The 60,948-nt window shown below is 36.8% G+C and overlaps 2 protein-coding genes across 4 annotated transcripts; both read left to right on the forward strand.

Annotated features, from left to right (window-relative positions):
• The first annotated feature begins 7,151 nt into the window (after positions 1 to 7,151).
• H2AZ1 (H2A.Z variant histone 1) lies at positions 7,152 to 9,351 on the forward strand. Its single transcript, XM_022582428.3, has 5 exons — positions 7,152 to 7,283; positions 7,728 to 7,805; positions 8,088 to 8,201; positions 8,548 to 8,677; positions 8,915 to 9,351. Exons 1-5 carry the CDS (start codon positions 7,281 to 7,283, stop codon positions 8,974 to 8,976), a joined length of 387 nt encoding a protein of 128 aa, XP_022438136.1. The 5' UTR covers positions 7,152 to 7,280; the 3' UTR covers positions 8,977 to 9,351.
• Positions 9,352 to 10,724: 1,373 nt separating this feature from the next.
• Positions 10,725 to 57,226, forward strand: DNAJB14 (DnaJ heat shock protein family (Hsp40) member B14). Of its 3 annotated transcripts, none has more exons than XM_022582420.2 (8): positions 10,728 to 11,079; positions 26,326 to 26,497; positions 32,868 to 33,013; positions 45,528 to 45,713; positions 47,260 to 47,354; positions 48,173 to 48,282; positions 49,126 to 49,298; positions 52,095 to 57,226. In XM_022582420.2, the coding sequence occupies exons 1-8, from the start codon at positions 10,947 to 10,949 to the stop codon at positions 52,217 to 52,219; spliced, it is 1,140 nt and encodes a 379-aa protein (XP_022438128.1). In that variant the 5' UTR covers positions 10,728 to 10,946; the 3' UTR covers positions 52,220 to 57,226. The 3 variants fall into 3 exon arrangements, with proteins under 3 accessions (XP_022438129.1, XP_022438128.1, XP_089768574.1); XM_089912448.1 differs by lacking the exon at positions 10,728 to 11,079 and adding an exon at positions 28,518 to 28,635 and having other exon boundaries at positions 26,376 to 26,497; XM_022582421.2 differs by lacking the exon at positions 26,326 to 26,497 and having other exon boundaries at positions 10,725 to 11,079.
• The last annotated feature ends 3,722 nt before the right edge of the window (positions 57,227 to 60,948 follow it).

The following is a 60,948-nucleotide window of genomic DNA, read 5'->3' on the forward strand; positions in this document are numbered from 1 at the left end:
TGTCCATCCAATTGAGAGGACTAGGGAGTCACATTTATCTCAGAATGGCCATCATCAAAAAATCTAGAAACAATAAATGCTGGAGAGGGTGTGGAGAAAAGGGAACACTCTTGCACTGCTGGTTGGTGGGAATGTGAATTGGTTCAGCCACTATGGAGAACAGTATGGAGGTTCCTTAAAAACTACAAATAGAAATACCATATGACCCAGCAATCCCACGACTGGGCATATACCCTGAGAAAACCATAATTCAAAAAGGGTCATGTACCAAAATGTTCATTGCAGCTCTATTTACAATAGCCTGGAGATGGAAACAACCTAAGTGTCCATCATCGGATGAATGGATAAAGAAGATGTGGCACATATATACAATGGAATATTACTCAGCCATAAAAAGAAACAAAATTGAGCTATTTGTAGTGAGGTGGATAGACCTAGAGTCTGTCATACAGAGTGAAGTAAGTCAGAAAGAGAAAGACAAATACCATATGCTAACACATATATATGGAATTTAAGGGGAAAAAATGTCATGAAGAACCTAGGGGTAAGACAGGAATAAAGACACAGACCTACTAGAGAATGGACTTGAGGATATGGGGAGGGGGAAGGGTAAGCTGTGACAAAGCGAGAGAGAGGCATGGATATATATACACTACCAAACGTAAGGTAGATAGCTAGTGGGAAGCAGCTGCATAGCACAGGGAGATCAGCTCGGTGCTTTGTGACTGCCTGGAGGGGTGGGATAGGGTGGGTCGGAGGGAGGGAGATGCAAGAGGGAGGAGATATGGGAACATATGTATATGTATAACTGATTCACTTTGTTGTAAAGCAGAAACTAACACACCATTGTAAAGCAATTATACTCCAATAAAGATGTAGAAAAAAAAATAGGTGTGATGACCACAACATATGGTTTTGGCCCTGGAGCCAAAGTCTGCAGAGGGGTGTGAAGTATACATTGCATGGTTTTAGACTCTTGCCTTTTTTTTTTGTGATGCTCCCTTTCCTCCTCAGGATGAAGGTGGTATTTGGATTCCCATTAGTACTAAGATAGGAATGTGGAATTTCAAATTTACAGAATTTAGCCAGTGGGCTTTTCTCATTGCCTTATAACATTGGGCATAAATGATTTACTTAATAACCAAGAGTTTTGATAAAACGAGATTTAGTCTCAGAATTTGTGGCAACCTCATCATCTTTGGTAAACAGAAGAGAGTAGTAAAGATCAAACAGATTATTCTTTACCCAGAGCAACAATACACACGTGATGAACACCATTTTGCCAGATGTTGTAACTACAGGAGATTTCTAGTTTAGTACGGAATCATTATGTCTACTGAGACACTACGCTTTACTTCTCTGGATCTTTTTCTTTGGCTGCTCTTCAGCTTTCAATTGTATCCACTCTTTTCTTTGCTATTGTCATCTGTGATGTCAAATTAATTAAAGAACCAGGTTATTAGATTGAGGTGGCTTTAATGCTATGGCAGCCTAAAATCTAAGCCTGTAAATGCCTCAGGGTTATGAAATCAAAACCTAAAGACAACCAATTGCTTTAAGCTATAGCAAGTCAAATTATTTCCTTTCTTTTCTTCCAGACCTTCTCTACAGAAGTCTCGCCGCCCCCACCCCCCACCTCCTGTTGGCGGAATGCTCCTAGCCACTTCCAACTTGGCGCTGCCTGATTCCAACTGATTTTTGCTCAAATAAACTCTTAAAACTTTTAAATATGCCTCAGTTTATCTTTCAACAGTTCTGACATCATTGCCTAATGTTTTTGTTGGGAATCCTTCTTGGGATATATCTTTGAAACTTCTTCTTTCAGAAGCTCCTGCCCTTATTGCCAACATACTTACTAGAAAATTCCACTTGAATTCCCCAAATGTCAACTTAAATATGTCAGAACTTTCCTGACTTTCCTCTTTTTTCTCTCCTCTGCCCATCCGTGTCTACCCTTTTGGCATCCCCATTTCTATAGATGCCACTTCATACCTTAGACCACCAATCTAAAAACCTGAGTATCTTCTTTCACGCCCTCTCTCATTTATCCATGTCCACTTCCTATACCTTCCTAAATGTCACACCTAGCTACTAAATCTTATTGAGTCTTCCTTCAAGATGTTTTACATCCTTGTCTTGGTTTCAGTGTTATACTGGTTTTAGGGTTTATACCTAAATGACATACATCAGCTTTACCAGCCTTTGAACAAAAATTTTCCCTTTTGTCATTTGCCTTGCACACCATGCTAGATTAGTATCCTAAAATCAAGGAACCCCTTCTCAGAAATATTGATTGGCTTCTTAGTGCCTCAGGGTAAACGGTGCTATCTTTCCTTAAGATTTAGGGTGTTGACTTACTGTAATGGTTAAGATCAGGTTCAGCAAGTGATAGACAATCCAAAATAAAAGTGGCTCAAACAAAATAGATGTAAAAGTTCAAAGAGATCCAGGGCAGGTTTGAAACTCCATAGTATCAAAGACTCTTGCTCATTCTATCTGATTTCCTTTACATGTGGCCTACATTCCCAAGTTTATTTCATGGTCCAAAATGGCTTTCCAACTTTGTCTTTATTCCAGTCAGTGAGAAGAAGAAATGGAAAAGAAAAGGACTTGTCTCTTTTAAGGAAATTTCCTAGATCTTTTTTGTGCCTACCATTGCCGCTTACACCCTTGGTCAAAACTTATTTCCACGGCCAAATGTACTTATATTCTCATGACCAAGTGTCCCACTAAAAATTTGAAGTTCCAGTACTGAGGAAGATGGGAAAATAGACACAGGGTTATAACCAGGAATCACTGCCACACTTACCTTCTAACTGCTACTTCCTTACGTTAACCTGTCATTCTAGTCAATCTCTCCCCTTGTCCATTTAAACAGAAATTCTTCAAGACACTTCAGCCCATGTTTTTTTCTGTCCTTCAAGCTAGAGGAACTGTCGATTTGGCAGCCAATCAGGTACTTATTTTGTAACAGCCTTAGAAATGTGGCCTTAATGATTAGAGCATTGTTTAAATTTTCTTCCTTGTCTAATCCTCTCAGCTAGATGGAAGGAAGAACCTGAGCCTTATACATCCCATCTCCCAACTGCTATTGCTTGGCCTGTTGCCTGGTACAATTTAATGGTTGTGTTCTAGTTTATCTAACAGGCTGAGAGCACCAAACTGGAATATATCACATCTATTCCTTTATTAGGGAGGGATTATATATCATATGTTATGATGTATGGTATTGTATTCCATTTCAGTTGTACATATAAAGACAAAGAAGACAATACAACAATAAAAATGTGTTAACTGTCAATAACAATCTCCTTGAAATTATGTTAAAAACATATGATAGGGACATTATTATGCAAGTGAATGTACAATTTAGCTGGAGGGATAAGTTATTAAATACCAATATAGGTGAAATATTATTTAGGAAAACAATATCAACACATAGACTCCCTCTCTCTACCCAGCAAATCCTAAAGATCAATAATAGACAATGAAAGGATAATATGAGAAGAAAAGACCCTCAATTTTTTAATTTTAAAATTAACAGCAAATTTCCAAAAATTTTGAGGACTGTTAACATACAGAAAAAATAACTTAGTGCTGTATTAAAAGAGATATTGGGTCCCATGATCTTTGAATTGTTTTTCCTGAAATGGCAATGGATCAGGTAGAGTAGATTCAGCTGATCCTCTTTACTTATGCCCTGTATTTGTGAATTAAGTGTGTGAAATCTGTGGTCATGGGAGGTGTATAACTGGGAAATTTGGAATTTAAATCCATGGTCTTTGTTTCATCAACACTGAGTTAAACACATAGGCTTCTCTTAACATAATCACACTTACGTGAAGAATTCAGGGAGAACTATGGCCTTTGTGCCACAAATATTAGTACATCATATTAGAATATATGGAGTATATTCCTCACACTTCATGAAATCCTTTCACAATTCTATGAGGTTGGCTTATCTAGTGCTGTGAATCCCTCTATAAAAAATGAAGAAACTGTGGCTTAGAGTTCAACCTACTCAGGGCCATATAGTTAGTAAGTGGCTGGCTGCCCAGAATCATTCCCAGTTCTTTTACTCTAGCTCAATATTTTGTATTATACTGCAGCAGGACTCAGTTATTGACAACTGAGTGAGCCCTTGATGGCACTTTCTTTCCCGGATGCCCTAGGTGGATGCCAAGATTCTAATGTGGATTATCTAACCAAAAGAATTCTGCCATTATCTATCTAGGCCAGTGGTCCCCAACCTTTTTGGCACCAGGGACCGGGTTCTGGGAAGACAATTTTTCCACAGACCGGGGGCAGGGGGGTGGTTTGGGGATGATTCAAGCACATTACATTTATTGTGCACTTTATTTCTATTATTATTACATTCAAATATATAGTGAAATAATTATACAACTCACCATAATGCTGACAGGAGACGGAGCTCAGGCAGTAATGCGAGTGATGGGAGCGGCTATAAGTACTGATGAAGCTTTGCTCGCTCCCCCGCCGCTTACCTCCTGCTGTGCGGCCCGGGTTCCTAACAGGCCAGAGACCACTACCAGTGGTAGGCTGATATCCTTTGAAATAACTGGGAAGTCTGTTTGCATTTGCTTAAAAACAGGTGTTCAAAGTAAGATATACTCGAGAAATTTGAGATTCCCCAGTGTGAGACCATCTCTCAAAAAGTCAAGAATAGCAGTTAACATTCATACTAGTGTTTGAGAGGGGATAATAATTGGTCATAGAAAGTGTGGCTGAGTTAGGAAAAGACTATTAAGGAGAAAGTCAATAACAGTGGAGCCATCTACCTCATATTAGCTTAGTTTCCTACGATAAGAGAGCACTTACTAAGTAGCTGACTGGGTATGGCATTGAACAAAAAGAAGTATATAGCTCTGGCTATATATATACACGTGTATTACATGTATTAGTATAAACCCAAGTTGAGGAGAAACCAAGAATATTAACACATTTTTACCATGCTGTTTCCAGGGCAGCAAAGCGAGTAGGAAACCTTCACAAAACTGCTGTGAAAAGTGTTGAAACTGATATTCTCCGATTCTCCAAAGGATGGGGAAAACTATTGAAAGCATTAAACCAATTTTGGATTTTAGTCTGGATGTTGGATGACTTGGTTGCGTATACTTCGGGTAGGTTTCAGGCTTGCTGCTTTCATGTCAAAGGACAACAATGCACTAGACAGGGAAAAAGACTTAGGAATCAAAGATACTTTATTTCATCCCTCCCCAACATCCAGTGTAGAAGATACCATAGTTATCATCAAGGGCTTGCTATGTGATAAACACGTTAGCGCGTACATCACATACCTTCTCCTTTAATCTTTCAACAACCATGTGAAAATAGGTGTTCCCATACCCTTTTCATATAAGAGGAACTTGAAGCTCCAAAAAGTAACTAAGGTGACACATTGAGAAGGAAGCAGAGCAGAATTCTTTTCTACCTGCTCCTGACTCATTCTCTTAACCACTATTCAGTGAGGCAACAGTGAATTCCTTTAGCTGGGCCTCATAGCAAAGAGTACATATATAGTCTCCAAACTGGAAAAGGTATTAATGTAGGTTTGTGAGTTATATATCAGGAAGCCTCAGTGGAGTTCAGGTTAACTATTACATCAGGTTTCATAGCTTTTAATGTCATTATATCAATTCAGTGGGAGAACTGATTAACTCTTGCTATTGATTACATCCTAAGAAATCTCAGTTGCAAGGGGAAGAAGATAAGAAGCCTTCGTGTCAAATTGCTGGGAATCTTGGAACTTAACTCCTAGAAATAGAGAGGTCCTCTAATTTGATAAAATCTTTCAAATTGAAACCCGAACTACAGTATTTAAAAGTATGTATTTCAAAATTTCTTGACGTCAGAAATACTGAAATATGTTTAAAATGTAATACACTATTAACTACTATAAATGTTAAAGATTTAGATCACTGCTTTCTTCAAGCAGCTGGACGTGTATACAGGTGTTATTAATCTATTAGTTGGAAGACTAGGTAGCTGGCATTAGGATCGTACTGTGTGTGTACAGTACTATTTTTTAAGCCCACCATTTGCAATTGATTACACGGACCATCTGTAACTGTCTGTGAATCATGTTGGGAGTTACCCCACTGACATTTACCGAACATTTGTCATGTAGCAAACTGTTTAGCATACAAGTTGACACGTAATAGCTTTAAGGTTTCAGTAAATCAACTTTAGACACCAGGCTATAGGTACAACCCATTGACATGTAATTTCCAGAAAAACATGGCTTATGATTTAAGAAAAGATAATCGCCTCACCCCAAGCCCTCTATGGGTAGACCAAAACGTCTTTTGTGACCAACGAGGTGGCTTTGCTTCACTGATTTTCCTGCGAAACTATCCCGTTGGGGTGGGGTAGGGGAGGTAGGGGAGTCACAAGTCGTGAGGAAAGGAAGAGTAGGGACATTCAGCTGAAAATGAAGTGGCAACAGTGGGTCGTGATCAGTCGGTGGCTCGGGACTCGCCTAGGGGTAAGGAACGCGGCATCACTATCAAGGCTGTGGTTCGCGATGAACTCGGGGCTCCTCTCACTGGACGCGTTCGCGCTACCTGTCAGACCGGAGGAGCCGCAGGGATGCAGAGGGGACCGGGGAGGCGGGTACCCCGGGCCCCGGAAGAAGGATGAGGACTGGTGGGTCTCCGCCTGCGAGGTGCTCTTGCGGGGGGGGCAGGGCGGGAAGGAGGGCGCGCTAGACCCCGCGGAGACTTCACGTGGTCTCTGGAACCAGGCTAGGAGAAGAAGGCTGAGCGGGTGACGTGGGGGGGGGAGGGGGGCGGTGCTCGGTACTGCATGCCCCTCCCCTAAGCCTCTCAGCCCCTCCTTCCAAGCACGTGACCACAGCCGGCGGGTCCCCTTGCTCCCGCAGCGTAGCTCGCTCTGTTTCTTCCCTCCCGCCGCCGTGCCCTTCTTCTCCCCAGTTCCCATCCCTCTGCCCTCCCCCACCACCTTCGCCACGCCCCAATAGCGGCTCGAGCTGCGAAGCGCCCGCCCCTCCGCCCTTTTCTTCGCTTGCTCATTGGCTGGGGCTTCAAGGACGCGTCCCGAGGGCGGGTAGCAGCCATTGGTGGGATGAGCAATCCGAGTTCCCGGATGAGGGAACATTCTGCAGTATAAAGGGAGCGGGGAAGGCGGGAGACAGCGCAGTTTGAATCGCGGTGCGACGAAGGAGTAGGCGGCAGGTTCTCGTTGGGTGTTTGACTAGTCCTCTCTCTGCCTTGCTTGTTTGAGCTTCAGCAGAATTTGAAATGGTAAACTTGGTGGAGGCGCTCGAAGACTCCGCGGGTTTTTGCCGGCGGGAGAAAAACCCGTTACAAACGGAGATGGGTTTGAAGCGGCAACGGCTGGGAACGCGCGGAGACAGGATTTGGAAGAGCGGGGGGGAGGTGTTTTGTCGGCGGCGAGCGGAGCAGCCTCCGATCTCGCGGCGGGCGGCGACGGTTGGGTGGCGCGCGCAGCGCCGCTGGGGGCCGGCGGGCGGCGAGCGGGTGGACGGCGGCGCGCGGCCGCGGCGGGCGCGCAGCGCGGGTCGGGCGGGCGGGGTCGCCCTTGCGGCGCGCGGCGGGCCGAAGACCCCGGCTGGGCACGGGGCCGCGCTCGCGCCCGGGCCGCGCCGCGGTGGGGGAGGGGCGCGCCGCCCTGGTAATCCTATATTCTGCGTTCCTTCTTCGCTCGCGGGCGTGTGCGCGCCGCAGGCTGGCGGTAAGGCTGGGAAGGACTCCGGAAAGGCCAAGACAAAGGCGGTTTCCCGCTCGCAGAGAGCCGGTTTGCAGGTCAGTCAGTGGTGGTTCGTGCAGTCTGGGAATCGTGGCGTTTTTCTTTCCTCTCTTGTTTATCATCACGCTAGATGAGCGTTTCGTCTTTGCGTGGGTGATGGTGTCGCGACTTGGTTTACCGATACAATAAATATCAGGGAGGGGGGCGATCACGTGTGTGGGTGCTGGGGCGCGTTGCTGCACCAGCGTCCGTTCCCCTTGCTTTGGCGCGCGTATAATTTTACCGTCTTTGGCCCGTCTACCTTTGTGCATTTATGTTTGTGTATGCTAAAAATAAAGTTCCCGGTGGGCCGTATTCATCGACACCTGAAATCTAGGACGACCAGCCATGGACGTGTGGGCGCGACTGCCGCTGTGTACAGCGCAGCCATCCTGGAGTACCTCACCGCAGAGGTAAATGGGTGTACGCCTATAATCTGGGAAAGATTGGGGGGGGTGGGGGGAGGCGGCGGGAGGGAAGGAGGAAAGTGATGCAAGAAAACTCCCAGGCTCTAAACGCGGCGAGAAGCTTCTGACAACGCTAGAGGGGGCTGGTGTTCACGATGGGATCCTGCTGGGCTTGAGTTTGCGGCTTCAGGAAATAAAATTGCGTGCCCCCTTTATAGCTTTTGCGTATTTTGCTATTCAGGTAGTGGGGGAGATGACTCTTGGTAGATACACGTTCATGAGGCTCTGATTCTTGTCAGGATCTTGAAGATAAGGAAAGCGGGAAGGAGATTGATTACATTCTGTCTTCTAGGTACTTGAATTGGCAGGAAATGCATCAAAAGACTTGAAGGTAAAACGTATTACCCCTCGTCACTTGCAACTTGCTATTCGTGGAGATGAGGAATTGGACTCTCTCATCAAGGCTACAATTGCTGGTGGTGGTATGTAAATACTAAAATTTTAATTGCTTTAGAGAAAAGAATGCTTTAATTCCTACTAGTAATTTTCAGTCTAGAAGAGGACACAGTATAGTTTCAGTGATCTGTAGTATGGTTGCATCATGAAATTTGATATCTGTATGTACTTCTGAATTTTTACTCACATTTAAAGACGTCTTCCAAGTTGAACATTAAACTATCTTGGTTTTAAAGTACTATGTTATTTTATCCTTCTTCCAGGTGTCATTCCACACATCCACAAATCTCTGATTGGGAAGAAAGGACAACAGAAGACTGTCTAAAGGATGCCTGGATTCCTTATTATCTCAGGACTCTAAATACTCTTAACAGCTGTCCAGTGTTGGTGATTCCAGTGGACTGTATCTCTGTGAAAAACACAATTTTGCCTTTTTGTAATTCTATTTGAGCAAGTTGGAAGTTTAATTAGCTTTCCAACCAACCAAATTTCTGCATTCGAGTCTTAACCATATTTAAGTGTTACTGTGGCTTCAAAGAAGCTATTGATTCTGAAGTAGTGGGTTTTGATTGAGTTGACTGTTTTTAAAAAACTGTTTGGATTTTAATTGTGATGCAGAAGTTATAGTAACAAACATTTGGTTTTGTACAGACATTATTTCCACTCCGGTGGATAAGCTCAATAAAGGTCATATCCCAAACTAGTTGTGTATAAAATCTGCTTGATTATAATAGGAACAGCTTTGTTTTGAATAGGTATCTTATCCAGCAATAACCTAAGCATGTTTCTTTCCTTGAAATTAAACTCTTAATTCTGTACATCAGAGTCACAAGGCACAAGTATTTTTCTTTTTTTACTACTATGTAATGAACTGTTAAAACTTCAGCAGGAACCGGAACATGGGACAGGTTGCTGTTTTCTAGGTTAAGTTTGACCATCTCCGTTTGTTAGCTGTGTTTGCTGTTAGTGACAGCAGCACTACGCCAGAGCACTGTGGTGGAGTTGGTTGGGAGAGGTGGGGAGCAGGTAGGGGAGTCCTGTACGTAGCTCCCTCCACGGAAGGAACTTCCAGTTTAGACTGAGAATAGTGTTTCCTGTGTGCTGCAGGCTGTTTTGAAGGCTACTTGAATTAAATTGTTCAATACACGGTAACATCTTTGGGGGATGTGCTATTCCCGTTTTACAGAGAGGAATCAGGATTTTTATGAAAGTCCTGAGTTCATATTTGCTGGCATGGCTAACAATATCTCTACTGAGCATTGTGTGAAAATGGTTATTTTGTAGTATGGATCATTTCGACACTTGGTTCCTGGCAAGTTCTTAATTTTTGAAATTTGGAAGAGGACATTACCAAGCAAAAAGTGGGCCCTTTCCCTTCACTGAGGAGACCAACATGACATGGTACATCATTTCACAAGGGGTGATGTTAAAATGGAAGAAGGGAGAAAACCCAACAAGTGTACTTAATGTGATGGTAATACGCTCTCAAAGAGCTGATTTACGTCCTGTTTCGGTCATGAAGCCTTATTAGGGTTGTGGTTTTCACCAGAATAAGTGCAAACTACAAATTATGTAAGCGTTTGCTTTGTACCTCTTGGAGGTACTAAGTTTAATGGCATCTGGGTCAGAAAAATGGTGTATCGCTGAAATACGGCAATGAAACAGGAGTGAGGGTCAAACTAAGCTCTCCTGGGCTTCCTGAACACCTGTGCCGGAAGCGCGGTCCTCACCTGACGGAATCCTCCCGAGGCTGGGGGCCCAGAGGCGGGGCCTTCGATCCCTGGGAATCTTCCTGAAAACGGATGTCCCCACCCCGACCTGTCGCCTGGCCGCTATAGGAAGGCGGGCTGCCGCCCGAGCGGGCCTCCCCGGGAGGTCAGAGGGCACGTCACTGCCGCTGCAGGCGGCCGGGTCCCCGCTTCGGCGGAACCCCCCGGCGGGCAGCCGGCCCGGTGTCGCCCGCACCCCCGGCCCCCAGGTCGGTCGGCCCCGAGCCGGGCCGCGCCGGGCAGGGACCGCCGAGTCGGCTCGGGCGGTCGGGCCCGGGAGGTCAGTCCGGGGGCCGGGAGGGATGCGGCTCGAGCCGTAGCGGCCCGCGGGGGGCGGGGAGGCCGCCGAGAGGAGGCGGAGCCGCGAGCCCGCCAGCGCGCCGGGGCCCCGCCGCCGCGGTCGCCTGCGCTCCTCCCCGCTCGCCTCCGCACGCCCCCAACCCCGGCCAGCCTCGCCTCCTCGGCGACGGCGGCTTCCGCCTCTCGTCGCTGCGCTCCCGCAGGAAACGGAAGAAGGGCGCAAGCCATGGAGGGGAACCGGGATGAGGCGGAGAAATGTGTCGAGATCGCCCGGGAGGCCCTGAACGCCGGCAACCGCGAGAAGGCCCAGCGCTTCCTGCAGAAGGCCGAGAAGCTCTACCCACTGCCCTCGGCCCGCGGTGAGGCCCTCGGTCCCCTTCTTCCCCGGCCGGTCCCCGGGCCGCCGCGCAACCCGCCCCCGCCCCACCATCGCCCCTCTGGGAGCCGCAGGGCCCCCGGGCCCCACGACCCCGCCCGCCCGGCCCCCCGGACGGTCCTCCCCGACACACCCCCGCCCCGGCCCTGACCGACCCAGCCGGGCCCGCTGTGGACCGCCCGAGACTCCCTCCGCGCCAGCTTGCCTGCGAGATGCCGGGTCTCAGCCGGCAGGCGAGAGTTGCCGGTTCCCCGGTCGGTTTTCGTAAATGTCCAGCTGTCATTCTTCCAGGAGATTCGTCTGGTCCTGTCTTACCAGAGTGGGGCTTTATATCTGGGTGTGTGGGTGTGTGGCTCCCTCCCTCCTCATCTTCACCCCCAAATAAGGTCTAGGCCCCTAAAGAAGTGAGAGGAACGGGGAACTCTTGGTGGTTACTGTAGATCCCTGGTTCCACCGCCTCTGGGGTAGGAAACACTGTTGCCAAAGCAAACGTTTTCGAACACCTGAGATGACATTGCTTTTCCGAGAGAGAGTTCTTTAGAAGAGAGGAGCACAAAAATGATTGAGTCAGGAATGATTTGCTAAGTAGTATCCGATTCGATAGCACCATAATTATCGGCAAATGAGGCACATGTTTAGGAATAGAGTACTGGACTTCCTTTAGTCGAAGTCCTGTTCTTGTCCTGCTTTCTAGGCTATAAAGTAATTATAGCCAGCATGTATTGAGTGCTTACAAAGTGTCTAGTGTTTTACATGAATTGTTTCATTTACTCCCCAGAACAATCCTAGGATTCATTTGACCAGGTTTACTCATAGGGAAACAGACTTTTTGATGAATGAATGAATGAGTAAATGAAAGAAAATAACTTACCCAAGGTCAGACAGTAATTAGTAACAAAGTCAGAATACTACTTGAGCTCTCTAGCTCCAAAAGGTCCTTCACCACTACACTGCATTGTCTGGCCGATAGGATAATGTTTTCACTTGAGGTTCAAGATATTTCCAGGTTAAGACAAATATCAGTAAGTCAGTAAGAATGTGGGGAGACCTGTTTCATTTTGTTGTTGTTTTCTTAATTCTTTTCTACATTGTTAAAGCCCTTGCATTCCGTACTTTTCTCTATCCTTTTCATTACACTGCTGTTAAGTACTGTACCAGGAAGGACAGGAGAGGGAAATGAAAGAAAAGATAGTGATTTTTTGTTTTTAGTGTGGCAAAAACACAACAAAATTTAGCAACTTAACCATTTTTAAGTGTATAGTTCAGTCGTGTTAACCATTTTCACATTGTGGTACAACAGATCTCCAAAATTTTGTCTTACAAAACTAAAACTCTATGCCAATTAAATGATTCCCCATTTCCCTACCCACCCAGCCCCTGGCAACCACCACTGTAATTTCATTTAAAAATTTGGCTACTATAGATAACTTATATAAGTGGAATTATATAGTACTTGCCTTTTTTGACTGGCTTATTTAACTTAGCATAGTGTCCCTGAAGTTCATCCATGTTGTAGCATAAATATAACAGGAGTTCCTTTTTGAAGGCGGTGTAATATTCTGTTGCGTATATATGCACCACATTTTTGGCATCCATTCATCATCTATGAATAGATTGTAGTTTCCATATCTTAGCTACTATGAATAATGCTGCTATGAACATGGGTGTGCAAATACCTCTTTGTGATCCTGCTTTCACTTCTTTTGGATATATACCCAGAAATGGATTGCTGGATCATATTGGTAATTCTGTTTTCACTTTTTTTGAGGAAATGCCATACTGTTTTCCATAGCAGTTAACGCCATTTTACATTCCTGCCAACAGTGCACAAGAGTTCCAGTTTCTCCACATCCTCACCAACACTTGTTATTTTCTGTTTGTTTGCATTTTGGTTTTTGATAGTGGCCATCCTGGCAAGTGTGTGGTGATATCTCATTGTGGTTTTGATTTGCATTTCTCTAACAATTAGTGATGTTGAGCATCTTTTTATTTGCTTGTTGGCCATTTTTATATCATTTTTTGAGAAATATCTATTCAAGTCCTTTGCCCATTTTTAAATTAGGTTATTTTTTTGTTGTCGAGTTGTAGGAGTTCTTTATATATTCTGGATATTAACTCCTTATCAGATATGTGATTTGCAGATTTTTTTCTCCCATTTTGTAGGTTGTCTTTCATTCTGTTGTTTCCTTTGATGTACAGGAGTTTTTTAAGTTTGATATAGGGCCATTTGTCTATTTTTGCTTTTATTGCCTGTGCTTTTGGTTTCATATCCAAGAAATCATTGCCCAGAGTTAAAATTTTTTGAATTTCTCAACTGTATGACCGCATGATTTCATTTAGTCATTGTCTAGTCTTAGAGGGACAGTTTTAACATTGAGCATGTAACCACTTGAGACAGAATACCTTGGCTTTTGAAGCCTTGCCCAAAACTAGCTTGTAACCTTAATCTTGGGCAAGTTAGATAACCTTTCTAGCTTTTAGCATTTTTGTCTACAAAATGGGACAATAAGGTACCGATTTTATAGGGCTATTATGAGAATTAAATGAGTTAATACATGGAAGGCATTTAACAGCACTCAATTATTTTGGTATCATTTCCATTTAACAAGTGTGAGGCTTTGAGAATTTTTAAACTTGTAGTCTGTAATTCTATCATACAAGCAACTTGAATCAATCTGCTAATACTAAAGATACTGTAAGATATCAAAGCACAACACGTTGCTCTTAAAGTCATGAACATAGGGAAAATTAAGAAAATAACAGTGAAAGTTAATAGTACAGTGTATTGCACGGCAATATGTGATTACCAAATAAAGTGGTTGATTACAGTTGTGGTGTAGTCTGAAGACCTTATTCAGGTGGAGACTTTGCCTCTGACAGCTTTATAACCAGGGATGAGTTGCTTAACGTTGCCAAACCTTGTTTAGTTATGAGTAAATGGAAGATTTCATCACAGGGCCCATGTGAACATTAGCTAAGTCACATGCAAATACTTAAAGTGTATTTCACATAGAATGTTCTCAGAAGATGTTTATTGGAATAATTTAAGAATTCAGGGGAGGGAAAGATCTAGAACATTTGTATAAGTTTCTGATAAAATATTTAATGTAAAAGGGAATTGAAGCTGTTGGTTAAAATGGAATTTAAATTTTTTATACCTGAATTTCACCCATTCTAGACTACCCTCAAATCCTTGTAACTCAGAGTTTTGATGAATGTGTTTTCATGCTAAGATAGGCAAAATAAAACATTGCATTTTGATTTATCTTATTTTTATATAGTGAATGAGAAGATGTAAGACTAAGTTCTAGCTAAATTCCAGAATTTTTGTCCTCTTTACATTTTATTCTTGCCAGGTGAGAAGTCTGATTGATAAACCACTTTAAAAAGCTGGCAGGAGTTTCCCTTGAGGAAAAGCATCTTCAAATGAGTCTAGGACATTGTTGCTTTCTAAGTATTTAGTTGAGAATATTATTTTACAGTTTATTTATTGCAGTGGACTTCTAAGCAAATTGAATTTTACAGCTTTCAAATATTTTCATACTGTGACTTTGGTTTATGTTTGAAAGGATGATATATGTATATGTCTACTACATAGGACATATAAATATTCTGGAAAAGTAATGTCAGCATGTGAAACTAAATTGCATTTTAGTTTCTTAAACTGTATATTTATTGGATTATTGATATGTTTTGGATTTTTACAGAGATACAGTCTCACTGTTTTAATTCTTTACATTGGTATTTTAATACTTTGGTGTTTCATACTAATTGGCAGGCAGTTTGAAGTATAGATTTTTTTTTTCAGAGAAAAGCATTTTAATTGTTTTCAAGAAGTTCATAGTAATTTGAACCAAATGGCAGCCTCTGGCTTCAAAAAAGGCCATCCTGTGTCTACTTTATTGAATGGATAACTCACATATAATTTGCAGCATCTATCTGCACAATAGCAATGAAAATAGTCCTCTTTTTATTTTTCCCCTCAGATGAGACATATGTTTGTAGATTTTTCTTCTTTTTTTTTTGCTGCATTATTTTTAAATTTAAATCTGATAAAAAATTCAAAGTTCTGTCCTCCTTTGTCACACTTAAATTGGTAAAATAAAGCTTTTAAAACTGTCATTTCACATCTGTAGTATTATCCAGCCTATTCCTTTCAAGACAATTCCATTTTCTTCTGTTTCTGACTTAATCAAAATTTAGTGACAAGTGTAAATTATACATTCAGAACAGTTATTTTGATAGCACCAAGTGTTATAAAATGATCTCCAAATTTCAGCTAATAACCAAACTATTTCAGACATTATAGTTGAAGAAAGAATACTGAATTTGGTTTGAGCCTTAATTTAATGGTTTTGTGCCCCTACATCCATAACTGTCTTTCTGATCCTCAATTTCCTCATCTATAAAATGGGGATATATTTATTCAACAAATATTTACTGAATCCATACTTCTTTGTGGCAGGCACTGTTCTAGGAACTAGGGAGTCAGTGAACAATAAGACAGAGTTCTTCTCCTCTGGGAGCTTACATTCTAGAAGAATGAAATAGGAAGTATCTGCTCGACACAAAAATGGCTCAATTCCTGTCATTCCCCTTTCCTTTCCTGGGCCGCAGTTTTATCTGTAGTCTTCACAGGATTATTATAAGGTTATTTTATTAAGAGCTATAAGAATTTCACGTATTACTATTGAATACTATGGCAAAAGTATTTGGATGGTGCCTTGGAGTTAACAATATAGTATTCGTCTCTTTTCTGTCATTTTTTAATTACCTATTTAAGCATAAAATAATTACCTTAAATTAGGATTAATCTCTGTTTGGATTCAACTACTCATTCCCTTCTTAGTTAACATGTAGTTCTCCTTGCCTTGCACTTATTCCTTGTATTATTTATGTATATAGTTGTTCCTCTCCGTTGTCAGGAACTATTTTAATGTTAATCATCTTTTCTACTCATAGGGTGTCTAACAGTGTTTTGCATATAGTTGTGGCATCTGTAAAGCCTAGATTTTCTGGAATAATACTTGTTTATATAATTTTATTCCCTTATCAATGAAGACAATTTGTTAAATAAATAAATGAAAAAGTTATAGCTGTAAGCCTTTTCATGGTAATATATTCACAAGTGAAGTTTTTCCATGATCGGACAGGTGTGCAAAAATGTATGTATAAGGGTTGTCACTGTAGCAAAAATTTGGAAAGAGTCCATGAGTGGGAATTGATTAAATAAATTGCATTGCATTCATATACTATGCACCTATTAAAAACGATGATGTGCCTCAGTAATTTTCCATCCACTGACCCACCTCATCCTGCTTATTGGCTACAAATTCCCAGCTGTCTTAATGAATTCAGAGTTCAGCCTGCTCTCTCTCCCCTATTGCAATAGTTCTGAATAAGGTCTTAAAAAATAAAGATGATGTGGACCTAGATTTATTGCTCTAAAGTGGTATATACATTGAATTATGAACTTAATAAAGGTAGGCTACAATCATATGTAGATTATTCTAATTTTGTTTCAGAATATATAAAAAACTAGACAGCTAGCCAACTAGAGTAACTAGAGTTAAATATACCAAAATGGTTGAGTGATTTTTTTTTCTTGTGTGGGATTTATAAGTGATCTTCACTTTGTTATGTCTTTTTTAATGAGCTGAACAACATTACTTTTATAATCACACAAATAAAAGCTATTTCCAGTTTGTGAGGAGGAAGGAAAAAAATCCTTTTTTCAAATCATGTGTTCTTAGTTTAGGTTTTGTTAGTGATGGACATTATATATAACAGGTGTGCAGCAGAACCTTATGAAATAAAAACAGATCTTGGTTTTTCACTTTTGGATTATCCACATAACCATTTTTAATACTATATTTACTTTTCCACTGGTCCTTAATACGGAGTATACTTAAAGTAAGTACAAATTACATTAAAACCACAAGCAAAGCTGTTTGTCTGGAAAGTGAACACATAAAATAAGGTTGCATAGTTTTAAAACCAAAAGTAAATGTAATCTGGTTTATAAGTACTGTATCTGCCCAATTAATATTTGTAATACTGCACATTATTGTAGTAACTGAGATCTCATATGATAGCTAAGACATTTAATAAATCAGAAAAGGCCAATGTGTTCTAAATTCTGGCAGTATTTGAAACTGAATCCATTACCTTCTCAGGCATTGGTTCCAGTGATTGTTAATCCAGAAAACCTTGCTGATTCCATTTTTAAGATGATAAAACTGGATAGTGAGACCCAGAGGTAATGGAACTTGTCCAAATTTTCACTCTTCTGGAGCCAAAGAGTGCTTGGCGTGAGTGCATGTATACACACAGCCATTGTTAAGCACAGTTCCTATGCATGAAATTGTAGAAAGATTTTCAGTATCATAATAACTTGAAAATTTAAAGCAACTGTATGATCCTGCTTTAACAATATCTAGCATCTAGCTTTTAACATGGAAGATGTCCATGAGAGAATGTGTTTGTGCTAAGAATGAAAGGGAATGTACAGATAACTCCTAATTAGCATGCATAGGGACTTTGTGGCCACCTGCAAATATAAACACATATAACCACTTTCACATCTGGCTTTAACCATTTTTAAAAAATAATTTTTCTTTTATTGGCTGAAATACTTCTATAAAGAGACACTTTCCCCTCACCTGTCTTAGGGTTACACAGTGTTGCAGTTCATATAGGAAAGGCAGGATATGATAAGTGCTTGACAGCTTTTATCAGTTTTCAAGAAAAGGAGTTGGCTCCCCTTTTCCAAAGGCAGATAATATTATTTTTTAGATCTGGCCAGTGGCAACACCTTTAGGTTAGCTCCTGAGTCCTATAGACACATTTGCAATAGTCTTTAATAGTTTCCTTTCTCTGGTATAACAGAAAGTTTCAGGTTCCTCTTATATATTCCCTATACTAGACCTGGAATCAACCATATCTCCAGTAAGCCCTGGTTTCTTTTAGTGGAAAATGGTGTTTCAGTATCACAATCTGGTACTAAGGATGCTGTGGCTAATAGATTGTTCATTGTTTCTGAGCCTTTTCAGTGTACAGACTAGGGAATTTTTTTTTTTAAGTTAAAACAGCCTAATAAGTTTATACTAGTAAGTCCAATTCAAGTTAAGCACTTTGGGGTGTTTAAACTTTTCTCACTTCTATTTGTTTTTTTCCTTCCACAGTAGTAATCCTGGTTTTAAGGCCATGGCAAATGATAGACTGTGTCATGATTATTTATTTGCTTTATGCCACATCATATACATAATAGTTTCAGTGTAATATTACCAATACTACCTCACTGATAAAAATTACTGAAAACAGTTATATTTTCTTTTCATATACTCTATTTTCCCTCCATATTTTAGCTTTTAGAAAATTCTGAAATACTTTCCAATTTATAGAAAAGTCTTAAAAAGTGTAGACTTCCCTATGTACATTTCACTCAGGCTTCCTATTTGATAAAATTTTACTGCATTTGCTTTATCGTGCCCTCCCTCTCTCTCCCTGCTATCTCTCCCCCACCCACACACATACACAATTTGTTCTTATTATATTTTTTCCTGAACCAATTAAGAGTAAGTTGTAGACATGATGTCCTGTTACCCCTAAATAATTCAGTGTATGTTTTTTAAGACAAGGACACTCTTACATAACAACAGTATAACCATCAGATTCATGAAATTAATGCATGTACCTCATTCAAATTCTGCCAGTTCTCCCAGTTATGTTTTTGATAGCAAAAAGGACATATGTTGCATTTATTTGGCATATTTTGTTCTCTAGATATCTTTTTTCTTTTTTTTTATATTGGAGTATAGTTGACTAACAATTGCTTGTTTAATCAAACAATTAACAACATTATGTTAGTTTCAGGTGTAGAGCAAAGTGATTTATTTATACATATACGTGTATCTATTCTTTTTTCAAATTCTTTTCCCATTTAGGTTATTACAGAGTGTTGAGCAGAGTTCCCTGTGCTATGCAGTAGGTCCTTGTTGGTGATCTATTCTAAATATAGCCATGTGTACATGTCAATCCCAAACTCTCAATCCATCCCTCCCCAACCCCAGCCCCTCGTAACCAAACCATAAGTTCATTCTCTAAGTCTGTGAGTTTGTTTCTGTTTTGTAAATAAGCTCATTTGTATCATCTTTTTTAGATTTCGCATGTAAGCGATATCACATGATATTTGTCTTTCTCTGTCTGACTTACTTCACTTAGTATGATAATCTCCAGGTCCATCCATGTTGCTGCAAATGACATTACTTCATTCTTTTTTAATGGCTGAGTAATATTCCATTGTATATATGTACCACATCTTCTTTATCCATTCACCTATCAATGTACATTTAGGTTGCTTCTGTGTCTTGGCTATTGTAAACAGTGCTGCAATGAACATTGGGGTGCATGTATCCTTTTGAACCATGTTTTTCTCTGGATATATGCCCAGGAGTGGGAGTGGGATTGCTGGATCATACGGTAGCTCTATTATTAGTTTCTTGAGGAACCTCCATACTGTTCTCCATAGCAGCTGTACCAATTTACATCCCCTGTCTTTTCTTTCTTGATCTCGGCATTTTTGATGAGTGCAGACCAGATATTTAATAGAATTTCCCTCAATTTGGGTTTGGCTGACATTTCCTCTTATGAATCTTTGGCAGGCATACCATGTTCTTAGTGTAACTTATCAGGAGACATGTTATGTTGATTTGGCCCTTACTGGTGAGGTTAACTTTGATCACTTGGTGAAGTTGGTGATTACCAGGTTTCTCCACTCTAAACTTACATTTTTCCCCCCTCTTGTAATTAATAAATATTTTGTGGGAAAATACTTTGAAACTGTAAATGTCCTGTTCCACAACAAACTTTCACTCTTCTTTTAGCATCCATTGATGATTCTTTTCAGAATAAATTTCTGATGGTTGCCACATGTTGGTTTTTTATTCCATTATTTCTTCTGCAGTTTATTAGCTGGCACTCAACTTTATTTATTAGTATGGATTCATGGATTCCTATTTAATCCATTATTATCGTTATTCATTTTGATGCTCAGATTGCCTCAGATTTAGTCAGTAGGAGCCCCTTCAGGCTGGCTGCTATGTCTTTTTGACATGTCCTCATCATTCTTTGAACTTCCTTACTTTCTGGCACAAAAAAGTTTTCAGGCTTACGTTTTACTTTCTCTGCCCTGGGAATCAGTTCTCTCCCCAGGAGTCCTGATTCTTTCTAGTGGATAATGGTACTTAGAAACTAAGATATAGACACTTGATAAGCTCGTTGCTACAGGTATGTCATTGCCTCTAGGTCCTCTTGGTAGAGCTAAGAAATATATGTATGGGGACTTCCTGGTGGCACAGTGGTTAAGAATCCACTTGCCAATGCAGGGGACACGGGTTTGATCCCTGGTCTGGGAAGATCCCACATGCCGTGGAGCAACTAAACCCATGCACCACAACGACTGAGCCTGCACTCTAGAGCCTGTGAGCCACAATTACTGAGCCCACGCGCCTAGAACCTGTGCTCTGCAACAAGAGAAGCCACTGCAATGACAAGTCTGCGCTCCACAACAAAGAGTAGCCCCCTCTTGCCACAACTAGAGAAAGCCGGCGTGCAGCAATGAAGACCCAATGCTGCCAAAAATAAATAAATAAATCTTAAAAAAAGAAATATATGTATGTATGAATGCATGTATGTGTGTGTATGTTGCATGTATGTATGTGTATGTATATCTCTGTGTTATATGTGTTTGTGGGTATACACATGCCTGTAGTAATTTAATCTATATTAATTTTGCAGTCTGTGCAAAGATTCACACACCTCCCTTTGAAGTCCACAGGGTTCATTCTAACCTTCTGTGTTTTCATATTTGTAATTCCATTTTCTTTGTTTTTTTAAAATTTTATTCTATTTATTTATTTTTGGCTGTGTTGGGTCTTCGCTCCCGTGTGTGGGCCCTCTCCAGCTGCGGCGAGCGGGGGCCACTGCTCGCTGTGGCGTGCGTGCCTCTCACTGCGGTGGCCTCTCCTGCTGCAGAGCACGAACTATAGGCACACAGGCTTCAGCAGTTGTGGTGCACGGGCTCAGTAGTTGTGGCTTGCGGGCTCCAGAGTGCAGCCTCAGTAGTTGTGGTGCATGGGCCTAGCAGCTCCGTGGCATGTGGGATCCTCGTGGACAAGGGCTCGAACCCACGTCCCCTGCATAGGCTGGCGGACTCCCAACCACTGTGCCACTAAGGAAGCCCCCTGTAATTCCATTTTCTGAGAGTAAGAAATGTGGCTCCCGTTATTATCAATTTACTTATTTGTTCATTTTTCCCCCTGTATGTAATGAGTTGCATTTTTGATCCCATTGGTGCAGGCCTATCAAGCTTAGCCATGCTTTTGGCTATGAGTTCTTCCTTGGTCCCAATAAGTTCCTTTGGTCCAGGCTTCAGCTGCCAAATGAAAATGAAAGGAAGAGAAAACAAATGATCTTTTTTTACAAGTAAAAGGAAAGACAGAGGAATCCTACCATTTAAAAAATATTTGAACCTATCTACAGTGTCAGAGCATATTATTACTACATACTATGTGCTCTCTTTTAATTGTAGTTCAGTTTTAACTCAGTAGGTCACTGTACATTTAATGTTCACCATCAGTCCTTATGTCATTGTATGTCTAATTTTGGATTTCTAAAGCCTGTTCTCTAGTAGATTTCTAGGAAGACCTTGTGGGAACTATGCTCCCTAAGTTCTGGAATGTGGAAAACAGTTCAGCTGTGGGTCTTAATGCTTGAAGTTAGTGAGGGATACAAAATCCTTGATTCAAATTTTCTTTCTTTGGGTATCTAAATATATATTTCTATTGTTTTATGCAAGTACTACTGATGAGCAAAGTCTGATGACAATCTGATTTTCTTTATAAGAGAATAAGCCATTTGATCTTTTTGACTAGATGCTCAATTAATTTTACTAGAGTATATCTTTATGTTGGTTTTTCTGGGTCAGTATTCTTAGGTACATGATTGGCCCTTTCATTATGTGGTTTCAGATGTTTTTATTTTTGTATCAGAAAAGTTTTCTCCAATTATTGTTATATTGGTTTAATTTCCTTTATTTTTCTTCTTCAGGACTCATTATATGTATGTTGGATCTTCTTTAACTATCTTTGATATTTGCCATTTTCTTTCTAATTTTTTGCCTTTTTCATTTGTTTTAGTTAAAAAATTGTACTTTTTATGTTCTCTTTCATTTACACAGCAGTTCTGTTGTGTTTATTAACTCTTTGTTTCTTCTAGTTTAATTCTTCTTTTTTGAATTGATTTTTCCATTTCTTTTTTTTTTGTCTCCTGAGTTTTATCACCTAAGCTATGGGTAGATAATTTGGGGGGGTTTAATTCTAATTTATCTTGTTCTTTTGTATTGTGAATAATTTTTAAAAGTCTTTTCAGCTTGTTTTGAAATAGTAGGTTATAGTGTTTACCTATTTTGTTGGCAAGTCTTTGTGGTGTGCTTTCATTGTGTTCAGAGATTTATCCTGTTCTTTTTTTTTTTAATGTAACTTTGTATCAGATTTCACTTCTATCATTTTCTTTTATTCATTTTTATGTGAAGTTAGTTAGCCTTTCTAAATACACAGAGATCCTCTCCAGTTTCTGTGTAATGTTTGAAAGTACATCACCTTGCTATATAAGATCTCCTCACTCCTTTCTCCTTCCCCACTTTATCTGGAATTTCGCTTTTCTTTTTTTTCTATTGCCTCTCGTCTCTTCAGTTTGGATCCTGTTCCCAGCAGTTTCTCCTTGGTGTGACTTTGTTCTGGAGGAGAGCTTTGACTGATTAGTTTTGAGAATTGTAGTGACTGGATGCCCTTAAGAGTTTATTGTGAACCCTTTCAATCATATGCTATTGTAGTGAGCAAAACCCATTACTTTTAATTCACTTTTCTCATTTTCACCTGCTCTGCTTCATAGAGAGTCCCTGTTGGCTATTTTGCAGTTATTTTGTTCTGTGGACTGGTAAAATGCCCTGTTACTGTCCTCTGCTTTTTCCTGCACAGATGATACTACCCACATAGATCTTGTAGCTATTGGTGGCTTGTCCCCACCTTCTTGTATTTTGGGATTTTGTACATGAGGTTTTGATTTTGCTGTCTAATTGCTCTAATTTATGAGGTTTAAAATGTAAGCTGTTGTCTTCCCAGAATTTCCACAAAATTTTTCATATTAAAAAGTTGCGAACTACTATCCCCTAGACCGTGCTGGCTTCTGCTCTCAAGGTTAATGTGATTGCATTAAATATGAACTAAACTATAGTTAAAAATTAACTATATGTTATTCTTATATTGTTAATAACTACTAGATTGGTGTCTAATTAAGAGCCTTTCTGTACCATCTACAGCTAGATTGTTATAAAAACTGAATATCGTATGTCTTTGGTGACCTCTTGAATGCATTAGCTAGGAAAAAGATATGGAAGAAATTTCTCATATGTAAAATATTAAGAATAATTATCAGGAGTTCCCTGGTGGTCTAGTGGTTAGGATTCAGCAGTTTCACTGCTGTGGCCTGGGTTTAGTCTTTTGTCAGGGAACTGAGATCCCACAAGCCGTGTGGCAATGACAATGCTGGATTTTAAAATATGTATATATAACAGCTTTACTGAGATGTAACTCACATACCTTACAATTCATTCAATTAAAGTATACCATTCAGTGGGTTCACAGAGTTGTGCAACCATAACAGCAATTAATTTTAGAACATTTTCTTCATCACAGAAAGAAACCTCATACTCACTAGCTCACTCACTCCTCATTTCTCCCCAATTCTATTCTTCTCTCCCCAGTAACCCTTGGCAACAACTGATCTTTCTGTCTCTGTAGATTTGCCTATTCTATACATTCCATATAAATGGAATCATACAATATGTGGTCTTTTGTGACTGGCTTTTTTCACTTAGCATGTTTTCAAGGTTCATCCATGTTGTAGCATATATCAATACTTCATTTTTTAAATTGTCAAATAATATTCCATTATATGGACATATCACATTTTATTTATCTGTTCATAATTTGATGGACATTTCAATTGTTTCAACTTTTTTCTATTATGAGCAATACTCTTATGAACATTTGTGAACCAGTTTTTGTATACATGTATGTTTTCATTTCTCTTGGGTGTACACCCAGGGATAAGATTGTTGGGTCAAATAGTAACTATATGTTTAATCTTTTAAAGAACTACCAGGTGATTTTTCAAAGTGGACATAGCATTTTACATTACCATCAGCAATGTATAAGGGTTCCCATTTTTCCATATTCTTGCCAACACTTGTTATTGTCCATCTTGTTGATGATAGTCATCCTAGTGGATGTAAAGTGGTATCTCATTGTAGTTTTAATTTTCATTTGCCTAGTGGATATCGTTGCGCAACTTTTCATGTACTTATTGATCACTTGTATATCTATTTTGGAGAATGTCTATTCAGATCCTTTACCCATTTTTAGTTGAGTTTTTGGTCCTTTTACTATTGAATTGTAAGAATCCTTTATATATTCTAGATATATGTCTCTTTCAGATATATGATTTTGTAAATATTTTTTCACATTCTGTGGATTGTCTTTTTACTTTATTGATGATATTCTCTGAGGGGCAAAAGTTTTCAATTTTGATAAGGTCCAGTTTCTCTGTTTTTTCTTTTGCCACTTAATTTGTCAAATCTAAGAATTTTGGACTAAATCAAAGTCACAAAGATCTACTCCTATAGTTTCTTCTAAGAGTTTTATAGTTTTAGCTCTTACATATAGGTGTGTGATCTATTTTGAGTTAATTTTTGTGTATGGTGTGAAGAACGGGTCCAGATTCATTGTTTTTCATATAGCTCTCCAGTTGTGCCAGCACCATTTGATGACCCACAAAATCTGATATGTAGTATGTTCATTTTTCTTCAATTCCATTTTCTTGTTTATATTATGATTGTTTCTCTGATACATGAGTTTTTCTAGACTCTTCTCCTTTCCAACCCATTTGTGATCTAGTTACATTTTTGTAATTGATTTCTCACTTAAATGCATTTTGCTCAGAGATTGTAGTATATTATAATACTAATTATTTGAGATTTGAAGAGGATAATATTATGGTCTAGTTATAACGTAGTCAATTTTCATTCCTTGTGTGCCTGTAAAGAATGAATATTCACATTTGTTGGGTATAATTACTTTATGTTTCTTAGATCAAACTTGATAAATTAGAAGTTTATGTCATTTGTATCCTTAGTAATTATTTAATCGACCCAGTGTCAGCTTTGGATTAAAAGTGTGTTAAAATCTTTTACTGTCAAGGTGGGTTTCTCTGTTTTTTCCTTTTAGTTCTGTTGATTTTATTTTTTCAATGTTTAGTTTTAACTCATTGTGGGAAGTTTCAAGCATACCCAAAAGGAGAGAGAATAGTTTAATCAGTCCCTCCCACCCTCCCATCTTTAATCATTATGAATATACATGGCCATTCTTATTTCATATATTCTCTCTACCCTCTTCTGTGCCTCTCCAGTATTTTCTAGGAGATCCTAGACATATACTGTTGCTTTATGGACTCAGTTTAGATTTACTCACACATTACCACAGTGTTTGCTCCACAGTATTTGGACCTCATCATGTCCATTCCCTTTTACATCTCAGCCTGTCTGCAAGCATTTTCCTTTTGTTCAAAATATGTATTTTAAGTATCTTCTAGTGAAATCTTGGTGGTAAATTTTCTCAGTTTTTGTTTGTTTGAAAATGTTTTTATTTTAATCTTATCTAATTTTCAGAAAATTAGTGCAGAACTCAAGTTGACAGTTATTCTCCCTAAGTATTTTGAAGATATTACTCACTTAGCTGCCATTGTTGCTGCTGAGAAATAAATAGGAAGTCTAATTTCTGTTTCTTTTTAGGTAATCTCATTGGCTACTTTAAGGACTATCTTTTTCTTTGGTATTCTGCAGTTTCACCATGATGTGACAAATAAAAGTATGTCATAAGTTATTGGATGATAGTAATTTTGAGTTACTAACATTAAACTTCTTAATATTCTACTTCTAAATGGTGATCAGTAGTCTGTCAACAGCTAAGTACATAAGGGAATGCTTGCTATTTATTTTAAAAGACCCTATGGTGTATCTTTCTGAAGTACACAATTTGTCAGCTTTATAACTTTTTTCTCAAGACCATGTGTATGTAAACAGAGATAGTATGCTTTCTGTATCTTTCCACAGCGCTATTGGAAATAATTATGAAAAATGGAAGCACTGCTGGAAATAGCCCTCATTGCCGAAAACCGTCAGGTAGTAGTGATCAAAGCAAGCCTAACTGCACAAAGGACAGCTACTCTGGTAGTGGTGAAAGTGGAAAAGGCTACACCAAAGACCAAGTAGATGGAGTTCTCAGGTAGGAATAAATAACTTATGTGTCCATTATAACTGATATTAATATAAGTTTAATGTCGTAACACCTAAAAAATGGGTTTGGATTATAATTCAGTAGCAGAACAGACATTGAGGAATTGAACTCTGGGTGTCTTATGCTTTATATTCTTTATGAAATCAGTCTGTAAATTACCAACTCTGGAAGTTTCCATCTTTTAAAGTAACTGTAAGCCACAAAGCTACTTACAGAAAGAAATTTTTTGAGGCAGATTGTTTCAATTTTTGACACAGTACAGTGTTTAGATAACAATATTGAAAGAGGATAAAGAATTGTTTTGTCATATGTATATATATATGAAAGCAGGAGAATTTCATATGAGAAGAAGATTGAGGGCAACTGCAGCAGCATTTTCAATTTCCTACTTATATTAATGAAGGATAGTTTTTTTTTCTGTTTATATTCTTTCTTTAAGGCTATCTTTATACATATGCAAACACTATAACGTCCTCTCCTTTTAATATTTTTCTTACTCTGATCATTCTGTCTGTGTTTTAGTTTTACTTCATGATACACTTCTACTTAAAGCAGAAGAATTAGGTAGAATTGGAAAATTATAAACTGGGTTTTGGAGATTGACTTTATTAATTTTATAATTAAGAAAAGATTTTCTGGAAAAAAAATGAACTTCTGAGTATGAAACACTAGAGAAAATACTGTTATGGTCTCCTGCTGTAGCTTAAGGAAACTGTATTGATGTTGTACTGAAATTGCTATCTAAGGAAACTAAAGTATAAGGATGAAGGACTCTGAACAGTGATTAATCAGATAATTCAACATAGAGAGTGCATAGCACAGTGAACTAGCTTAAGCGAAAAGTAGGTAACGCTAGTTTTCTTTCTCTTTTGCCCTTTCTTACCTATTTCTCTTTTAATCTTATTTTCTTTCTTTTTTCACCTTTTTTTCCCCATTCTTATTTTTAGTTAATTCTTTTTTACTCACCATAATTTTGAATTGAAGTTATTTTTAAATCAAGTATCAATGTATTCATATTTTGCTTTTCTTCATATATATTCAGATGCTAAAGCTTGAATGTAACATTTTATCTGTGTGACCACAATAAGAAACAAAGACTCCATAATCATGGTAAAGGATATTTGGTTAGCCTGAATGGTAGTGAAGTACTTTGAGAATTATAAATAATCTTGCTAATGACTTTTATAACAGTAGTATTGTGTCAGAGGTGGCTGAATAAGTGAGATAAGTGAATAAATGAGATCCTTGCTTTTGAATTTCTTTAAGAAAAACCTTTAATTAAACAGTTTGCTGAAATGTGTTTCAGGAAACCACATCTCTCCAAAAACAAATTTTATTTTCTTGTAGAAATTACTTTTTACTGGGAGAACTTGTTCTCAGTAAAAGACCTAAATAGAGTGAATTGTGTGAAAGATGAAAGATGATAGTGGGTGCAGATCCCCTTTGTATATGGCCAGAATTGGACAGATGGGAATAAAATGTTGAGGGAGTTCCTGTCTTTTGGGTCTGTGTACTCTATGAAATTGGAGATGAAGTTATCCTCTGACAGTTAGAAGAAAAGAGATGAGATTGAAAGGTTGAGAAGAGTGGTAAAGGTATAGAATATTTGCAGAGGGGAAAGGCAGGTGGAATGGGAGGATTGCTGGCTAGCACTGTGGACCCAGCCAAGTTTGATACTGAATTTTTATGGAGTACAAGTGTTAGCTGAGTAGCATACCTGTATTAGAGATTGTTTCTCTTATCAATAATTTTAGCATACCTTTTTTAAATTAAATAAATGAAGTTTTTGTCCTTTGGGGATAAATATGATCAGAACATTCTTTAATAGAACCCCTAAGTTATTCAAAGTATCTCTCTTGGTACCTTATACTGAATAAGAGTTGCTTAGCTAATCATGTAACACTTACTCGTTATATTAGCCTTTGTAAGTGTCGCTTTAGTGAGGTAACAGATCACCAGCAAACACTTACATGCTGTATGTTTTTGTTTTTGTTTTACCTATACACAGGGGATTTTTCTGAAGAAAGCCATGTTATCTTGGTTAGCACGATTATGCAAACAAGTTGCCCAGTGACAGTTTGGCTCAATGGGAGAAGCCATGCAATAATACTGCATCCATTGCATAAGTAAGAGCTAGGTTACAGTAAGACTGAAGAAAAAGTGTGTAACTTTGTAAAAACTCATATTCTGTGAAACTAAGCACTGTTTGTTGTCTTTGCATTGAAATATATTGAAAAATTACAGAGCAAAAGGTGTCCTGGATCTAATTTAAAGAGACTTTTAATATCTCATAGAAAAAAAGCCCATCTTTTATTTTAAAAATTTACAAGATCAGTGAGAAATCATTAACTGGCCATCATTATATTTATCAATTAGGAACACTTCTGTATAACTGTTAAAATTATTTGAATTATGGGGATTTCATTAGGATTGGATTTAAGCTGTAGTTCTTTAAATGAAAAGAAAATAAACCACTGTGCTAAATTTATAAAATAAATAATCCTTTGTCTCAGGAGTAAAGAATTATTTTCCTAAACACCAATTAAATTTGAAGTTTATTTAAAAATCATCTATAATATATGAAAAAAAGAATAGAAAGAGACCCCTCCTTCCACAGCCAGAATGCTTTCTCACACATAAAGGAAGACATAAAAGTTGAGCCATGCATACATCTCCCCTGTTGAGCTCCCAGACATATCTTTCTGGCCTTTTTGCACAATATTTTCTTCCAAGGCAGGTAATAGATTACCTCTTTTTTCTTTTCTTTTTTCTTCCTTCCTTCCTTCCTTCCTTCCTTCCTTCTTTCCTTCCTTCCTTCCTTCCTTCCTTCCTTCCTTTTTTTATTCTTTGGTGAGGATGGTGAAGAAGATTTGAATCTTTCAGTAAGGAGCGAACTATAAAAAAATGTGACAAATGCAGTTAGTTGGTGAAAAGGAGTATAATGAACAATATATAGAATAAAATTAATTTGTGAATGATAATTTCTCATTTAGGTGTGAAAAATTAAGTAAATGAGTATATTTGTAGCGTTACTTGAGATACGTACTGTACAGCTTGTCCATTGGTAATGTTGACTTTATACCTCTCTGCTAGCTTCTCAAAGAATTTCTTCTCTAATATATGATGAAAAATTCAGTGCAAGGAAGATATGGTAGAGCTAGATACGGCTAAGAGTTAGTGAAATAATTGTTTTTCCTACCTTTTTTCTCTTTGTGACAGTACTTAGCTTTATGACCCATCTCTAGAAGACTGGTGAATCTCTAGAAGGTGAATTCCAACCTAATTTCCCTATACTATCCAGCAGCCCTCTCCTAGACTGCCTTTTTCTATTGCCTAGCCTTTTGTGCTCAGGAAATAATCAACAAAATAATTTTATAGGATTAATCTGGTACATAAGGAAACATCTGATGCATTCAAAGCAAGTAGTAATGACTTTAGGATTTTTCAGTGTTTTGTTTATCACTGCCTTTTGTCTTTTGTGTTCAGATAGTGTCTGTCATATTTTTAGCTCTGGTCCTTGTCCCACAGTCTTCTATTCCAAATTGATTTTTTGGTGCCAACTATATTTTTCTTACAGCACTTTACTATCTTTGGTCCAAAAATGACTTTTAGGTCTTCACCATTTCTGCCCTCAAATTGTACTAGTCATCCATCCATTCAACACATACGGTGAACAAGACACAATCCCTGCCTTCAAGGGGCCTAATAGTCTGGAAAAGTAGGCAAACCTGTAAACTGATAGCTGTGGTACATTTAAGATAATTGCTGGGATAGGGCTAAGTTCAGAGAGCTTTGGGAGAATATAAGAGGGTCACCAAACTTAGTCTTGAGGAATCTGAGTTCTTGAGAAAAGGAAGAGCTCAGCTGAGGTCTGAAGACGTTGTAGAAACTAACTAAACAAGAAGAGAGGCAGAGAAGGCATGTTTGGGGCACCAAAACCAACAGAGAATCTGTTTAAACACTGATTAGAAGAGCAAATAGAAGGAAGTGGATGGTTGGTCTGGAGTCTGAATGGGCTCCTTTTCTTCTTTATTCTGATTCTGAGACAGCAGGATTTTCAAGTCAGACAAACTGAGGATTGAAGCTTCACTTGTGAGGCCTTTCCTAATCGCCCTATTTAAAATAGCAGGCCTCTCTTTCCATTCACTCTTTCCCTTTGCCACTTCATTTTTCTCTAAATATATATCACCATATGATGTCATATGATGTACTTCGTATTTTACTTCTATATTTGTTAATTGCTTATCTCTCTCCCAATTGTAAATTTAATGTGAGGAGGGAATTTTTGACTGCTTTATTTACCACTATAGTGTCTGAAACAGCATCTAGCAGAAAGTGGATATTTAGTAAATTTTTGTTGAAGAAATAAATTCTGGTTTGCACCTGTTACTTGGTTATATGACATTTGGCAATTTACATAACCACTCGAAGCCTTGATTTCCTCATTGGTTAAATAGGAACAATATCTACCTAATGAGGAGTAAATGAGATAATTTGTATAAAATAATCAGCATAATAAGATTCTACGATTCTTTACGTGAAATTTTTGTGGACCAGATGTAGTTTGGAACTCGAGATCTTCATATTTTCGAAAAGTAATAAGGAGCATATGTTATAGATTACATAATGTCTTAGCAGGGTCTGGTAAGCAGCCCTAACCTAATAGTGCCATTTCTGCAGCAAAAGGTACAAACATCACACTTGAATGTGATAAATGAAGACTCTATAGCAGCTTCACATCAGTTCAGTTTTGCCTTTGAAATTTTGCCTCTGAAAGTTTCCAAGTCAGGTTTTTGCAGTCAAGTTAGTTATAGAATAACTTCCATTTTTCAGAACTTTATGGATGTTGGAACATGGATATGGGGTTGTGGATATGTGCCTGACACACAGTAGGTGTTCCGTACATGTCATTCTTCTCTTTTTTTCTATCACATAGTTTCTTAACATATCTAGGAGAATGAGTCTCTACACAGGCAGTGATCGTTCTCTGTTTTGTTCTCTAACAGATCTCAAGTGCCCTGGGATGTAGTTCATGCTCAATAAATATTATTGACTAAATAAAGGAAATGTCATGTTTACGAAATAATATTGACTTGTGTTCATATTTATTAAGTATCTAAAGTAGAAAAATCTAATTTTAATTATTATTACTCTGAAGAAGACTGCCTAACAGATTTTTGTTGTGATTATTAAAAAATTCTATAATATTTTCAGTGTGTTCTTTTTTTCCCCTTGTTCATATAACAAATGATGAATGCTTTCATTATGAAAGGAGAGCTAAGGTTCATTTATTCCATAAATATTTACTGAGAACCCATCATGTACCAAGCACTGTGATGGCTAATAGGTTTAGTAGCGAAATACGATCAATCTTTTCTCTTTTCTCTGAAAATTTCAAGTCAGCCTTTGCAGTTCTTTAGCTGTCAGGGAACAATTGTGCCTCAGATCCTTTTACTTCTTACTACTTCTGTCATCAAGGCTCTCATACATGGAACACATTTAAAGTTATATAGTACTCAACAAAAAATATTTAAAATGTAGCTGTATTTTAGTGAAGAAAAATTTTTAGGCCATGGGACAATGTTAGCATACAAAAGGATTAGTATTCTCTGCTTCATTCAGAGTATTTCTTTTCCTAACATACTTCAAAGACTCTGGGCTTAAATGTTGCATGTTTAGGGTTATAAACATGTAAGTAATCATTAAGAGTATGTTCATCATAATGAAAATCAGGTGTAACAAATATTTTTGAGTCCATGATGTATTTTATTATGAGATTGTATCTTTCATAGAGACTGACACAAATGAATTCTCTTTATCATTGCCTAGCTGAATTAACTTGCCTTGACATTGAAGCCATAGGGTACTGTAATTGCCTACATGCACTAAACTGTTGCTTTGATATTTGGTTAGGTTACATTATGCAACAATAAAACTCTTGGAATGCAATGCACATTAATCTTTAGCTGTGACATACTTCTGAGGAGTTTTGGAATTTATTTATGCACTTAAGAGTACTATAAAATTGTTCTTACTCTCTCCTTTTAGTTACAGTGTGTGCTCTGTCCTTCATCCACATTTGTTATGAGCTTTGCTTTACTTCTCTGTAGTTGTGATAAATTGCACCAAGGACATTCTTATGGTCAATTCTTCTTAGATTGGGAGAGGTTGGAAAAATGGTCTGTTATTGAAAAAGAGAATGGAGCAATAACCCTTAATGGATAAACTATAACTTGATGTCGAGAAAACAGTCCACAGACAGCTCTTCATACTATTCTAGTAAATAAAAAAATAGAGGTATTACTCGAAGCTCTTCCTTGAAGTTTACTTACAATGTAACACATTCTCTTGTTCACAGCATAAACAAATGTAAAAATTACTATGAAGTACTTGGAGTTACCAAAGATGCTGGTGATGAAGATTTGAAAAAAGCTTATAGAAAGCTTGCTTTGAAGTTTCATCCAGACAAAAACCATGCACCTGGAGCAACAGATGCTTTTAAAAGTAAAGTAAACCTTTTAAAGCAATTTTCTAAGCCCTTTTCAGAATCCATTTTACAGTGTTTTAGAATATTAAATTCTGCCTTTAGACTGGTGCATTTAGAGGCCAGCATAAGCAAGCCTCCTCAAAATCCTTTAAACCTTCACGGTTAACTTGTTATACCAAGAGCCAAACAAATGCTGTTTGGCTTCACAAAAGCGACATGTCAGTTTTGGCAGAGTTCTAAGTAACTTTTCTAGATACCCGTGCATGCCTTCTAGTTTACTACACGCAAGTAGTGTGATGATTATGCATGAGCTTCTAGCGTGTTACCAGCTGGTTCTAAAAGAACTAAAAGCAATATATTTTTTATGAGTTTTTAAGATATTAGAGACTGTCTAGAATTGAGAAATTACTTGGAATCACTGTTTGTCCAGTATTCTTCTATTTCTGTTATCTCTGGCCAATTTTTGCATATTTTATATGTAGTTCTAACTACTGTGATTTTTTTTTCAAGAATGTTTCTTTTCTCTTGGCTAACATTTTCTTCCTTATTATTTCAGTTTTTTTGCCAATTTAGTAAATAAGTGTGAGAGAACTGGTTTTATAATTCATGTTTATTACAATTGATTCATAATAGTCAACTTCTGATTCATAGGGAAATGCTTAAATTTGCGATTATTTGTTCTTGTGAATTTGGCATTCATAAAGCCAATGTATGATGTTTACAGTGAAATGCTGGGGTCTTGGAATAACAGGAAGGAGATAATCATTTTAAATGTTCCTAAAAGATAGATGACTCAATTGTCATTCATAAAAATACTGTTAAAATTGTTTGCAAAACAGTTTTATTTTTTAAAAGAAGTTGGCAAGCAAAATACATTTGGGGATTATTAATATTTTCCAGTAAAAGCAGCTGCGAAAGTGGTGCTGGTGAAAGTAGACTATCTCTGTGACAGTGAGAGCCTTCTCTGTCCCCTTAGATTAAAAGTGGTGTGTTGAAAGCATAGGAAAAGCTGCTTTACTCAAAAACACTAACTTTAGCACATATTCCCCCCCAAAGTTAAAAACCTTTTTTTCACTTTCTGAATTAAAATCGTTTAATTTAAAATTTTTTGTGTTTTTAAGATGTCTAAACACATTTGGCAGTGAGTTATTTGCATGTTTGTGATCTGTTAGACGATTTCAGTATTAATTCTTCATTAATGTTAAGGACATTAAACTGCTTCTTTCTCCCATTTCTGTATTGAAGTCATGTTAGCATTATCGGTCTTAGAATAACAGTAAGTGAACCTACCAATATTTTTACAGCCTGTGTTGTGTTTTGAAGAGGTGAGCAACACATATGTCACCCCACACAGACACTTAGAGGAGTTTAACAAAGGTGATTGTTCTTTGGTGTGGTACATTTCAGAGTCTAATACTACACTTTGCAAAACTAGAAACTTAGTATTTATCAACATGCTTGGCGGTGATTCATCTCTAGAGGAAAGGCGCACATTATTCAATACATAGGGGGTTATTTGTAAGTCAGAATGCCAATTTATTAACTCCAAAGAGGATCATAATAGGGTGGTGGCTGATGAACCCATATTTCATTGAGTGGAAACTACATAGAAAACCAAGATTGTCGGGACTTCCCTGGCAGTCCAGTGGTTAAGACTCCACGCTTCCACTGCAGGGGGCCCGGGTTCGATCCCTGGTCTGTGAATTCCACGTGCCGCGTGGCATGGCTAAAAAAAATAAAGAAAAGCCAGATTGTAAGCCAGAGATGCTTGGTGAGCAAAGGTAGTTAATTAGAAAATATTACTGCTAGTGTGTCAGCACACAGAAATGGCAGGTTTCATTCATTCAACACATAGGACCTTTTCATTACCTTCTGAATCGTCTTATTTTATTTTTAAGCATTTGATCTAAATTTCTGTGTTTGGGATACCAAGCTGTTTATTCTAAGTAAAGACTATAGTTTTTTGTTTATATGAGAGGTGAGTATAGATTTATTGCTCTGTAATTGCCAAAGTACTTTTTACAGAAAATGGAAACCACTTGTTTTTTATATCTTTCAAGAATAGAAAAAGAGGAGATAATTGGTTACGGAATTAAATTAGATAGAAGAGATATTTTCATTTGTGTGTTTTGTAAAACTTTAAAAGTAAAAGTTTACTATCAAAGAGAGTAGACTAGGGGCTTCCCTGGTGGCGCAGTGGTTGAGAGTCCGCCTGCCAATGCAGGGGACGCGGGTTCGTGCCCCGGTCCAGGAGGATCCCACATGCCGCAGAGCGGCTGGGCCCGTGAGCCGTGGCCGCTGAGCCTGCGCGTCCGGAGCCTGTGCTCCGCAGCGGGAGAGGCCACAGCAGTGAGAGGCCCGCGTACCACAAAAAAAAAAAAAAAAGAGAGAGTAGACTAAATGAACTCTTAACTTCATGTAGCTCTTTGTTCTTTAGTTAGGTTTGTGAGTTTCTCAAAGCAGAGAATATTTTATTTACATCTAGACAGTGACTTGCATAGTATGTATAAACGTACCTTAAAAAAATATTTGAATCAAATGGATCCCTTTTCTTCCATCTGATGTGGATATCTTCAAAACATGCCCAGTCTACCTTGACCTTCAAAGACTCCCAAGTATTTCAGAGACTATTTGAATAGTACATGTGCCTGTTTACATATACTTGAATATAATGACAAGGGCATTGATTAGCTGTTTATATGTTTGCTTGATAAATAATAATGGATCAGATGCTACTGCCTGTGTTAGGTTTGGTAGTTCAATATTCTTAACATCTAGAGTGAATCTATAAGAACAGAGATATCAGTTCTACCCTATGGGCTAATTCTGAGAGAAATACAGTAAGAAAATATGAGATATCCTCTTACTCAAAGAATTTGTAATTTTTGAAGAGGAGACAAGACTCACACAGAACATTTGGAATAATGGTAATACCTAACATTTGACAAGCATTTTATAGTTTTTTATTTCCTATTTTTAAAAATTTAATGCTTATTAACAATCTTCTGAAATAGATGGGAACCAGTGTCATTCTTTCACACATAAGAAAATTGAGGCTCAGAGAGATTAACTGGTTTACCCAGGATCTCCCAGAAGACTGAATGTAATTAAATTCAAAACATAGAATAAAGATGTCTGAAGAAAAGTCAGAAAGGTAAAGTAGAATTATAATCAGAGTAATTGGAGAAGCCGTCATATAATTGGTGAGAATTAAGAGTTTACACAAAGTGTGTATGATTTCTATGGTTAGCGAAGAGAGAAGATGGCAGAACCTTGGATATGAGAATGAGGGAAGTGTTTTAAAAGTCAGTGACGGGCTTCCCTGGTGGCGCAGTGGTTGAGAGTCCGCCTGCCGATGCAGGGGACACGGGTTCGTGCCCCGGTCTGGGAAGATCCCACATGCCGCGGAGCAGCTGGGCCCGTGAGCCATGGCCGCTGAGCCTGCGTGTCCGGAGCCTGTGCTCCGCAGCGGGAGAGGCCACAGCAGTGAGAGGCCCGTGTACTGCAAAAAAAAAAAAAAAAAAGTCAGTGACAACGTCCACTTTCAGGAAGATGGAAGAGATATACTTTTCCCTCTTCCTCACACTAAAGTGCAACTGGATATTAGTTATAAAATAAAATAAACATAAGAAAACTGAAACATAGAGGGAAGAAGTTAGACCAGCTAAGGACCTTGGGACCCAAAGAACAACATGGCAGTGTGTTGCTTGGGTTTCATTTTGCCGTATATGTCTTAGACTGGGTGCTGGAGAAGCAGATAACCCAGAAACACCAATGAGCACAGACAAACAATTCCCAAGAAAGGCCTGCTGTCTCTAGCCAGACAACCCAGAAAGGGGCAACATAGCAAGACAGAAAACTTTTAAGCAGTAGTCTTTCTACCGCAGCCAAATACCACAGAAAAAACTGTGGCCCCACCCACATCCATACCAGCAGAGGCTGAGAACCTATACTGTCACCCTCTCCAGGCTGTAATGAGATGCCCTACCCTCCCAACTGGGGTGGTAACAGAGAAGATTGAGTAGGGAGCTGTTACTTCCACTGCTACCAGCAACAAGGTATCCCTTCCTCTCCCCCACCACCCAGGGTAGTGTTATAAGTGGCCTGGAATTTCACTGCCATCCAGAGGTAAGCAAAGCCATATCATTGTGGGTGTCATTAAAGCCACCTGGGGAGCAATAATGAGGCACCCCTCCTCTTTCCAGCCAAAGAGATATCAGTGGAGGCTTGATTGGGGACTGGAAATCCCATCCCTGCCCATCAGTGATGAGGAGCCTCTTCTTTCAGACGTCATCAGAGGCCAAGGGGGAAACCTCAACTTCTGCTCCCACCTTGGAGTAACAAGATGGTATCCTCACTTCCTGTACCAAACAGGACAATTAAAACAGAAGCTTTAGAAAGGTCGACAGCTTTATAAGATAATACCTCAAATGATCACAAATCAATTGAAAATCACTTACCATACTAAACATTAGGAACACTTCAAATCAAATTTTAAAAGTCAATCAATAGAAATGCACATGAAGATGACAGAAGAGTTAGAATTGCCTAACAAAGGCTTTAAAGCATCCATCATAAAAATGCTTCAATGAGCAATTACAGATATGCTTGAAACATTTAGAATTTTTTAGTCTCAGCAAAGAAATAGAAAGTCAGAGCAAATAAACAAAAGGTATAAAGAATCAAATAGAAATTCTGTAAATTAAAAGTGCAAAACCAAAATGAAACTAGCAATGAATAGCATAAACAGCAGAATAACAGGAAAAAAAATCAGTGAACTGGAAAATAGAAAAGTGGACATTATTCAGTCTGAACAGCAGAGAAAATAGACTGAAAGAGAAAAAAGGAACATAACCTCACGTACAAGTGAGACAATAAAAAAAGATTTCACATTCTTACATGTTTCCTAGAAGAAGAGGAGAAAGAGGGCATAGCTGAAAAAGTACTAAAAAAAATAAAGTTTGAAAACTTCAAATACTTGACAAAAGATATAAACTTCCATAATTTAAGAAGTTGAGTAAACTCCAAAAAGATAAGCCCAGTGAAATCCACACCAAGACACATCATAGTCAAATTTCTGAAAACTGAAGATAAAGAAAAAACCTTGAAAGCAGCAAAATAGAAGTGAGACCTTACCTATAGGGGCAAAGCAATTCAAATGACAGTGAATTTCACATCTGAAATCATGCAGGCCGGGAAGAAGTGGCACATTTTTCAATACTGAAAGAAAAGAAACTATCAACCCAGAATTCTATACCCAGCAAAAATATCTTTCAGGAATGAAGGGGAAATCAAGATATTTTCAGATGAAGGAAAAGTAATAGAATTTGTCATTAGCAGACATACCCTAAAAGAATAGCTAAAGGAAATTTTCTAAACAAAAGGAAATAAAAAAAAGGAATCTGAAATATCAAGAAGGAAGGACAGCATAAGCAAAAATATGGGTAAATGCAATATACTTTGCTTCTCTTGAATTTCTAAATTATGTTTGACATTTGAAGCAAAAATTTTAATATTATCTGATGTGGTTCTCAATGTATGTAGAGAAAATACATAAGGCAGTTACATTATAAATGGGGAAGAACAAAGGAAAGTAAAGAGAAGTAGAAGTAAGGATTTCACAGTACACTTGAACTAGCAAAGTGATGATATTAGTAGGCTGTGGTAAGTTATGTATATATAATGTAATATCTAGAACAACCACTGAAAAACTGTACAAAGAGATAGAGTCAGAAAACACTAGATAAATCAAAATGGAATTCCAAAAAGCATGTTCACATAACTCCCAGGAAGTCAGGGAAAAGAAAACAGAACAGAAAACAAAAAATAAAATGGTAGACATAAGCTCTAACTTATCAGTAGTTACATATAAATGTAAATGATCTGAATATATCAATTAAAGGACAGATCGGCCGAGTTAATTAAAAATATATGGCTCGACTATATGTTACCTATAAGAAACTCACTGCATTTATAACAATATAGACAGGCTGAAAGTAAAGAAATGAAAATTGATATATCATGTAAACATTAATCAAAAGAAAGTGGAATAGCTGTATTAATACTAGAAAAAGTAGAATTTAGACTAAAAAAATTACCAGAGAGAGATATTATGTTATGATAAAGGGACAATCCTCCAAGGGGATATAACAATATAAATGTGTATGCACCAAAAAACAGATGCAAAATATGTAAGTCAAAAACTAATATAACTGGAAAGAGAAATAGGTAAATTCACAATTATAGTTGGAAACTTTAGCAGCTCTCTCTCAACACTTGATAGAACAAAAAGACAGAAAATCAGCAAGAATATAAAAGAATTAAACACCACTATTACCCAAGAAGATTTAATCAACATTTATAGAACACTCCACCCAACAGCAGACTATAAAATCTTTCCAGGTGCTCAGAACATACTCCAAGTTAGACCATGTCCTGGATCATAAAATAAATTTCTACCAAGTTAAAAAACTGAAATCATACAGAGTGTGTTCTTTGACCACAATGAAATCAAAATAGAGTCAATAACAGAAAGATAATTGGAAAATGTTCAATCACTTGGAAACTGAACACCACACTTCCAAATAATCTATGGGTAAAAGAAATCTCAAAGAGAACTTTTAAAAAATACATTAAACTGAATAAAAATTCAACATATCAAAAATTCGAGGGAACCAGCTAAAGCAACACTAAGAGGAAACATAACACTTAGTGCACGTGTTAGAAGAGAGGAACAGCCTTAGTCATCTAGGCTTCTCCTTATGAAACTAGAAAAAGAAAAGCAAAGTAAACCTAAAGCAAGAAGAAGGAAGGAAATAAAGGTGAGAGTGGAGATCAGTAAAATTGAAAACAGAAAAACAATAGTGAAAATCAGTAAAATTGAAAACAGTGAAACAAAAGAACCAGTTGTTTGAAAAGATCAATAAAATTGACAGACAGACAAAGGGAAAAAAGAAGACAATTTACTATTATCAAAAATAGTATCAGAAACAAGGATACAAACTCTGCAAACATCAGAAAGGTAAGAGAATACTATGAACAGCTCCACACACATAAATTTACAACCAATTTTTTGAAAATTGAAAATGCTCAGAACTCACTCACTTTGAAGTAGGTAATATGAACAGCCCTATAAGTAAGTTAAGTTAAGTAAACTTGTAATTAGGAAGCTCCCAAAAGGAAATCTCCAGGCTCAGATGTCTTTATTGGAGAATTCTATGAAACTTTTCAAGAAGAGTTAAAACCAATTCTACAGTCTCTTCCTGAAAATAGAAGAGAAGGAAATATTTCCCAGTCCATTTCACAAAATAATTATTACGCTGCTATCAAAACCAGTCAAAGGCACTACAAAAAAAGAAAACTACAGACTAATATCCTTCATGGAATAAACCCAAATATCCTTAATAAAACATCAGAATTCAACAATCTTTTAAGGGCTTCCCTGGTGGCGCAGTGGGTAAGAATCTGCCTGCCAATGCAGGGGACACGGGTTCAAACCCTGGTCTGGGAAGATCCCACATGCCGCGGAGCAACTAAGCCCGTGCGCCACAACTACTGAGCCTGCGCGCCTAGAGCCCGTGCTGCACAACAAGAGAAGCCACCGCAGTGAGAAGCCCACGCACCACAACGAAGAGTAGCCCCCGCTTGCCGCAACTAGAGAAAGACCGCGCACAGCAACGAAGACCCAATGCAACGAAAAATAAATAAAATAAATAAATTTATTTAAAAAAAAAAAACAATCTTTAAAAAAAATTATACATCCTGACCAAGTAGAGTTTATTCCAAGGATGCAAAGCTGGTTCACTATTTGAATATCAGTCAGTGTGATCCACTGTGTTAATAGGCTAAATAAGAAAAATCTTATTTTATCAGTCAGTGCAGTAAAAGCATTTGAAAAATTTCTCTACTCATTCATGGTAAAACTGACAGGAAATAAAACACTGATAGAAAAATAGTAATTCCAAAGGAAACTGCCTCAAATTGATAAAAGAGCAACTATGGAAAACCTACAGTTAACAGTATACTTAACAGTGAAAGACTTAATGCTTTCCCCCTAACACTGGAAACAAACAAGAATGTCCCCTTTCTCCACTCTTACTCAACATAGTGTTGGAAATTCTAGTCAGTGCATTAAGGTGAGAGAAGGAAATAAAAAGCACACAGATTGGAAAGGAAGAGATCAAACTGTCCCTATTTGCAAATAACATGATCATGTATAAAATCCTCATGGAATGTACCAAAAAAAAAAAAAACCTCCTAGAACTAATAAATGAATCCTGCAAGATTTCAGGGTACAAGATAAACATACAAAAATCAATTTCTATTTAGCATATTTCTATATACTAGTAGTGAACATGTAGACGCTGAAATTAAAAATACATTACTGTTTACAATCACACACACATAAGAAATACTTAGCTGTAAATTTAACAAAACTTGTATAAGATTTGTATGTTGAAAGCTATACAATACTAATGAAAGAAATCAGAGGATCTAAATAAATGGAACGATATATCATGTTCATGGGTTGAAGGACATGGTAGTAAAGATGTCAAGACTCCCCAAGTTGATAAACACATTTAATACAGTTCCTGTCAAAATCCTAACAAGACTTCTTTGTAGATAAGAGCAAGTTTATTCTAAAACTCATATGGAAATACAAAGAGCCTGAATAAATAAAAATGGTTCATTAAAGGTAAGGAGTAGGAGTAATTAGTGTACCTGATTTTAGGACTTACTTTATAGCTACAGTTAGCAAAACAGTGTAATATTGGGAGAGGGATAGACACATAGATCAATGGAACAGGACAGGGAACCCATACAGATGACAAAGGTGCAAAATAATTCAGTGGAGAAGAGATAGCCTTTTCAGCAAATGGTTTTGGAGCAATTGGACGTTCATAGGTAAAACAACAACAACAAAATTTAACCTTGACTCAACTAAATCTCATGCTTTATATAAGAATGAATTCGACATGAATCTTGAATATAAATATAAAACAACACTTTAACTTTTAGCAAAAAATCATGGAAGCAAAACTTTAGAATCTTAGGCTATGCAGTGACTTCTTAGACTTAACCTAGACAGTTTATAAAACAAAAAGTGGGTAAGTTGGACTTCATCAAAAAATTTTTTGTTTGCTCTGCAAAGATGCTATGAAGTAACAGAAAAGACAAGCAACAATATAGGAGAAAATATTTGCCAAGCACATATCTGACAAAGGACTAGTATCTAGGTTATATAAAGAACTCCCCAAACCCCAAATTAAAAAAGCAGACAACCCAATTAGAAATTGGCTAAGAGACATGAAGAGACATCCCACAAAAGATTATATACACATGGCAAATAAGCATGTGAAAAGGTTTTTTAATATCATTCATTAGCCATTAGGGATAATGCAAAGTAAAACCAAAATGAGATATCACTACACACCTATCAGAATGGTTAAAGTAAAAATTAGTAAGAACACCAAATACTGGTATGGATGCAGAGTAACTGGATCACTTATACGTTGCTGATGGGATATGAAATGACACAGTCACTCTGTAAAACAGTTTAGCAGTTTCTCACAAAACTAAGTATTCAACTAATAGCCCAGCAATTGCATTTCTGGGAATTTATCCCAGAAATAAAAATTTATGTTTACACGTACATGAATGTACATAGCAGTTTTTTTTGTTGTTTTTTGGTGTTTTTTTTTTGCGGTATGTGGGCCTCTCACTGTTGTGGCCTCTCCCGTTGCGGAGCACAGGCTCCGGACGCGCAGGCTCAGCGGCCATGGCTCACGGGCCCAGCCGCTCCACGGCATGTGGGATCCTCCCGGACCGGGGCACGAACCCATGTCCCCTGCATCGGCAGGCGGACTCTCAACCACTGCGCCACCAGGGAGGCCCGCAGTTTTGTTTTTTTTAAAATTTATTTATTTTTGGCTGCGTTGGGTCCTCGTTGTTGTGCACAGGCGTTCTCTAGTTGTGGCGAGCGAGGGCTACTCTTCATTGCGGTGGCTTCTTTTGTTGTGGAGCATGGGCTCTAGGTGTGTGGGCTTCAGTAGTTGCAGCACATGGGCTCAATAGTTGTGGTTCACGGGCTCTAGAGTGCAGGCTCAGTAGCTGTGGCACACGGGATTAGTTGCTCCACGGCATGTGGGATCTTCCCGGACCAGGGCTCGAACCCGAGTCCCCTGCATTGGTAGGCGGATTCTTAACCACTGCGCCACCAGGGAAGTCCCTATGTAGCAGTTTTATTTGTAATAACCAAAAACTAGAAACAGCCCAGATGTTGTTCACTGGGTTATTAGTGAAACAAACATCCATACCATGGAAAACAATAAAAAAGGAATGAATGGCTTACATAACAGCTTGGATCCACCTCCAAAGAATTATGCTGATTGAAAAACGCCAATCTGGGAGGTGCCATTCTATTTATATACTGTATATACTGTATTATTCCATTGATATAACATTCTTGAAATGCCAAGATTTTAGAAATAGAGAATAGAGTGGTTAGTTGTTGTGGGGATTTAAAGAGGGGATGGAGGGGAAGGAAGTGGGTGTGGTTATAAAAGGACAACCTGAGACGGTGATGGAAATGTTCTATATCCTGATTATATCAGTGTCAGTATCCTATCTGTGATACTGTGCTATAATTTTATAAGATATTACCATTGGGGAAATTAGGTAACAGGTAGAAGGGATCTCTCTGTAATATTTTTTACAACTTCATGTGAATCTGAAGTTAATCTCAAGATATAAAAAGTGTGATTAAGGAAAAATGAATAAAGCAGAAGGTATCTTTTAGTGAAGTAAATAACACTGAGATGGAAATGTATTTTGTGAGCCTTTTGAATACCAAAATAAATTTTGGTTTTAATTCGTAAGATAATAAGGACCTGAAAAAAAAATCTGGATTATAGGTATAGCACAAAGTAAGTGAATAGAAGATTAGTCACAGTAGATAGAATAAATTGTCTTACATATACAATTATGAATTATGACAATCTTTCACAAATATTTTCTAAAACATCATAATGTTTGGAAGTCCTTTTTTTAAAAAGCAAAGCTTTAAAGATAGAATTGGGCTGCCAATATATTATTAGTATAAAAAGCAATAGCATTATGAACCTGAAATAGTCCTTTTAGTGCATAGAGGTTAAATCCTAAAACTGATATTATTACTCGAAGTACAACTTTGGCAGATATTGAAAGATATACTTCTTTTTTAGGTATGTGTTAATACCTTGATGGTGTTTGTAAGTACATTGCTGGGATCTCTGATTGTACTTCTCCATTGGAGCAGCATTATAAATGATTGCTGTATTTCTGAGTCACAGATCTATTTGAAAATCTGAAGAAGGTTTTGGACCATCTCCTCAGATAAATGGACCATCCACCTAATTTTTCATACCATAGGGTTCACAGACCACCTGAAAGCTATCTCTCATTCAGAAGAAAGGGTCTAGAGTATCTGTATATGATTAATTTCAGTGTGATATGTAGTCCTCCAGAAACAACTACCTAATGAGCATGTATTTGCTTGCACAGTGCCTATGGCAGCCACCACATGGGATCTCAAAAGTATTTTTAAAATAATCCCATATGCAAGAGGTTTATGATCCAGTTTAAGAAGTAAGCTGCTCTTATAAAATGATTAATTATTAGATGTTTCAGAATATGAATAGAGTAATTCTTGCATTTTGATTAAAGCATTACAGCTTTTGTAAATTACCTCGAGAAGACATTTTGGTAATTAATGTGCTCTTTTGGACATGGGAGTATGAGGTAGGCAATAGAATTCTTTATGAATATCATGAAAGTAGCAAAGTGAGATAGGAGGACTAGAGATATGGATATATGGATTCATTCAAAACAAATTCAGTCTCTATGCTCTACCATGGGGATATTGCAGTGAAAACTAAGATACAGTCCCTACCCTCATGGAGTTGACAGTTTAAGAGAAATAAATTGTTCAGGAATAAAATGAAGAATAGCTTACTCTGGGCTGGAGTGTGCAAAAAAAGGTTTATGGTGTAGGTTGCATAGAGTTTACTTACTATCCTAAAATAAATTTGATCTTGAACAAGTTTCCTAACCTTTTTGAACCTCAGGGGGCTCATCTGTAAAGTTGAGATACTAATGGATAAAGTAATAAGATATTGAGGTCAGAGCCTGGTAGTTGGTGGCTACTGCTATTATTATTGGTTTGAAGGGCAGTAATGAATGACTACATTGGGATACTCAAGAAAAGAAGCAGGAAGTTAGGGGAGCACAATGGTAAGAAAGCAAGATGAGCATTCCTTTATGTTCAAGGCAGTAGGGAGACTTGCCTGGATAATATAAAAAATTGTATTGGGAGGTAATATGTGTAATTGTAAGCAATGTATAATACCTTTAAAAGAACTTGTTACTGTCTTATTATTTTTTTGATTAACCTCAAGTCACTTTTTGTTGTTGTTTGACAAGTAGCCTTTATATGGGGCAGTCTTTTATAATATAAAAGCTTTGCTTATCAACTTTTGCTCATTACTTTTTCAGAGATTGGAAATGCTTATGCGGTTTTAAGCAATCCAGAAAAACGAAAGCAGTATGACCTCACAGGCAATGAAGAACAAGCATGTAATCAGCAGAACAATGGTAGATTTAATTTCCATAGAGGTTGTGAAGCTGATATAACTCCAGAAGACTTGTTTAATATATTCTTTGGTGGTGGATTTCCTTCAGGTATTTTAATGTTAGTTATAAATATGTGTACTTTATGAAGCTAGAGATCATCACCTCCAGTTAGGCTATTTAGAGATTTATGTACCTTCTCCCTGACATTTTCTTATAGTATTATGATCCTGTGATGGTTTTTCATGAAGATAGAAGAAAATTGTTAGACTTATTACCTTTATTGTAAGTCTGTCTTTTTTCTAGAACATACTTTATTTTTTAAAAGATGTGTATTTTACATAGAGCTGAAGAAAGGATCTGTAAGTAGGAAATCCAGTGGCAATGCATTAGTTAAGTGCCAATACAATTGTAGGAGGTAACCTGTACCTTGAAAGACTATTTGACATTGGTTCTTTGAAGATCTTTGTAGATTTCATTAATAATATTGTAGATTGTTAATATGGATGTATGTGGAGGTACTGTCCATTGAAATGTCTGAATCATAAGTTACATATAAAGTAAGTGGGTTTTAAAAAATTACATTAAGATACAAATAATTTCTTAAACTACGCTATCAAAGTAAAATACTGTAGAAGTACTACTAAATGAATAGATTTTTAGTACCAGCATAAGTAGTACTGTGTTTTACTTACATTTACTGTAAGTTGCTTGTGTGGAAATTAATTTTCTTTAAGAGTAGCTTCTCTAAGGTGTTTAAAATTATAGGTCCAGTCTTGTTTACAGCAGTAACAAAAGGTGCTAAGTTAAACATCCCATTCAAAATTAGGATAGTCTTTATGAATGTAGCAATATAATTTGGCCTGGTAGTCCTGTCTGGATATGATTGAGAAAGATTGTGATCATTGATAAGGCATTTTGTAAAGCATCCTTGAAAGAAAGAGGATGTGTAAATACAAATTAATGACTGAAAATATAACCTGCATTTTGACATACTAGGATACATAATTACCTCTCACAAAAAAATTATTCAGACTAATAATTTTGACTAAAAATATGCTGGGAACAATTAGAAATCTTTCAGACAATAGTGAATTTTTCTGATAGTTGATTTGCAGTTCTTTTGCTTGTTATAACATAGTTTACTTTATCAGTGATAGCCATTTCTGGTTGGTCACCTTTTTTGAAAACAACTTGAATGTCCATCAACAAGAAAATGTTTGAAAATTGTGGTCCACCTGTACCATAGTATATTATACAGCTGTTTTTTAAAAAATGAATCAGAGCATGAGCTTTTGATTTCTAGAAGTACTTGTGATTCATTGATAAATGCAGAAAGCAGAGTTTCAGATTAATGATCCAAGGTTTGTAAAATCAACCAACCACAGCAAAAGTCCTCTCTGTATGCAGTATTAGGGAGGACCTCTCACTCAAGTTTTCATCAAGAAAGCACTTCTCCTTAGTTTAAGGGAAGCAAAGAAGAATCATTCCTGGTTTTGTCCACCCTTCACTCACAAGAGGAGAGGGCAATAAGCATTCATTACTCAAACATGCATTGTTTTAGTAATTAAAATAAATAAATAAAAATATAAAGGAAAATATGATTTTTCTGATGATAATTGTTCTCCCTAATTTAACCTTGCTTTTAACTTTCTAGGTAGTGTACATTCATTTTCAAATGGACGAGCTGGCTATAGCAGTCAACATCAACATCAACATAGTGGACATGAAAGAGAAGAAGAAAGAGGAGATGTATGTTTATGATATGATTAGAAATCAGAAAATGGCAAATTTCAGCTCAGGAAAAGCATAGAGTTGTCTGAAAATAGGGCAAGTTGTTTTAAAAGGAAGTGATGAGTTTTCTTTTACCAGAGGTGTTCAATAGAGACTAGAGAATCCTTAGGGATATTGGGGGAGCAGGGGTAGAAGTCAAGGTGAGGGATGGTTGGGCAATATGACACCTTCACATTTGGTATTCTATGATTCTAATGAAGGTAAACTTGCAGTGTGCATGTTCTGAACGTAAATTCTTATTGTTGGTTCTAAATAATTTAGAATTAATACTGAAAAAATTAAATTAGAAGTAACTTGCCTTATTCTAATGCAGTTATACCTAATTGCATATAGCTGTTAAATTACGTGAAGGAGAAAGGTAAATGGAAAGAGCACTGGACCAGAAATTAAAAGGTCTGGTCCCCAGCTGTGCCACTCTCATCAGTGTCCATGTTCCACCCTCAAATCCATGATAAAAATAGTTTTGCAACCTGCTGCGTATTGATAGAGTCTCTGTGTACGAAGAAAAAGAGGGAGACAGAGAACTTCCTCATCTGTAAAATGAGATCAGGTTATACCAATGTTTTCCAAATCATGATCAGGATCTCTAGGTGAAGCACCTAAAAAGTTATATTTTAAGAATCACCCCAGGACGTTGGTATGATCAGGCAGATTTGGAAGCACTGAACCGATGATCTCAAATGTCCTTTCTTCCTCTAAAAATGTTTGACAATTGTTGGATTATTGACAACTAAAGTTATATTACAATTTGTTATTCTTTGATGATTTTTTTGTAGGGAGGTTTTTCTGTGTTTATCCAGCTGATGCCCATTATTGTATTGATCCTCGTGTCATTATTAAGCCAATTGATGGTCTCTAATCCTCCTTATTCCTTATATCCCAGATCGTAAGTAGCTCAGTGAAGTTTTACAAAAAAAGAACTCTTGTTTCTTACCTAACTAACTTTAAAGGGCCTTGTCCTCTTTTAAACTTTTAAGTGCCAAATATTCTATTACTACGTGTGTACCTGATTTTAAAATGTCTAATTTTAAAGATAGTTTACTTATGCAATAAGTTTGTATTACGTTAGTTTACATTTCTCTTCTATTGTGGATAAAGACAGAAGTGTTACGTTTGAACTTGATGGCAATTTAATGTAATAGGTAATGTGTTGACATCAAAGACAAAAAGCTTTAGAAGACTTTAAAGACAAAAATAGAGTTGTGATTGATCTCACATAGGATTTGTGTCGTTAAAGAGGATATGACTTCACTCTTCTGTTTATAAAATATTGATTAAATAAAAGCAAATATTACTTTTTTGTTATGTGAGGTATTTTTCCACAATATACTTTATATATAAGTGATCAGGACATATAGCAAATTTAATGCAGCATACCTTCCAGAAAACTTTAGTGTAATACAATGAATATAATGGAAACTTTGTAAAATCATATTGCTAGTGATTATATAGTATTAAAAACAGATTGGTCTAAAAATAAGAAGTGATTTATTTTTTCCAAATAAGCTTTTTATTAACTAAAAATTGAGAGAACTTATAGGAACATAATGTATTAAAATATGATTACTTTTTTATGACATAAGTGGTGGTTTTAGGTAATTTGAGATGATATTAAATATTTGATTACCAATATTGACTTTTTAATTATTTTTATTAGCTTGATTTGTAGAAGCAGATCAGAATGTACAATTTTAATTAAAAAAATAATGATCAAGCATTTCTTTTACAGTGGATCAGGGCAAACGATTAAAATGCAGACAGAAAACTTGGGTGTCGTTTATTATGTCAACAAAGACTTTAAAAATGAATATAAAGGAATGTTATTACAAAAGGTAGAAAAGAGTGTGGAAGAAGACTATGTGACTAATATTCGAAATAATTGCTGGAAAGAAAGACAACAAAGTAAGTTTATCAAATATTTAACATCTAAAAACTTATTCAGAGTCTTTGGAATTGATTACTGTAGATTTCCCTACTCAAGGAATGTTCTAGAATTGCCTGGCACATACTCGGAGCCCAGTACTTAAATGAGACAATATGTTTTAATGTACATGTGGTCTTATAACAATATTTGGCACATGGCAAGAACTTAATAAACGGTGTTTATGTTATTGTTCTTAATAAATATTTGATGAAATAAGTAGATAATATCAAATTTCATTGTATTTAAGATGTTGTCAGTTGTAACATGCAACATTATTTTATGTACCACTAAGAAAGAAAAAAATCCTGGTATAAACTATGTCATCAGTTTTAATATGTATCCTGTTTCAGAATTAAATTTGAAACTCTTCATCAATTTAGCTTCAACAGGTAACACTTAATGTACAATGAGTTTTGTTGACATTCCACTTTCCTTTACTTATTTTGTAGGTAGAGAAGTTCTTGTGAACACTTAATTTGTTCAGGCTCTTCCAGCCTCAGCTTCCTTAATTTAAGCAGTTATATCTATAAAAATATTGACTATTGACCGTAAGAATCTGCTGAGATGCTCCATGTGAACTGTTATTATAGTTTTTTGTTTTTCTTACTGTTCCAGATAATAATATAGACCATATAGTGTAGACATTGGAATTAAACAGGCTAAAGTTGAATCCTAGGTCTGAAATTTTTAACTGAGTGATTCAGGCCGAATATTCTAACCTCTATGAATTTATTCCCTCGTGTATAAAGTGGATGATGACGATGATGAGTGGGTACAGGAAGTAACTATAATTTATATAATGCCTATTTTTTCAGTCATGTCCCAAGGCCTTTATATATATTAACTCATTTAAGCTCCACAATGACACTGTGAGGCGATTATACCCACTTTACATATGAGGAAACTGAGGCATAGAGAGATTAATTAGTAACTTGCCCAAGGTCATTGAGGTGATCTGTGATTCAAAACCAATTTGCTTTCATAATCTAGGCACTGTGCTTCGCAGTCTTCTCTCTAATACCTAACTATGGGCTTGTTGTGAAAATTAAATCAGGCAATAGTTGAAGTGTTTCACATGTAGTAAATACTCAGAAAATGGGAGCAATTATCATCTCTTATTCACTAGGGAAAATTTGATAAAACATAACCATTGTATACTTCTAAGAGAGTTCTTATCTCTGGCATTGGTTTCTTCATCTATATACTGATAGTTAGAGGAGAAACCTCCTTGGTTTCTAAGTCTCTGAGTCTGTGAATCAGTATGTTCTCAAAGTGGAGAAGGTTACATAAGACCAGTGGTTTTTCAGCTGGGAATGATTTGCCCCTGCCTCCCAGGGGACATTTGGTAATGTCTGGAAACTGTGTGCGTCAACACGGGGTTGGGGTGGAAGGGATTGCTACTGGCATCTGATGGGTTAAGGCCAGGGATGCTGCCTAACATTCTAGGATGCACAGGACAACCTCCACACCAAGAATTATCTAGCCCCAAATGCCAGTATTGCTGAGGTTGGGAAACCATGCGTTAGCTAAAGGTCTTAAGGGAAGTATTTCCCAAATTTTACTTATTTAATTTTATTTCACCTAATTTTTTGATCTGTAGCACCTTGCACAATTGTTGGTACAATATAGGCAGAGTAAATTTTTGATGGATGTATGAACAGTTGGATGAATGATTAATGAATTCATATGAATGAATGTATGAAAGACCTGCTTATTTGTGCTAAAAGAATGATGAGCACATTAGATATCTCATTTTCAAATACAAGTCCTAGTCCCCAGCCAAATACGGGTGATTTGGGGGTTATGCATACTTACATTCTATTACCTTAAATAAAAATTGGGAATTGACTGCATAAACAGAAGGAAAGATATTCATGTTTATGAATGAGTGTAATGTTATGTTTAAAGTGCTGGCTCTGGGACTGCCTTGCAAGATCCTGTCTTCACCAACACATTACCTAGTTACTTAACCTCTCTAAATCTTAGTTATCTTGTCATTAAAATATGGACCATAACAGATAATATATGGTAACACTTAGCGTAATGTCTTGTACCCATAAGTACATAAGTATTCTATATTATTATTTTTTATTATTATTTTTTTTTACTCCACCCCTAGCATAAGCCAAGTAGTTTTTCTGGCATAATTTAGTTTAATCTTTTAACAATCCGACAAGATCAATATCAATAGTTTCACAAAATGTGAAGAATTGGTCAATCAAGGTGAGGGGTTTTAGAGTGTTTATTGTGGTACTCAACTTGTGTATGTTTAAAATTTTCAATATACAATTCAACAAATTCAGTGGAGCGGGGCTTACTCTTTGTTGCAGTGCATGGACTTCTTGTTGCGGAGCACCGGCTCCAGGCGTGCTGGCTTCAGTAGTTGCAGCACTTGGGCTTAGTAGTTGCGGCACGTGGGCCCTAGAGCATGAGGGCTTCAGTAGTTGTGGCACATGGGCTCTGTAGTTGTGGCGCACAGGCTTAGTTGCTCTGCAGCACATGGGATCTTCCCGGACCAGGGCTCGAACTTGTGAACCCTGCATTGGCAGGCGGATTCTTAACCACTGCACCACCAGGGAAGTCCCTCTGTGTTTGTTTCACATGGTAGGATTCCAAATGGCTTTTAGGTCTAGTACTTGGATTTCTTTAAAACAAACAAACAAACAGTTAATAGAAATATATTGAAGGACTTACATGAAAACATCTTTGAGTTTAAACAACTAGTTGATCTAAATTACTATTTACTTAGAAAATTTTTTGGTTGTTGTTAACAGAAACAGATATGCAGTATGCAGCAAAAGTATACCATGATGAACGACTCCGAAGGAAGGCAGATGCCTTGAGCATGGACAACTGTAAAGAATTGGAGCGGCTGACAAGTATTTATAAAGGAGGATGAACTGGAATTTTATTTATACCTTTTAGAGTACTCTCTATTTTTTCTGTAAGTAAGTTTAGTTTCATCATGAGAGCTAAAGAAAAAGATTTGATGTTGAAAACTAAACTGAATAGTTGGTCCCTGAAATCTTGGACTGTTTATGACCTACTGGCTCCTTTAAATAGTAAGAAACTGAAAACTAAAATTAATATTTTAGTTATGCTTCTGTAATTATTTTCACTTTAAAAGCTTATATGATTCCTAACTAAAAATGTCTTGAGAAAGGATTATCACACCTGTAGCCATTTCTGGTTTTAGATTCTCAATTTTTTTCCCTTGTCATGTAAATATTTATGGAATGATCATTTTCTGTATATACAGGTTATTGCCTTTTTATTTAAATTCTTTTGGTGTTTAGCTCCATGAGACACTTTAGTTTAAAGTGATGGAATAAATGTTTTATGACGAAATTACATTTTCCTTGTCAGATGTCCAGTGTGTGGAGGTTGCAATGAAACTTTATCAAAAAGAAAAGAAAAAACAAAAGTTGTTTAACTTTGTGTAAAATCTTGTAGCATTATCAGCGTAGAGGGAATCGATATTTTTAATATTGCCATTATATTCTAAATTATATATTGAGATAAATGAACTGGTGTAAAGTATCAGTTTGCTATTTATTTAGTTTTATGAATTGCTAAGCCATGCATAGAAATGAAATGCTATACTGATAGATTTTAAAGAAAATATGAGGAAACGGCTATATAAACATTAACCAAAAAGGGTCTTCAACAGTAAATTGCAGTTATGTCATTTGCAATTCCAGTAACTAAAAGGCCCCCAAATGTTCATATATATACATCTTTGAAGGCTGCTAAAATTTATGAAGAAAAGGGCCTACCTGTTTTACCCCCCATGGAAATTTGCAGTTTCTTCTTAGTGATCAGGATCCTTAGTAAACAGGATCCGAAACTAAATGAGTTCTTAATATTGTCTAAGTAATAGGAAAAATTACTACTGAAATGAAGCTTTGTGCCTTTTAACCTGATTGCCAACTCGTAAACATATAGGTAGATTAACATGAGACTTACTTGATCAGAGCATGATCTGTTTGGCCATATACAGCAGTGAGCAGAAACATAGCAGTAGGTAGAATAGTGATTTATAGCAAGTTATCCTTACAAAAATTTGAGCTAAAATCTATTCACCATTGAGTAATTCAATTAATCCTATAGGAATAAGCTCCTTATAATTAAATCCATAATATACATTGGAAAAATCAGCTGGAAATTGAAGTTTTTGGTGCCTGTATGTTGGATGTGAAACTATTTGATTTCTAGTCTATGTTTTTTTTCTTTCTTCTATGTTTAACGGTTGTATTTTAATGATTTTGCTTTCATACTCATTTAACAGAACATGAGCACATCTTTGGTTAGGTTTTTTTGTGTGTGAGAGAATGCTAGTTAGAGTGCAGTGTTCTTTTATTTAAAGATTTTTTTCTGAATGTAATTTATATACCATCTGTTGAATAGAACTTCTGAAATGACCATTCTTTTTTAAATGTTCTCTTGTATCCCCTTTTCCAGGTAAATCAATAGAAATCTTGATTGAATTAGTTGTTTAACTAAACAGCATACTATCCTAGGAAAACTGAACAGCTTAACCAACTTTCTTTAGAAATGCAACCTTAAAAAGAAAAAATATCGTGCTTAAAAGAAAATACAATTTAAAATATTTTCTTCAGCCTATAGAATTAGTTTCTTAAAAACAAGGTCATAGCATTCTAATTAACTTTGAAAGTTTATATGCATCAGAAAACTTATACAAATATAAATGAAAAAAGTTTCATCCATTATTTTTCCAGTTTTAATGGGATATTTACACTATTGTGATTGATGCTTATGTGAATTGAACTCTTGTTGACTGATTTCTTTTTCCCTTAATCCTGACTTCAAGGGGATAGGTGAAGTTATCAAGTTAAGTGAAGTTATATATTGTGAAGTCATACATGGCTTTTGGACAGTACTATATTTCAGTTGCATTACATTTCATTTCATAAAATGCATTTGATAAAATTTTCAAACAACTGTGGGAAATGACTGATCGAGTGCCTGACAATTTAAGCCACATGTAAAGTATGCAAGTAAAAAGTAAGTCCTTAATGTCACCTATATCATGGTGTAAAGGCCCGTCCAAGTGTCTTAGAATTTTGGGTTAATTCTACAAAGTAAAAAGACTTCTACTATCTTTTTTTTTTTAATCAAAGTGTATGATTTACAGTGTCAGCTATCTTGAGATGTAAGATTTTCACATTTGCTGCTCTTCTAACAAAAATTCCATTTTGCCATCTTATTTTTAGCTACCTGAGCTTTCCAATTTAATTTGATAACTTGTCCTCTTCATTTTAATCATTGCCTAAAAGCCCTCAATCTTTGAGTATTGATTTACTAGCTTTTCTAACTGGTATTTTAGAAGTTTGGCAGCAATTATATTTATTAGTGCTTTACATTTTTATCCCTTTTAAAACACATACACAAACATCATTGTCTTTGCAAGGATTTGGGGGAAAGTAAATAGTACCTTTTCTCCTCCTCTTTTAATTCCTTTGTTTCCAAATAGGTGCTAGTCATTTGTAAGTTTTGGAATTTATTGTGATCAAATCTGAGAATTTAATTCTCAACAATGAGAAATAATAAGTGAAAACAATATGTTTTGGGAACAGACTGCATTTGAATGCTTAAATAAGTATTTGTTTCATAATCATTACATTCTTACATATGATAATTACAAAGATTTGGTAGAGAAGAGTAAGCCCTTAAGGTATATATATATGCCAGTGCATTAAACAACTTTGCTTTTATGTCAGCTCAGGTGTTATTAGGAACAGGAAGATAGAATTCCAGCCCTTTGCTTTAATTGCACTTTCATGCTTAAGTGTTCTTCCTGTTAAATCTTTAGTTATACTAGTATGTAAAATTGTTACTGAGAGAAATGGTTAACCTCTTGATTTCCCTTTGTTGATTTGTAATATTTTTAAATGCAGCTGTTATTTAACAGATGTGACATGTTAGTATTACTTAATAATGCATTCTAACGTATTTCATTTAAAAAATATCCCACCTGTGTTAAGGCAGTGAAATATTTCTAGATGTTGGCCTGAGGACCAAATGAGCCATCTTTTTAGTTAAGTAAGAATTATGTCAAAAGACCAAATGATTCAAAAGGAGAATTTGTGCACTTATTTAGCTTTCCCATATGAAGCTTGTGTTCAGTATTACTCTTACTATTATCTGTCGTCATACTGAGTGAACCAACTGAAAAGGCATTCATAATTTTCTTTCTTTTTTTTTTTTTTATGTGGTACGCGGGCCTCTCACTGTTGTGGCCTCTCCCGTTGCGGAGCACAGGCTCCGGACGCGCAGGCTCAGCGGCCATGGCTCACGGGCCCAGCCGCTCCGCGGCATGTGGGATCCTCCCGGACCGGGGCACGAACCCGTGTCCCCTGCATCGGCAGGCGGACTCTCAACCACTGCACCACCAGGGAAGCCCCATAATCTTTTTTCTTAACTGAACAGAAAATCTTCTGAAAATGAACAATAAATCTTAATTTTAATCTGTACTAGATAGCTGAAAAACCTTGTCTCTTGGCCATATTGGACTACTGCCCAAAGTCCATAAAATTCTCCATAAACCCATGAAAAAGAAAAGAGAGTAGTCTCACAATAACTTCAAAGTTTTTTTAATTCTAATTTTTAAGTTCAAAGAAGAAGTGGGTAGAATGATGATCTTCAATAATTCTTGCACATTCCTTTAATAATCTGGCAGGCAATACAGTCCTCGAATTCAGGCTTCCTCTTTGTTTTATTACTATTAAATAGACAGTTTCGTATAAGTGGAAATATTTTCCCTCAAAACACTAGTTCAAAACATATTCCTTATATTAAGGATTATGTAAGCACATTTTTTGTAACTTCCTGTGTGTAACTTTCCTGTTGATATGTGATTCCTTTTCATTTATTTAATTTTATTATCTGCTGGTTTTGGGGCCAATAGATTTGTGAATATTCTGTGGATGTGTCCATGTATACGTGTGTGTGTGTGTGTGTGTGTGTATATATATATATATATATATACACACACACGTATATATATATATTTTTTCCAGCTAATACCTCAAATATGTGATTGTTTAATATATACCACATTATATTTGCACAGAGCAGGGCTTCCATTAGCAGTGGATTTTCTTATTTCTAACTTTGAAAATCAGTCCACAGAATTTCATTGGTGTGGATTCTTTCTGTTGATCTTTTCCATATTTTAACAGAGATTCCTATTATAAGGCCCATACTTCAAATATAATTGTATCTTTCTATAGCAATCTGCAAGTATGTAGGGGTAAGAAGTGTTTCTTGGAATGTTTTAGTAAGTTACCATAAAAAATTGGAATTACTCGTTGCCAAGCTGTCTGGTAACTGCATAACAGATGACATCTGGCATGAATGTGAATGTCTCATTCACTTCAGTCCAGGAGTTGGGACATTCTAATCTGATATTCTACTTTGCCATTTAAGAGCACCACTAAAATAATAGATTTTTCAATGACATTGGAGTATTTTAAGCATCAATTTAAAAATGAACTGCTTTGGACTGTATATGGATGGATGACTATATCAATGAGAAGAAAAAAACTCACACATAAATAATATTTTTATAATTTATTTGTATTAAGAAATGCTTCTTACCTTTTTTGTTTAATTTTTGGGTTGCTACATAAGACTTTCTTTCCATATGAAGTTTAGATCATGTTTTTTAAAAGCTGCAGGTAATTTTCAAGGTGTGATGGAATTTTACTGGAAGCCTTGTGTAAGTTAAATGAAGTGAAATTGGTAAAGGAGATCTTACTTTGTCTATAGTGCATTCAAGATTATACAATTAGATTTCAAAATGAAATGTCAATGAAATGTCTGATTTGTAAAATATTTAATGTTATATCAGACTTAATATAAAATAAAATTTTCTGTGTGAGAACTCTGTTAAAGAAAATGCATTTGATTTTTAATGAATGTTCTGCTGAATGATTTATGATGAATTTTTGTCTTTCAGTCTCTGCAGTTTATCTCAGTATATGAATAAAAAGAAGGTCTGTTCTCACTGTAAAGGATTTGTTTTTATCATGTTTTATATTCTTAATATGGCCTTTCCTTCATTCATTCAACCATTCAACAAATGTATGAATGTTTGCTATAACCCAGGCAGTAATATGGAAATTAATCACTGAACAAGGCAAAAATCCTTATGAAGTTTACATCTAGCAAGGGAAATAAATGTCAAGTAAATAACTAATTATAATTATGATGAATGCTACAAAGAAAATTACAAGGTACAACAAAAGCATATATCTGGAAGGCTTAACCTACTCTGGGAGGATTAGGGAAGGTTTCTCTGAGGAAGTGAGCTTAAGCTGAAACCCAAAAGATGAGATAAGTAGGAGTGAGGTGAATGCTAGATAAATATTTCAGGCAGAGTGTGCTAAGTTGATAAAGTCATAGAAACTTCACAGAAGTGAAAACAAACTTGTATGATTATGACATAGGAAGCCAGGCTAAGTTAGAGAATTAAAATAAGATAAGGGCCAGATCCCATTAGGCTATATATAAACCATGATGATTTATGTTCAAAGAAAAACTTTGAGATTTTTAATGAAGGAGTTAACATGATGAGACTTGAGTTTTTAAAATAACATTTTAGTTGTTGTGCAAAGAAGACTGGAGGGCAAAAGTGAATGTAGGAAATGATAGGAAGTATTGTCAAAGGAGAGATGATCATGGCTTGGACCAGAGTAGGAATATAGTGATTGGTTTTGAGATACAGTGTAGAATCAAGAGAATTATTTGATTGATTAGATTTGGGATAAATGGAGGCAGCAATTAAAAACTTTCCAAAAATTTGGCTATGAAAAGAAGTAGAGAAAAGGGGTGGTAGCTGGAAAATGTGGTTTCTAAGAAGGCTTTTGTTTTTTCAGTTATTATTTATTACATGAAACCTTACTACTTATTACATGAGAGACCTTACTAATTTTTATTCTGGTGGAAAGGGGCAAGTAGAAAGTGAAAGAATACAGAAAAAGAAGGATAATAGCATTAAGTACCTGGTATTCTAGAGGATGTTGGAGCCACTGCAAAGATGGAATAATTACTTTAGCTAAGAGACACCACCAGCATTCTTTCAGAAAGGAATATATGGGTTATGGCTTGTATTTTCTTAATAAGATAAGCAGTTTATGGAAAATTAGGGGGTGGAGAGGATGATAAGCAGACACTTCAAAAAGAATGAAGACAATTTGAAGGAATCATTTTCACTGAGTCATCTGACTAGTGAAAAGTAGGATTTCTTTGAGTCCCACAGTGGTGACAGAATTTACAATCTGTTAAATTTTGTGTATTTTTTCCAACTTAGTCCAGCAGCCTTGGCATAGACATGTAGAATACAACTCATTTAACTCTTCCAAATTTGAGGTTCTGTCAGGCAGGAAAGATGGTAGGGGCATTTAAGATGTTGACAAGTGAGTGGTTTCACTGACTATTAGATGTAAGCCAGAGATCGAGGGAATTAGTGATTCCTGAGGTGACCGCCTAAGTCTAGAGAAAGTTATTGTATAGACCTTATAATTGACTAGAGAAAGTTATTGTATAGACCTTATAATTGTATTTTCAGTGGGCCAAATCCCAAACCAGAGCCCAAATCAAAATTTGTAAGACATTTTCCAACTTGGCCAGTGTAAGTGATAAAATTTTCATTTTTGTATGTTGGAGAATCAGCAAGAGTCTCCTCTTCATACGAGTTTGAATACCAATAGAATTTTCACACAGACAGCAGAGCCAGCATAAATCCAGATGATTGATTGTTGATTTTTTGATAGGAAACCAGAATCTAAAAAAAAAGACAAAAAAAATTGAGAGCTCTGCTGTATACAACAGCTAAGAGAAATTTAAGCTAAAGAGAAGCAGAAACAAAGGCTCTGATATAATAAACTCAGAACTTTAACATGTGTATGTTTGTTGACTATATAATGTACTAGTATGCTGTGTACATAGTAGAACAAAATAGCAAATTTGTATAATGGGATAAAAATTTTGTGTGCATATGCATGTATGTGTATACTATCTGTTTCTTTCTGAACCTCAGAGATCATCTGTTAAATCCCACTTTGGAGAACTGGCACACGGTCCTGATAATCTTTTAGGTCAGTAATATTTCCCTTAGTCCTATACCAACAGCAGTGTTATTGATGGGTAAATGCAAACAGATCAATCTGAGTACATAAGGAACTCTCCTATTGACATGCCATAATTTGGAAACCACCACACTTGGAAATTAAAAATCTTACTAGATTTTTCAATTTGTAGACATCGTGGTATTTGGGGATTTTGGAAAGCTGTGCTCTCCCTTCTTGCCACTCAAAAGGAAGAAAAAAATCAGCAATATTTTCCAGATCAACTACCATATAATAATGTCATTAAAATGGATAATTATGTTAAAATGAAAAGTAGTGCTTCCAGAAATTAGAAGTTCTTGCTAGAGTTCATATTTTTATTTGCCTCCAAACTTGGGGGCAAATGGTGGGGAGGTACGGGGGAAATACGGAGTTTTAGTTTTAGTCAGGGCCAGGACTAATGGTTTCTTGTAATCACTTTCATTCTACAAATGTTGAAATGAGTACCTGCAGAATGCAAGAAACAGAGGCATTGTAGGAAACTGGAAAAAATCTAAACCGTGACCCTTCTTTCTAGACCTTATGGTCTCACTGGGTAAACAAACTAAATCTATGACACATAATTATGCACAAATAAATATCAACCATTCTTGGTAGTATATAGGAGCATTCAAGAGAATGTGATGGATGAGAAGGTGTTATAAGGAAACAAGATTTAAATAACTAAGGCAGAAAATGAAGGGGTTTAGAACATGCCACCCTGAAATATGCCACTTTAGCATATTGATTATTTTGATCTGAAGGCACTAGGAAACAGCAAATGCAGGAAGGGCTCTCTGACCTCCTACTTTCTACTTAAAGGCTTGTCATAAAACTTCCCATGAGAAAGGTGCCCTCCCTCTACCAGGAAGAGAAGAACATTCTTATCACCAGAGATGGAACTGACACTGAAATGGACCTGTGCAAACAAACCTACTAAAATAACCCTTATCTTCCATTAGTTTATCCCATACGTTTAATAGTCACTGTTGTACAATCTACTGCCCCTAGCCCAAGCCCCCTTGTCTGTCTCATCCCCACAATTTGTTCTTTGTGTAAAAAGGTATATAAACTTTGGGCCTAACGGCTTTGGGTCTTCATTTTCCTTCTGAAGACTCCCATGTACATGTAAAAATATTCAATGGATTTGTATGATTTTCCTCCTGTTAATCTGTCTGTTAATTTCATTGTTAGACCCAGCCACAAAATCAAAGAAGGTAAAAGGAAGTTTTGCCTCTCCTACGAGAGAAATGAGCATTTCAGATTCGGGAACCTCCATAACTAGCATGGGAAGATAAGAGTCATTTGGATGGAAGGGTGAGGTAATCAATTCGGCTGGGAGTACAGGATTCACAATAGAGTGCATTTAGAAGTAAAATAAAATGACACGTTAGTGCCAGATTAAAGACTACATCAACTATTGTCTGCAATGGTATATCACTAAAGATTTTTTGATCAGCAATAATGTACGTTATTTTAGAAAGGGTTAACTGGCCAT

The sequence above is a fragment of the Delphinapterus leucas genome, chromosome 5, assembly GCF_059928025.1.
Source record: "Delphinapterus leucas isolate spDelLeu-1000000601 "Yukka" chromosome 5, BTC_Dleu_Yukka2, whole genome shotgun sequence".
NCBI lineage: Eukaryota > Metazoa > Chordata > Mammalia > Artiodactyla > Monodontidae > Delphinapterus > Delphinapterus leucas.

What these genes read in the sequence shown, in the direction of transcription:
- H2AZ1 (XM_022582428.3), top strand. An exon ending in CGCAGAGAGCCGGTTTGCAG is followed by an intron (nt 7,806 to 8,087) that starts GTCAGTCAGTGG and finishes CTAAAAATAAAG; the next exon opens with TTCCCGGTGGGCCGTATTCA. An exon ending in TGGAGTACCTCACCGCAGAG is followed by an intron (nt 8,202 to 8,547) that starts GTAAATGGGTGT and finishes TCTGTCTTCTAG; the next exon opens with GTACTTGAATTGGCAGGAAA.
- DNAJB14 (XM_022582420.2), top strand. Translation starts at nt 10,947, where the DNA reads ATGGAGGGGAACCGGGATGAGGCGGAGAAATGTGTCGAGATCGCCCGG. An exon ending in CCCACTGCCCTCGGCCCGCG is followed by an intron (nt 11,080 to 26,325) that starts GTGAGGCCCTCG and finishes ATCTTTCCACAG; the next exon opens with CGCTATTGGAAATAATTATG. An exon ending in CAAGTAGATGGAGTTCTCAG is followed by an intron (nt 26,498 to 32,867) that starts GTAGGAATAAAT and finishes TCTTGTTCACAG; the next exon opens with CATAAACAAATGTAAAAATT.